Here is a 60,948-nt window from a genome sequence, read left to right on the forward strand (position 1 = left end):
GTCACTGATTTTTTTTTCTCCTCCCCCGTGCATCCATCTTCACTTTCCTATTGTGATGTCACCACATAGCTGAGGTCATATGCCCCCCCCCCACACCCCCCCATGTGTATTGTAACTCACTACAATTAAGGGAGTCAGCTTAAAAGTCTGAAGTCTACCGAGACCGGAGACATCTGGAGAAGCAGTCAAAACACATTGAAGTCCACCATTGTTTTGTCCCGGCTCAAAACGGAACTGGTCAGCGAAGGCGAAAGAAAGGAACCATAACCGCCGCTAAACATGGTTTTCCGCCTTTAGTTTATGTCCCAAACAGGATGCAGCAACATGAACGCGGCACTTTCAGGAGCCACAAGCGAATGTTCCTTCACATTCCATATGGAAAACTCTCGTTGTTAAGTTACGACGATGCCGCTGTTGTTCTTACTACTTCTGCTCAATACCCGTTTTGGAGGATTTAACGGCATCGAATATGAAACAATGTGCACTTCGAATGTTTGCTTTACTCTACACTTGGACAAGGTGAGCTTTGACAAGGCCGGTCAGAGCTGTTTCCACAATGGAGGGTACCTGATGACGGTCAGGAACGAAGAAGAAGACCATCATATCCATTCTTTGATCTCCTTGATCCAGAAGGAGAAGCAATTCAAGTTTTGGATCGGATTAAAACTTCACAAAGGCGACTGCGTTTTAGCTGACAAACCTCTCAGAGGATTCAAGTGGACATCCGGTGAAGAAGATTCCCGCTTCTCCAACTGGGATAAAGAACCCGTGGACACATGTACTGAACGATGTGTGCATGTTAGCTACAATCCGAAAAATCGGAATATTCTGAAATGGACTGCCGGAGCTTGCAAGACTCCTTCTTTTTACATGTGTAAGTTTTACTTCCAAGGAATGTGCGGATCTCTGCTTCTGTCGGGATCTGGAGATATATCATACACGGCTCCTTTCTCCGAGGAACCCTTGCAAAATGAGATCAAATCCTTACCAATCGGAACGTACGCGAAAATCACATGTGCCGATCGGGAATCTCACTTTTCTGTTTGTATGCTGAGTGATGATAAATACCAGTGGAACGTCGGAGGTCCGTTCTGTAAGGCAGATCCCGGAAAATGTGCTTCCGATAACGGCGGATGTGAACATCTGTGCCAGGAGGACTCGGATCAGGTTCGATGCCTCTGTAAGCAAGGTTACACAATCGAGGAAAACGGGTTTTCTTGTAAGTTACAAGACGTGTGCAACGTGGAATTTTGTGAACACGACTGCATCCTGGGAGAATCCGGATTTTCCTGCGATTGTCCCGTCGGATTCAAATTGGAAGCAAATCAGCGGAATTGCTCGGATATCGACGAGTGCCAACTCCCACATGTTTGCGCTAATCGTTTGTGTGTTAACACACACGGAAGCTACACGTGTGCATGTCGGGAAGGTTTCCAAATGTTCCGAGGTGATTGTCTCGATTCGGATGAGTGTGTGAATTCCCGATGTGAACACGGTTGCTTGAACACGATGGGATCGTTTTCCTGCTACTGCGAGGATGGCTTTACTTTATCCGAGGATGGCTACTCTTGCGCGGACGTCAACGAATGCGCCACGGAACGCTGTCAATTCCGATGTGTCAACACCGAAGGAAGTTTCAGTTGCGTATGCCCGGCGGGGTTCCATTCGGATGCGATTGGAATGGATTGCGTTCCGGATATCACTGACGCACCGTTAAATGACGCAACGCAAGTAAACATCGCCGAAACTGAACCCACGGTGACACAGGAACGCCGACGAGTGTCCACGCCCCTTCCACGTTTGGAGACCGTCACGCCAATTAATGCGTCCTCGGCATCGAGCGCTAAAGTCGTCAACTCCAGAGTGCTTATCTGTGTCCTGGGATCGGTGATTCCGTTGCTGATGTTAGTCGCCGCGACGTTAGGTATTGCCGTTGTTCGATGTCATCGAGCTAGAAAAGAAGCAAAGAAAACGACAACAGACACTTATTGTTGGGTGGCCTCGGGTTTGGATCCACGCTTGGAGAAATTTTACGAATCCATCTTGACTGATGATTTATGACCCGATGGACGGAATTGCTTTTGTGTATAATTCATCTTCAAGCATATTTATGTAATTTATATTTAAGGTTCGACTGTATAAACGTCATTTCTGTATATTTCTGTATAAACGTCATACAGAAATTAATTACAGTGCTTTTTTCATTTTTCTATTATATATTTTTTTCATAATATTTTGACTTTATTCATTTGAAATTATAGCTGTTTTTTCCAATTCTGTGTTTTTTCCATATTCCATATTTTATTTAAATTTCATCATAATGATTTTCATAATAATTCATAATAATTTTCACGATAATTTTCATAGTAATTTTCATAGTAATTTTCATAGTAATTTTCATAGTAATTTTCGTAATAATTCATAAAAAAATTTCATAATAATTCATAAAAAATTTCATAATAATTCATAATACTTTTCATAATAATTCCCATATTTTGGATTTTATTTTTTTGTAAAATTATAATTTTTACTGCAACCTAATTCTCCAAAAATTACGACTTTATTTTTTTGTTCCTGATCATAATATTTTTACATGTTTTTTTTTTACTATTTCAAATGTACACTAAATGTGCCATTTTTCTATTATATATTTTAAAAAATACTACTACGACTACTTTTGATATTTGGTCCCTTGATATTTGTACTGTAGTTTTACTGTAGTCGTAAAAACAACATTTTTTGACTCTTTGCTACTAAAACGACATTATTGTTCGTCATAATATTAGAAGTTTATTCTTGTAAAATTAGTGTTTTTTCATTTTTCTATTATATTATTTTTGTCATAATATTTTGACTTTATTCATTTGAAATTATAGCTGGTTTTTTTCAATTTTCTTGTTCTTTTTTTCCATATGACTTCTTTTATTTAATTTTCACAATAATTCATAATAATTTTCATAATAATCCATAATAATTTTCATAATAATGTTCATAATAATTTTAATAATAATTTTCATAATAATGTTCATAATAATTTTCATAATGATTTTCATAATAATTCATAATAATTTTCACGATAATTTTCATAGTAATTTTCATAGTAATTTTCATAGTAATTTTCATAATAATTTTCATAGTAATTTTCATAGTAATTTTCGTAATAATTCATAAAAAATTTCATAATAATTCATAATAATTTTTAATAATAATTCCCATATTTTGGACTTTATTTTTTGTAAAATTATAATTTTTACTGCAACCTAATTCTCCAAAAATTTCGACTTTATTTTTTTGTTTCAGATTATAATATTTCTACATTTTTTCTTCACTATTTCAAATGTACACTAAATGTGCCATTTTTCTATTATATATTTTAAAAAATACTACTACTACTACTTTTGATATTTGGTCCCTTGATATTTGCACTGTAGTTTTACTGTAGTCGTAAAAAAACTTTTTTTCGACTCTTTATTGTTATTATTGTTCCTCATAATATTATGAATAGTTTATTCTCGTAAAATTAGTGTTTTTTTCATTTTTCCATTATATATTTTTGTCATAATATTTTGACTTTATTCATTTGAAATTATAGCTTTTTTCTCCAATTTTGTTTTTCTTTTTTCCATATGACTTCTTTTATTTAAATTTCACCATAATTCATAATAATTTTCATAATAATTCATAATAATTTTCATAATAATTTTCATAATAATTTTCATAATAATTTTCATAATAATTCCTATATTTTTGACTTTATTTTTGTAAAATTATAATTTTTACTGCAACCTAATTTTCCAAAAATGACTAAAATGACGACTTTATTTTTTGTTCCTCATCATAATATTTCAACATCTTTTTTCTTTACTAGTTCAAATTTACGCTACTAAAATTACTGTTACTGAAAAATTACTGAAAAATACTACTAAATTCTACTAATACTAATAAAAATACTACTACTACTACTTTTGATATTTGGTCCACCAACACATACTGTAGTCGTAAAAACAACATTTTTTCGACTCTTTGTCATCGAGCTAGAAAAGAAGCAAAGAAAAGGACAACAGACACTTATTGTTGGGTGGCCTCGGGTTTGGATCCACGCTTGGAGAAATTTTACGAATCCATCTTGACTGATGATTTATGACCCGATGGACGGAATTGCTTTTGTGTATAATTCATCTTCAAGCATATTTATGTAATTTATATTTAAGGTTCTTATAACTGTAAATACTCTTGTGGCTCTTCTTTCTGATTGGTTGCACATATAAACATCATACAGAAATTAATTACAGTGTTTTTTTCATTTTTCTATTATATATTTTTTTCATAATATTTTGACTTTATTCATTTGAAATTATAGCTGTTTTTTCCAATTCTGTGTTTTTTTCATATTCCATATTTTATTTAAATTTCATCATAATGATTTTCATAATAATTCATAATAATTTTCACGATAATTTTCATAATAATTTTCATAGTAATTTTCATAGTAATTTTCATAATAATTTTCATAGTAATTTTCGTAATAATTCATAAAAATTTTCATAATATTTTTTTATAATAATTCCCATATTTTGGACTTTATTTTTGTAAAATTATAATTTTTACTGCAACCTAATTCTCCAAAAATTACGACTTTATTTTTTTTGTTCCTGATTATAATATTTCTACATGTTTTTTCTTCACTATTTCAAATGTACACTAAATGTGCCATTTTTCTATTATATATTTTTAAAAATACTACTACGACTACTTTTGATATTTGGTCCCTTAATATTTGTTTTACTGTAGTCGTAAAAAAACATTTTTTCGACTCTTTATTGTTATTATTGTTCCTCATAATATTACAAGTTTATTCTCGTAAAATTAGTGTTTTTTTCATTTTTCTATTAGATTTTTTTTCATAATATTTTTACTTTATTCATTTGAAATTATAGCTTTTTTTCCAATTTTGTTGTTCTTTTTTCCAGATGACTTCTTTTATTTAAATTTCACCATAATTCATAATAATTTTCATAATAATTCATAATAATGTTCATAATAATTTTCATAATGATTTTCATAATAATTCATAATAATTTTCACGATAATTTTCATAGTAATTTTCATAGTGATTTTCATAGTAATTTTCGTAATAATTCATAAAAAAATTCATAATAATTCATAATAATTTTCATAATAATTCCCATATTTTGGACTTTATTTTTTGTAAAATTATAATTTTTACTGCAACCTAATTCTCCAAAAATTACGACTTTATTTTTTTGGTTCCTGATTATAATATTTCTACATGTTTTTTCTTCACTATTTCAAATGTACACTAAATGTGCCATTTTTCTATTATATATTTTTAAAAATACTACTACTACTACTTTTGATATTTGGTCCCTTGATATTTGTACTGTAGTTTTACTGTAGTCGTAAAAACAACATTTTTTCGACTCTTTGCTACTAAAACAACATTATTGTTCCTCATAATATTACAAGTTTATTCTCGTAAAATTAGTGTTTTTTCATTTTTCTATTATATTATTTTTTCATAATATTTTGACTTTATTCATTTGAAATTATAGCTGTTTTTTTCCAATTTTGTTGTTCTTTTTTCCATATGACTTCTTTTATTTAATTTTCATAATAATTCATAATACTTTTCATAATAATTCATAATAATTTTCATAATAATTCATAATAATTTTAATAATAATTTTCATAATGATTTTCATAATAATTCATAATAATTTTCACGATAATTTTCATAGTAATTTTCATAGTAATTTTCATAGTAATTTTCATAGTAATTTTCATAATACTTTTCATAATAATTCATAATAATTTTCATAATAATTCATAATAATTTTCATAATGATTTTCATAATAATTCATAATAATCTTCACGATAATTTTCATAATGATTTTCATAGTAATTTTCATAGTAATTTTCATAGTAATTTTCATAGTAATTTTCATAATAATTCATAAAAAATTCATAATAATTCATAAAAAATTCATAATAATTCATAAAAAATCATAATAATTCATAAAAAATCATAATAATTCATAATACTTTTCATAATAATTGCCATATTTTGGACTTTTAGTTTTGTAAAATTATAATTTTTACTGCAACCTAATTCTCCAAAAATTACAACTTTTTTTTTGTTCCTGATCATAATATTTCTACATGTTTTTTCTTTACCAATTCAAATGTACAATACTAAAATTACTGTTATTATGAATATTATATATATATAATATTATATTATATTATTATTTAATATAATATTATTTATTCTCATAATATTAAAATGTCAACCAGTCCAAGGTGTACCCTGCCTGTCTCCTGAAGTCCCATATTTTGGACTTTTACTTTTGTTTATGCTACTAAAATGACTTTTATTATGAATATTATTATTTGCTATAATGTGCTTTGATTTTCCACTGGTTTCTGAGCGCATACACAGCATACATAACCATAAGTCAAAAGTAAAAGTCATGTCTTTGTTCTGAAAAAGCGTCACGGTCCCTGAGCTCCACATTGGAAAAAACCCAGTAGTTAAGTCTTTATCTCATTTCCTTCCCGCCTTTAACTTTCCTTCCGCAGTCGCCTGCAGGGCTCGGAGTTTGCCGTGGAAAAAAAAGCCAACATTTGAGAATGAACGACATCCCAGCGACATGGCTTGCTGGAATCTCCAAATCCTTGTCGCGTTACCGCTTGTGTTCTCCGTCCAAACATGCTTTTCCACAGATCCGACTTCCGCTTGTCGACCGTTCTGCATCGGGAACAACTGCTTGGTTATCAACCGAGACAAAGTGGATTTTTCAACGGCAGAAGAACGATGCCGAGCCAGGAAAGGACAACTAATGACTTTTCAATCTCCCGGAGATTACAGATTACATGAAATGATAAGGAAAGAACTGAACGGGAATTTTTGGATCGGACTCTTTCTACCGGCAAATACATGCAGTAGCTTCTCGGCTAATATGCGAGGCTACGAGTGGACGTCTGATCGCAGGCGCAGCGATCACATTCCTTCTTTTATCACCTGGAAAAACGACATAAGAGTCTGTTCTCCATATTGTGTGTCGCTTTCCGATGACCGAACCTTCACGGAAAAACCATGCACCGAAAAAACCGACGGCTTCCTCTGCAGAACCTACCACAAAAACGCATGCGTGGTAGAAAAATCGTCATTTTTCCGCAGTTCCAAAGGCTGCTCGGATGCTCCGTGTGAACAAAACTGCACCGTAGTAAAAGACGGATTCAAATGCTCCTGTTTCCGAGGATACGCACCACACAACGAGGATCCCAGGAGGTGCAGAATCCATTGCGCTCGGGAAAGATGTCCTGCCATCTGCGAGAAAAACACTAACAGCGCTTGCTTCTGCGCTGAAGGCTTCATCATCAATGATCAATTCTGTGAAGACATCGACGAATGCATCATGGGGGAATGCGACCAAGAATGTAAAAACACATTCGGAAGTTTTATCTGCTCCTGTAAAGAAGGCTACGTTCTAACGGAACAAGTGAAATGCGTCCGAGCAGTCGACGGACATTTTGATATCACCACTCCATCCGCCAAAGGTTACGTTAAACCCAACAACGATACCATGAAAGGTTCCTCCGTGTCTGCAGACACTTTTATTTGGCTGTGGATTTTACTCGCTTTGTGCGTGGTTGGGTTTATATGTATCGGGAGAGTCTACGTGATGAAACGGCACAAGCGAAGAGAGCAAAATTCCAACCAAATTCCGAGTGCCGCAGTGGGAAATACTTAGGTGCTGATTTTAACTTGTTTGCATGCATTTTACTTCATGGCTGCCTGTTATGTTATGTTATTATCGAGCGGGGATACTTTAAATAAACATGAACTAGAAAACGTTTCCACAGCATAATAATTGTTCAACATGAAAGAATTACAAATACAGTAAACCTCGGATATATCGGACTCGGATATATCGGAAATTCGCTCACAACGGACAGATAAAAAAATAACCGATTTTTCTGTAATGCATTTCCAATAAAAATTCATTGCATATATCGGATTTTTTTATAACGGATTTCGCCTATTTTTTTGGACAAAATCTCCAGTCCCGTTCCATTAAATTTCCCTCGCATATATCGGATATATCGCCGCATCGTGGCGCTCCGATTCGCCGAATCGTGACAGGCCGCTATACGACGTCATTTGTAGCGTTTGCAGCGTTGCCTGCGCGTCCAGGTACATTGGAAACATAGTCAAGGAAGTGCCTTTTTATAACGGATAAAATCCCATTTACGCATATACCGGATATAAATCCCATATATGCGTAAAACGGACATTTTCCGGTATACGCATATAACGGATTTCGCTTATATCGGACAAAACCAGTGGGAACAATTGAATCCGATATATCCGAGGTTTACTGTAGATGGAAGATGAAGCCATTTCTTAGGCATTATTATGAAGTCATTATTTATTTTTATGATCAGTCCCTTTTTGTTTAGCAAAGATATTAATATTGCTGATTTAACTCAAAAAGATTACAATATACAAATACATTCATTCATTGCTGGAGCCTATCCCAGCTGTCTTCAGGCGAGAGGCAAGGTACACCCTGGACTGGTGGCCAGCCAATCACAAGGCACATATAGACAAACAACCATTCACACTCACATTCATACCTATGGACAATTTGGAGTCGCTAATTAACCTAGCATGTTTTTGGAATGTGGGAGGAAACCCGTAGTACCCGGAAAAACATGCAAACTCCACACAGAGATATTCGAGGATGGAATCGAACTCGGGTCTCTTAGCTGTGAGACCTGCGTGCTAACCTTTTTTTTTACACTGTGCATCCATGAATCAATCATTCATTCAGTGTTGCAGGGATGCTGGAGCCTATCCCAGCTGTCTTCAGGCGAGAGGCGGGGTACACCCTGGACTGGTGGCCAGCCAATCACAGGGCACATATAGACAAACAACCATTCACACTCACATTCATACCTATGGACAATTTGGAGTGGCTAATTAACCTAGCATGTTTTTGGAATGTGGGAGGAAACCGGAGTACCCGGAGAAAACCCACGCATGCACGGGGAGAACATGCAAACTCCACACAGATATATTCGAGGGTGGAATCGAACTCGGGTCTCTCAGCTGTGAGACCTGCGCGCTAACCACTTTTTTTACACCGTGCATCCATGAATCAATCATTCATTCAGTGTTGCAGGGATGCTGGAGCCTATCCCAGCTGTCTTTGGGCAAGAGGCGGGGTACACCCTGGACTGGTGGCCAGCCAATCACAGGGCACATATAGACAAACAACCATTCACACTCACATTCATACCTATGGACAATTTGGAGTCGCTAATTAACCTAGCATGTTTTTGGAATGTGGGAGGGAACCGGAGTACCCGGAAAAACATGCAAACTCCACATAGAGATGGCCGAGGGTGGAATCGAACTCAGGTCTCTTAGCTGTGAGACCTGCGCGCTAACCACTTTTTTTACACCGTGCATCCATGAATCAATCATTCATTCAGTGTTGCAGGGATGCTGGAGCCTATCCCAGCTGTCTACGGGCGAGAGGCGGAGTACACCCTGGACTGGTGGCCAGCCAATCACAGGGCACATATAGACAAACAACCATTCACACTCACATTCATACCTATGGACAATTTGGAGTCGCTAATTAACCTAGCATGTTTTTGGAATGTGGGAGGAAACCGGAGTACCCGGAGGGTGAAAACCCACGCATGCACGGGGAGAATGTGCAAACTCCACACAGACATGGAATTGAACTTGGGTCTCCTAGCTGTGAGGCCTAACCACTTACCGCCGTGCAGCCCCATACAAAAAAAGTGTTTTCCCCCTTTCCTGATGTTTGTCACAATTAAATGTTTCAGATCATGAAACAAATGTAAATATATGTAAATATATGTAAATATATGTAAATATACAGTTGAGTCCAGCACTTACTAAAATCATCTTTATTGTCTGTCTAACATCGCCATCTACTGTTATTTCTATCAAATTTCACATCTTGCATAAAATAATAATTTAGTGGTTCTTTAAACGTGTTTTTGTTTCATTTCCAGACAGGACAGTAATACTTGTGTATTTTATTTGCTATTGTAGTAAATCAGAGTCACAGACATATGTACTATACCAAGAAGATGTACCAGGAAGACACACATGGGGTTTGGTGTCTATACTATACTTCTATAGCAGGATATAGCAGGATAGAGATATTTGAGCTCTTATGAGTGCAACTTGGCTCGCGCCATTACATCCCAGTGGATTCCAATAGGGGGATTGTTTGTGACATTTGGTTCCACTTGATGGACACTTTGAAGATTTTGAAATTTTTTTGCCCAAACTAAATTTTTGCCACAGTTACGGGCCACCACGAGCCAGTTGGGAGGCAGCTTGAGCCACTACACGCCACTAGGCACCTTATTGGCGACACCAGTAGCGTCATTAGGCCTATTTTAGGGGGGCTTCAGTCCGCCTAAAATGTTCTTAAGCCCACCTAAATAATTTGATATTTTTTAATATATTTTTTTATTATTTTTTATTTATTTAATTTTATTTTTTTATTGTTTTTATTTTAAATTTATTTGTTTTTTTATATATTTAAAAAAAATATATATTTATTTAATTTTATTAAAAAAAATTATTTTACATTTATTTGGTTTTTAATTTTTTTTATGCCTACTACATTCATTCATATCCTGTGCATCTCCAGGGGGCTAAGCCCAGGCGACACTAGGCGGCACAGCAAATTGCATTGGCACCAACTGGAACCAACTGGCACCAACTGGAACCAACTGGCACCAACTGGCCCAGTGGACTCTTAGCATGACAAATGCAAAACATATTTGTGTGAAAGTGAAACATTTTTTCACAAAAACCTGTTTTTCTCGATTTCTAGTCAGGAACTGATATTTTCCTGAAACTTACTTCGTCTAATCCTTCTTTTGGTATGTAGCCATATACCACAATAATCTGTGTGCCTTGAAAGATCAGTCGAAATCATCACAAATGGCATATTTAATGCACAAAATGTATCAATATGGCCGCCTACATCCTTCAGTTTTTCTCTATTGTGAAGGTTTGGCCCAGCCCCTGCTTTAAGTTAATATGTGACATTTTAGCAATTAAGAACAAAGAAGTCGTCTCATGTACACGAGCCAGATATACATACTTATGGATCTAAACTGTGTCCTCACACTAATAAAATGTAAAGGAAACTTTGAACGCCATCCACGACTGCCTAGATCCAGTTATCGGAGCTGATAAGAATATATTTAGACACAAACTCCAACTTGTAATCAGTGAAAAAACTTCACTCGTGTAAAAGAGCAAACATAAGGGGAAACCCATGACCTTTATATCAGTGATGACTGGAATCATGACCTTGGGAAACTGGAACAAAATAAAATAAAATAAAATAAAATAAAATAAAATAAAATAAAATAAAATAAAATAAAATAAAATAAAATAAAATAAAATAAAATAAAATAAAATAAAATAAAATAAAATAAAATAAAATAAAATAAAATAAAATAAAATAAAATAAAATAAAATAAAATAAAATAAAATAAAATAAAATAAAATAAAATAAAATAAAATAAAATAAAATAAAATAAAATAAAATAAAATAAAATAAAATAAAATAAAATAAAATAAAATAAAATAAAATAAAATAAAATAAAATAAAATAAAATAAAATAAAATAAAATAAAATAAAATAAAATAAAATAAAATAAAATAAAATAAAATAAAATAAAATAAAATAAAATAAAATAAAATAAAATAAAATAAAATAAAATAAAATAAAATAAAATAGATATATATATAATATAATGATGAAATTAAATATATTTCTATTAATTGTGGTGCACAAAAATTTACCTAAATTTATAGTCTGGAATGTCCTACAAGTTAGCAACTAGGATTTAAACAAACAGTGCGTGGGTTTTCTCCGGGTATTCCGGTTTCTTCCCACATTCCAAAAACATGCTAGGTTAATTAGCGACTCCAAATTCTCCATAAGTACAAATGTGAGTGTGAATGATTGTTTGTTTATATGTGCAATGTGATTGGCCGGAGATTTGGTGTAACCCCCGCCTCCCATCCAAAGTCTTCTGGGATAGGCTCCAGCATATATCGTCAACCCTAGTGTGGTGAGTGGTGATCAAAGATGGAGGGATGGATTGATTTTGAGGAGCGTTGATTGGGTCGTTTGTAGTTGTGAATTGGAATGATACGAATAAGGATATTTTTGAGTTTAGTTTTTGATATTGATATTTTTATATTTTTTTATTTATTATGAAATTTTTAAAATTCTTACCGATAGTATTTTTTGTTTTTATTGACTTATTTTGCTTCATTATGATTATAATTATGAGTAAAAAGTATCAGTTTCAGTATTAGTACTGACAAAACTGGCCTTGTATTGTATTTACTTTGGTATCAGATCGGTGCCAAAATTTGCAACACAGCCCACCCTTATCAGGAAGTGATTACGGAAGTGACGCATCTCTTACATGGACCAATCAGAAAAGTAGGCGGCTCCTCATACAAGAACGTCATTGGGTTAAAGTTTTTTCGCCGCATATAAATAATAACAGCCATGACGTGAGTTTAGCATGTGCGGATAGACGCTCATTGTCGAATATTTAAAAAGAAAAATAAAAAAAACACCGACACGAAGCAGAACCAGCATGTCGGTCGACAGCGTGTTCAGGACCCGCTCGCTCGGTGTGGCCGCCGAGGGTCTTCCTGATCAGTACGCCGATGGTAAAGCAGCGAAAGTGTGGCAGCTATACATCGGAAACACGCAGAGTAGGACGCAGGAGTACAAAAGCTGGGTGGTGTCGCTGCTGAGGGAGCAAGGTGCCCGGAGAGTGCTGGATGTAGCCTGCGGAACAGGGTAAAGTCGGGCACAACTGACGCCACACTCCACTAAAAAACATGGCTTCCGGCTACCTAGCATAACATGTCATGTACTATGTTGTATATTTATTAAGTCTAATGTGTGTTAAATCTAATACCTTGAGGAGCCAGATAATTTTATTACCCCTCTGAATATTGTAAAAATATAATTAATTCATTATTAATAAGATAAGTGTTGGATATTACACTGAATCGTGGATTAGCTTAGCATACTGATTGACATTGTATTATCATTAGCATCTTCAGTATACATGTATTAGTATTTAGCATTCTTCAGTGTTCCTCTGTAATTCAATCCCTTCTACATGGTTACATTTGATATGCACCACCTTTCATAACAAAAAACGACTGAAAATAATCCACAAAGTGAAAATAAGATTATGTGATACAGAGAGGTGATGATAAATTGTTAGCATGTGATCATGCTTAAATGCCATTTCATGATATAATATGTTGATTGACACTTTGGCAGGTTGGTGTCCATTTGTCAATGGAGGGCTGAGACACCGCCGGCCGTCCATCAAACCGAAAGTGGTGATTATTAAAATCACCGTCTGGAAAAAGAAAACTATTTGTAATCCCTAAAATGTCAACACTGCAAACTATAAGTAAAATATATTATATAATAGTTAGTCAGTGTGGTGACGTTGACCCCATTCTGCAGCACGAGCGTGTCAGGCGACGTAAACATGATCAGAGCGGAATGTGGTTTACAAATGGCCTCACTATTTTTAGCCCCCCCTTAAAATATGCCCGTCGCATATGATGGGGAATTTATGAAATAACAAATTCACACATGCCAAACGGTGGCTCATGAGTTTCCTTATCCGTGCAACGTAAACAACTCCAGATCGATAGTGAACTTATGTTCTCCTGAATGGGATTACATAATTTGTTTTCTACAGTCCATATCCGCCCCCCCGCTTGTGCCCCCCATCTTGTGCTTTATAAGTTTGTTGCTGTTAATCATTGAAGTGCAGTAACTTTTTCAGGTCATTGTTCAATCTGACTCGTCGTAAAAAAGGAGCGTGTGAGGTCATGTGCAGGTTGCGTCAACATCGCCTCCCAACGAGTTTTTTTTCAAGGAAGTCGCGGACAGGAATCAACAGCCTCAATCCAGAATGGAATTTGTGTAGGCGGGGGAACTGCGCATTCGACATCGAAGTCGTTGAGCCTTCTTGCACGATATCACGTAATTGAGGTCGTTAGAGAGATTATTCATCTCAACGGTGTTTGTTTTCGAGCTGAAAACTCAAAACCAAAATATTCAAATGCATCATATCCGTGCTTGTTGTTAAAGAGCATATAGATACAGATGCAATGCTAATATCTTTAGGAATATAAACAATTTTTTTATGACACCCTGGTTTTATTATGCTATTCGACCGGATGTGTGACACTCTTATTTGGAAGGCTGGAATTGTGATGTGTTTTGACAACAGAAAATAATTGAGAATAATTTATACTCTAAAAACAAAAACACTTCTATGCTAGGACTACGTTATGCTAGGCATAGCATTTCAGTATGTGGAATCAAACTATGGAATGGATTGAGTAAGGACCTCAAACAATGCACAACGATGAGCCAATTCAAGAAACAATACAAGCAGTTGATGTTTGCTAAATACTTCAGTACGTGACAAAAAAAAACATAAAAAAAAAACTTAAATTATATTCGGAAAGCAGGAAGTGAACAAATGTAACAGTTACTGATTGTAAAAGTGCCAGATGGAGGGGTAGGATTTAATAAGCTTTGCTTCTTCCTGCTCTGGGTTCATTGAAGACTCTAAATTGTCAACAACCAATAGCCAAGGTCAGCTGGGATAGGCTCCAGCATAACCCCACGACTGTACAGAAGAGATAATTAATGAATAATAAAACAGCCGGGCTGCACGGTTGTCGAGTGGTTAGCAAGCAGGCCTCACAAGCTAGGAGCCCCGAGTTCAATTCCATCCTCGGCTATTTCTGTGTGGAGTTTGCATGTTCTCCCCGTCCGGGTTCTCCGGTTTCCTCCCACATTCCAAAAACATGCTAGGTTAATTAGCGACTCCAAATTGTTCATAGGTATGAATGTGAGTGTGAATGGTTGTTTGTCTTTATGTGCCATGTGATTGGCTGGTCCGCCTCTTGCCCGAAGACAGCTGGGATAGGCTCCAGCATAACCCCACGACTGTACAGAGGAGATAATTAATGAATAATAAAACGGCCGGGCTGCACGGCGGTTGAGTGGTTAGCAAGTAGGCCTCACAGCTAGGAGACCCAAGTTCAATTCCATCCTCGGTTATTTCTGTGTGGAGTTTGCATGTTCTCCCCGTCCGGTTTCTCTGGTTTCCTCCCACATTCCAAAAACATGCTAGGTTAATTAGCGACTCCAAATTGTCCATAGGTATGAATGTGAGTGTGAATGGTTGTTTGTCTTTATGTGCCATGTGATTGGCTGGTCCGCCTCTCGCCCGAAGACAGCTGGGATAGGCTCCAGCATAACCCCGCGACTGTAGAGAGGAGATAATTAATGAATAATAAAACAGCTGGGTTGCACGGCGGTTGAGTGGTTAGCATGCAGGCCTCACAAGCTAGGAGACCCGAGTTCAATTCCATCCTCGGCTATTTCTGTGTGGAGTTTGCATGTTCTCCCCGTCCGGGTTCTCCGGTTTCCTCCCACATTCCAAAAACATGCTAGGTTAATTAGCGACTCCAAATTGTTCATAGTAGGTATGAATGTGAGTGTGAATGGTTGTTTGTCTATATGTGTTCTGTGATTGGCTGGCCCGCCTCTCACTTGAAGACAGCTGGGATAGGCTCCAGCACCCCCTGCGACCCTCGTGAGGATAAGCGGAAATGGCACCCAGGCCGCACTTTGGACACCACTGCCCTAGACAGACCATTCATTGATAATTGACTGATTAATTGTAAAGCTTTATTCAGTATAAGAAATGGATACTGGGATTAATAAACAATCTTTGTAAAGAAGTTCAAATACAGCCATTGTAGCTAATGAGCTAATGTGGCTGGTTTAATATGTTTAATATATATATATATATATATATATATATATATATATATATATATATATATATATATATATATATATATATATATATATATATATATATATATATATATATATATATATATATATATATATATATACACAGTACACTATGTCTCAAAAAGAAACTGAAACAATGTGTTTCATAAGAAGAAAGTGAAAGTTAACACTAAGAAAGTCCATTTAGCTTTGTCTATAGTGTAGCACCAGATCCTGATAGTATTCATTCATTCATTCATTCATTTTCTACCGCTTTTCCTCACAAGGGTCGTGGGGGTGCTGGAGCCTATCCCAGCTGGTCGCCAGCCAATCACAGGGCACATATAGACAAACAACCATTCACACTCACATTCATACCTATGGACAATTTGGAGTGGCTAATTAACCTAGCATGTTTTTGGGATGTGGGAGGAAAACCGGAGTACCCGGTGAAAACCCACGCATGCACGGGGAGATCATGAACATGTGTGTGTGTGTGTACGTGTTTGTACTTGTTTGTACCGGTGTATCGATTTAATTGGTGTTGGAACTTCTTTAAAAAAAAATCTGTCTCTTCCAGGGTGTGGTTGCAAATTCACATGCCAATCATAAACAAGTCATAACCATTGTTTTAATCTTGTTGTCGTCTGCATTCAAAGCTGGAAGAAACCAATATATTTGGTTGGAAAAAAAAACAACAACTTTCAACAGTGTCACTTTAGCAAACACACAAAGGATTACCAGAATCCCATTGAAGCCACATTTTGCTTACACTGCCTTTTTTTTCTATTCTGTAGCGTGGACTCCATTATGTTAGTGGAGGAGGGGTTCAACGTGGTGAGTGTGGATGCCAGCGACAAAATGCTCAAGTACGCACTGAAGGCGAGATGGGAGCGAAGAAAAGAACAAGCCTTTGACCAATGGGGTAAGAGATTTTGTTGACATCGTTAAGCCATTTTTGACAAACTCATTGATGAATGTTCTAGTACAATGATTCCCAAAGTGTGGGCCGTTGTGGTACTGCAGGTGGGCTATTAAAAAAAATATATATATATATATATATATATATATGAAATATAAAACAATAAAAATATAATATAAAACTATGATACAGAGATCATTAAAAATATTATTCATTTTTGGAAAAATTGTTGTAAAAATTATTTTAATTGTAAAATATTTATTGCACAATTTAAAAAAAATTATAGGCCTAAGACCGCACGGGCGGGTTCAATTCCACCCTCGGCCATCTCTGTGTGGAGTTTTCTCCGGGTACTTAATTGGCGACTCCAAATTGTCCATAGGTATGAATGTGAGTGTGAATGGTTGTTTGTCTATATGTGCCCTGTGATTGGCTGGCCACCAGTCCAGGGTGTACCCTGCCTCTCGCCCCAAGAAGACAGCTGGGATAGGCTCCAGCACCCCCTCGACCCTCGTGAGGAAAAGCGGTAGAAAATGAATGAATTATTAATTATATTATATAAATAATAATAATAATAATTATTATTATTATTATCATTATTCATTACATACATTATTCATCATAATGTATTTTTAATAATAATAATTATATATAATTATAAATAATTAAATAATTAAAAATAATAATAAATTATTATTATTATTAAAAAATACATTATGATGAATAATGATGATAAAATAATTTTAAAAATAATTTATTATTAATAATAATTATTATTAATATTATAATATATATTATTACTACTGGCAATAATTAATAATAATTTTATTATTATTATTATTATTATTATTATTATTATTATTATTATTATTATTATTATTATTATTATTATTATTATTATTATTATTATTATTATTATTATTATTATTATTATTATTAAGTGCTCTAAGAACGCAGCATTTCATCTATGTACTGTTTATAGGACAAAGGTGGACTGCGGACATTTTTTAGATTTGTGGGCCCTGAGTTGGTAAAGTTCGGGATCCCCTGTTTCTAGTATTTCACATACATGGTTTCTTTCCCCTATGACTTTTTTTGAAGCTGTGGTGGTGGGCTGCATGGGAGGGTGTTTGCATTAAAAAAAAAAAAAGACAAATAGCACTTTTTTACTGGCTTATTTATGTATTAACTAATCGATTTAATTTTTAGCAACTAGCAGAAAATGTTGCTGAGAGCGCTGCCGACATTTAAATTGGATGCGGGATACCTAGCCTGCAGACATGTAAACAAAAATACCACAAAGTGCAATGAGATTGAAACGTGAACGATCACACACACACACACACACACACACACTTGCATACATAGGCGACAAGCTGTCGTCAATTGACTCCACATTTTAGGACTATTGTTCATTCTCCTGATAATAAGAAACAAAGTGAAAGTCAACACAAGATGTGTCATGTATCTGGTGACATAAACCAAGTGCCCCAGCGAAAAGTAGGGCTCTACTATACCCTATCCATCTAAAAATCCGACTTAAAAATAGTTGGTTCTACTATCATTGTGTTTATGTGATACATTTGACATTTTTTATTATTTTTTTTCCCCCCAAGTCATTGAAGAAGCCAACTGGCTGACACTACCAGAGGACATCCAGAAACCAGGAGACGGTTTTGATGCCGTTATTTGCCTCGGCAACTCCTTCGCTCACTTGCCAGACTTTAAAGGTACAGTACTTCGGGTTGCTTACGGTACATCAAAACACTTAACATGAAGTATTTCTGGATTGGAATCTTGGCTCTGACTTCTCTGGAGCATTTTCTCTGGGTTCTTTCTTCTCGAAAAACAAGCATGTTAGCTTAATTGGAGACTCTGAATGGCTCTTTGTCCAGCATCAGTTGAGCGACAATTCACCTTGCTTATGACCTTGAACTAGACAATCGGTAGTAAATAGATGACTGATTTTTCCCGATTTTTTTTTCTCCTAAATTGTCTGTTTTGGTACTCTTAGGGGATCAGAGTGACCAAAGGTTGGCTCTCCAGAACATCGCAAGTATGGTCAAACCAGGCGGGACCCTCATCATCGACCACCGCAACTATGACTACATCTTGGAGACCGGGCGGGCGCCACAAGGCAAAAATATTTACTATCAGGTACGAAGGGGAATGGGATTTGATATAGTATAGTATATTGCATTTTTTTCATAATGTCATTAATTAATATAATTCTCACTCTTTCATGGTTGATTATGGCGCATTATTAGTAGCCAAAATCATATGTAGCATTCTAGTCACTACTAGGCATCAGTAATCATACATTGATGGGATATTACCTGCATTAAGTCAGCAATGGATGACGTGACAAAAAATTCTCCTCCCAGTCTGTGTGGAAGTGGTACATTTATCGCATCATACTTTCATTCATTCATTCATTTTCTACCGCTTATCCTCACGAGGGTCGCGGGGGTGCTGGAGCCTATCCTTCCAAACTCAGTATGCAATCTAGAAGTTTAGAATTAATAAATTGGAAGCTAACTAGTTAGCTCGGTAGATTGAAACAGTATTGTTAAAGCGATAGTATGTCACTTAAGGGATCTCGTAGCCTGCGCTCGCGGTATGGTTGGAGTGTACGTCAACAGTATCTATGGCAGATTAATGTTAGGCTGACTGTTTTGTATGTTAATTGATTGATTTTTTTTTTGCCATAATACGGTCGAGATACTACAACAAGGAACTTTCCCGATATTAACGATGAGTTGCTATGTCTTATTATTGCCTATTATGTCTATTATATTAAGTAATATAAGTGTAAAGATGACTATAGGGGTGTTATTTTATGTCTAAAGTGCTCTAATAACGTTAAAAACTGTGTTTAAGTTATAAATAGGGTTTCTATGCTGTAACTATGAAAATATTCCATTCATTAATATTATATTCTACTTTGTAGAAATTCTGGAACCAATTAACCACGATAAACGAGGGACGGCTGTACAGGGGAACCCCTCAGACCAATCACAGTCTCGTACGGAGCGGTGGTTGGCTCAGAGTTAATTTGAATAGCAAAAGAAACCCAATTAAAGTTATCATTTATTTCATTCAATAGTGTAGATATGATACATAATGGACAGAAACCAAATGCCATACATAGCAGGTCCTTCAACACTCCTTAGGTTATGACCTTTATTTCCCCTGACGTCTTTGTCATTAAATATACATTTAGAATTTAATTTGAACAGCATGTGGCGGTCGTGAATAAATGCCGGGTAAGCGCAGTGATTACTGTCACAAGGATGTATGGCCCACAAACAATAACCATAAATGCACCAAATATACTCTAAAATCAAAAACACTTCTAAGCTAGGACTATGTTAAAAAGCCATAGCATTTCAGTATGTGGAATCAAACTATGGAATGGATTGAGTAAGGAAATCAAACAATGCACAACGATGAGCCAATTCAAGAAACAATACAAGCAGTTGATGTTTGCTAAATACAAGGATGAAGAGTCTTGAACCAGTCATGATGTGCTATATATATATATATCACTATATTGACACTTACTATGGTACCCATTATGGCATTGGATGCTCATATCAACTTGTACCTCAGTACGTGACAAAAATAAAATAAAATAAAATAAAAAAAAACTTAAATTATATTAGGAAAGCAGGAAGTGAACAAATGTAACAGTTACTGATTGTAAAAGTACCAGATGGAGGGGTAGGATTTAATAAGCTTTGCTTCTTCCTACTCCTTTTGGACATGTGGAACTGTGAACTGATTATGGGATGCATTCAATTGTAATCTGATGCATGTTCAAATGAAATTAAACCATAAAAAAAAATTAAAAAAAAATATATTTTTTATTAAAAAACTAAAATTAAATAAAATTAAATTATTTTAGAAAGGCAGGAAGTGAACAAATGTTCAAAAAATGTTCAACAAATGCATGTTCAAATGAAATAAAACCATAAACAAAAATTAAAAAAATGTAAAAAAAAATGTAAAAAAAATGTATTATTTTTTTTATATTAAAAAAATAAAATTATATTAGAAAGGCAGGAAGTGAACAAATGTAACAGTTAGTGATTGTAAAAGTACCAGATGGAGGGGTAGGATTTAATAAGCTTTGCTTCTTCCTACTCCTTTTGGACATGTGGAACTGTGAACTGATTATGTGATGCATTCAATTGTAATCTGATGCATGTTCAAATGAAATAAAAACATTAACATAATGGAAAAACATAACTCATGATGCATATTTCAAGTACATTCACCGTAATGATTGCATAAGAATTGGACACCCAAATGCAGCATGTCATGCAGCATTGAACTGTGTGTTGCAGAGTGATCTAACTCAGGACATATCCACCTCTGTGCTGTGGGTCAACAGTCAGCCCCACATGATCACTCTGGACTATACCCTCCAAGTGCCCCAAACGAGCCCCCAGAGCCAACCTGAAGTCAGGTAGGTGGTCAATATGAAAGCATGGTAATGACTGTACTACAAAGATGGTTCTTTCTTTCTTTCTTTCTTTCTTTCTTTCTTTCTTTCTTTCTTTCTTTCTTTCTTTCTTTCTTTCTTTCTTTCTTTCTTTCTTTCTTTCTTTCTTTCTTTCTTTCTTTCTTTCTTTCTTTCTTTCTTTCTTTCTTTCTTTCTTTCTTTCTTTCCTTCCTTCCTTCCTTCCTTCCTTCCTTCCTTCCTTCCTTCCTTCCTTCCTTCCTTCCTTCCTTCCTTCCTTCCTTCCTTCCTTCCTTCCTTCCTTCCTTTCTTCCTTCCTTCCTTCCTTCCTTCCTTCCTTCCTTCCTTCCTTCCTTCCTTCCTTCCTTCCTTCCTTCCTTCCTTCCTTCTCTACCGCTTATATCAAGGGTCGCGGGGGTGCTGGAGCCTATCCCAGCTATCTTCGGGCGAGAGGCGGGGTACACCCTGGACTGGTGGCCAGCCAATCACAGGGCACACATAGACAAACAACCATTCACACTCACATTCATACCTATGGACAATTTGGAGTGGCCAATTAGCCTGGAATTGGAATGTGGGAGGAAACCGGACTACCCGGAGAAAATCCACGCATATTAATAATAATTCATGGTTCCATTTATCACAGTGAGTCTTCCAGGTCCTGATGCAGCAAAACAGTCCCAGACCATCACACTACCACCACCATATTTTACTGTTGGAATAATGTTCATTCATTTTCTACCACTTATCCTCACGAGGGTCGTCACCAGCTGTCTTCTTGGGGCGAGAGGCGGGGTACACCCTGGACTGGTGGCCAGCCAATCACAGGGCACATATAGACAAACAACCATTCACACTCACATTCATACCTATGGACAATTTGGAGTCGGGAATTAACCTAGCATGTTTTTGGAATGTGGGAGGAAACCGGAGGGTGCCCGAGGGTGGAATCGAACTCGGTTCTCGCAGCTGTGTGGCCTGCGCGCCAACCACTAATCCACCGTAAATGCCAGAGACGTCGGTCTCCTTTAGCGGGACAACTGATCAGGTCGAGAGAAGCATCCAACCGTGTTCTTCCGTTTGCGTTTTGCAGCAAATTCCGCCTGTCCTACTACCCCCACCGCCTGAACAGCTTCAAAGCGCTGCTGAACCAAGCCTTCCACGGGAAAGTGGAGCACAACGTCTACGGAGACTTCATGACGTACGTCCCTGACCAAAGCCGAGCCCCGTGCTACTTTGTCCATGTCTGTAAGAAGAAGGCCTAGCTAGCATGAACGCCTTTCAGTTCATACAGATTGAATCTTCCAAATTATGTTCGATTTGATCTGAAATTCTATAAAAAAATGTAATTTAATGATTGCCTTTTTAAAATTAGTCACAACTGGTGGCCCACAGAGTAATATATAATAGGACACAGTTATGTTGACTATAGCAAAGATGTGGTGGATCACTTTTATTTACCATGTAAAAACGCAGATTAGTGTCTGTTTTAAGTCCATATGGTGGCCTTTTGTTGTAATTTTGTTTGATGAAAAAAAATATTTTTTTTATTATGTAAGCATCAGAATCACATTTTGCCTTATTCTGCGCTATGCTTCTGTAGTGTTTTTTTTTTTTTTTTTGCTGTAATCTTGCAAAGTTGTTAATGTCAAGGCCAACAAGAACGGACTGACACCATAAAAGGGATATCTGACAGTTCTTGTCGGTCTAACCTACTTGCAGTGTTACACAGGGTCAGACCCTCTAAAGTCCACACGGGTTTTTCATTGGTGAAACCGTTTAGGAGTTTAACGCTGCCTGAAGTCCAAATGCTCAAACCTTTGTCATGGTTTACCGCCTCCAAGTCATCTGACTTGCCTCTACATGGACGGGGGGCTGATTCGGTGTCTACGGCAGGGGTGGGGCAAACTACGGCTTGGGGGCCACATATGGCCAAACCAAGCGTTTGAATGAAAAAATGAAAAAAAAACATGAAAAAATCAAACGACAAAACTGTAAAATTAAATGACACTAACACAAATAACACTTTTACAGATAAAATTTGACAAATAATTCAAGGTAAATTGTAAGCATAAAATAATGTGTGTGGTAATATGTCCCCCCCCCCCCACACACAATTTTTTTTGTTAACTCATTGCGGCCCACTAGTCAAAATATTTGCCCACCCCTGGTATACGGCAAGGGTGTCCAAAATTTTTCAGGGGGTGGGGGTACTTTCATACATTTTGTGTATTAAAGGTGCGAAAACCAATTTAATATATAGCAAGCTACCCGAACAAAATAGCCAAATGCATGAAAGTACCCCCCCCCCCCAATTTTGTTAACTCAATGCGGCCCACGAGTCAAAATATTTGCCCACCCCTGGTATACGGCAAGGGTGTCCAAAAAATTTTCAGGGGGAGGGGGTACTTTCATACATTTTGTGCATTAAAGGTGCGAAAACCAATTTAATATATAGCTAGCTACCCAAACAAACTAGCCATGCATCCCTGATGTATTATTTTAACTAATTTAATTTAATTTTATTTTAAGTAATTTAATTAGATTTTATTAAAATTGGAAAATATTACCTTTTGTTTATGATGTAAAAACACTGTATGGGGAATTCCAAATTAGCCGCAACAGTATGCACCAGGGGTGTCCAAAATACCCGCTACCTATAACACATGGATTTTATTCGGGTAGCTTGCACCTTTAATGCACAAAATGCATGAAAGTACCCCCCACACACAATTTTGTTAACTCAATGCGGCCCACGAGTCAAAATATTTGCCCACCCCTGGTATACGGCAAGGGTGTCCAACAAAATTTTTCCAGGGGGAGGAGGTACTTTCATACATTGTGTGTATTAAAGGTGCGAAAACCAATTTAATATATAGCTAGCTACCTGAATAAAATAGCCATGCATCCCTGATGTATGTATTATTTGAACTCATTTAATTTAATTTGATTTGAATTTAAGTTATTTAATTAGATTTTAATATTTGAATTGGAAAATATTGCACCAGGGGTGTCCAAAATACCCGCTACCTATCCTTTGCTACCTATATCACATGCATATTTTATTTGGGTAGCTTGCATCTTTAATGCACGAAATGCATGAAAGTACCCCCCCTTAGAAAATGTTTGGACACTCTTGCTATACACACTGAATCAGCCCTCGCTATGTTTAGGGAACAGTTGCATCAGAGTCACAACCTGGGACACAATCCTGCTGTCAACCAAAGATTTTTGCATCTTCTTCTTGAATTTAATCAGTCATTTATTTGTACGTTGCACTTTGATTGAAAGCTACTGAAAACAATCATTTTATGTTACTCTGTTACCCGGGCCGTAAAACATCAAAGTTACCAAATAACTCACCGCACACTCACAATTTGAATGTTATCAAGTTCAGTGGCCTCCTGCTGTTTGGCTGCAGATTGCATGGTGCATTCAAATGTCTCGTCAGCACCACCAATGGTTTCACTTCTTTTACAGGAGTGAATGGCAATGCACATTTTTATTCGACATTTCACAAGAGTCTTACGTTGCTGGTTATTAAAACTTGAAAATCATTCAAATAATAAATATGTTTTTATTGTGTATGGTGTGTACATTTATATTTATTGTGAAAAAGCAGATGACCCTCAATATTTATAATATTTATTAACGGCATTTGAATAAAGCATCCCCAAACACTTGTTATTGAGAACCGGAACAATGCTAAGTCCTAGCTTAATGTTTCTCATTGAAGCTTGCATCTTTAATGCACAAAATGCATGAAAGTACCCCCCCCAGAATTTTTTTTAGTTGCAGACATACCCGCTACCTATCCTTTGCTACCTATAACACATGGATATTTTATTCGGGTAGCTTGCATCCTTAATGCACAAAATGCATGAAAGTACCCCCCTAGAATTTTTTTTCAAATTAGCTGCAGATATACCCACTACCTGTCCTTCGCTACCTATAACACATGGATATTTTGTTCGGGTAGCTTGCATCTTTAATGCACAAAATGCATGACAGTACCCCCCTCCCTAGAAAATGTTATTTTTTTTTTCAAATTAGCTGCAGATATATCCGCTACCTATCCTTTGCTACCTATAACACATGAATATTTTATTCTGGTAGCTTTTGCATCTTTAATGCACAAAATGCATGAAAGTACCCCCCCTAGAAAATGTTGTATTTTTCAAATTAGCTGCAGATATACCCGTTACCTATCCTTTGCTACCTATAACACATGGATATTTTATTTAGGTAGCTTGCAACTTTAATGCACAAAATGCATGAAAGTACCCCCCGCTACCTATGCTTTGCTACCTATAACACATGAATATTTTATTTTATTATTATATTTATTCATATTTAACCATAATAAATTACACACCCACCCTGTCACAGCTACACATTCCAAGCTACACAAGGCCCTGCATCGTCTTCCAAAAATTCTTCCTTTGCGTGTCTGAAGCTCAACACTTCTGAGGTCTCTGCGGTATCGGACTTTTAGCGGTAGACGGCCATGCAAGGAGCTGATACACGAAACAGATGTGACAAATATTTGCCAGATGTGGCTGCCTTGAATTTGTTTTGCTTGTGAATCACCAAGACCACGTTCACATTTGCAGGGTTTGATGCCCGATTCTGATTTTTTTTGTTGGGTGAGAAGTAGCCAAAAATGGTTAGCCACTTTAAAAAATGATTACGAGATTATATACTAACAAATATAACAACTTCATCACCTCATATTGCAGCACGATGTGTTAACATTTTTAGGTGTCTGGAACAGATTAACTGGATTTACATTATTTTCTATGGGAAAATCTGCTTTGGTTAGAGTCCGTTTTGGTTTGAGACGAACCGTCCACCACAAACATATAAACTATTTGTGCTACAATAAGCATCAAACAATTTGCTGATTGTCTAAGTGGGAATATTGTCCTTACATTACTCTAGTCCAGGGGTCTCAAACTCAATTTACTTGGGGGCCACTGGAGCTAGGGTCTGGGCAAGTCTGGGCCTTCAAAAAACGCATTTATTAAAAACAGAAAAATGAATAAAATTTGCTTTGGTTCCGATTTTCTACAAGAAAAGCTCTGATAAAACATTCCACTGTTCTCAAATATCTTACGTTTTATTTTTCTACACAAAATAAGATCAAGAATAAAGAATCAATCAGTAATAAATAAATATAATAATAATAAAACGGCAAATAATTAAAAATTAAGAAACCACATATATTTAGACAAATTATTTTTTTCAGATTAAAATTAACAAAGCATTATTAGAGCCCTGTAGACATGACAAAACACGACTATAGTCAACATATTGCGCAACTGCAGGGTCTTGAGACACATGCTAACTCGCAAACTAGAGTTAGCTAGCGACCTAAACGGTAGCCTTCAAGTTATTTCCTTTCAACTTAAAAAGCCAAAAACTTACCACTTCCACACGGATAGGGAGGATAACTATTAACAGTTATTTAACCTTTAACATGAGCATTAATCAAACGTAATAATTTTTTCTGGGTACATGATACCATACAGCATCCATATCAAACTTGCGCGGGCCGCACTAACATTAAACTTTTCATATCAAGGCGGGGGCCTCAAAATACTGTTAGCATGTTTGTGTGTATTTGCACAGTATGTGAATGAGTTGGCAAAGCGGCAAAACTAAAGAATCCCAGCTGTTGGTTTCCCAGCTGCCACTGCTGGACGCCAGACGAAAAAAAAAGTGGACCCGGTGAAAGAAGCATAATAGTTTATTTGCTTTTATTTATGTTTCATAGTTCTTTAAGAGTGTCCTCATCCAAGCAATGTGCATACAGTAGACGCTTACACTGTGTTTTGGAAACCATTGGCCAAGTTTAGGGTCTGTTCCCATTTATAGAATCATTATAATAAAAGTCTGGGTCACATCGAAGACTCGACTGGGATTTTCCACTCCTCAACACAGCCCATGTTAAGGCACTATTTTGACACAGAGGTTTCAGATTTCAGATGCATGTATTCAGAAAGTACAGTAAGACATGAAGAAAAAAAACCTCTGAAGAGAGAAAAATGTGGAAAACACAAAAGCATTTAACAACGTCTGGAATTGTGCAGCATTGTTTGATGCGACTCAGTTCTCAGATTGCTGTAGGAACCTTATACTGGATTTGTCTCATGCTACTTCAGTAAGTGGAACAAATAAAGGCATGAACACCAGAACCGAAAAAGAAACAAACCATCCAGTGGATCATGACAGTACCCCCCAAAGGCGTATCCCAAATGTCCCAAAGTTCACCTTCATCCACAGTGGGACCAAACAAATCAAAATGGAGGATGTTTCATTAATCTGAAAAGGATGCGGAATAAAACAGTAAGTGGAACAAACAAAGTCATGAACACCAGAACTGAAAAAAACAAACAGAACCGTGAAGCTGATCATGACAGTACCCCCTCCCCAAAGGACGTATCCCAGATGTCCCAAAGTTCACCGTCATCCACAGTGGGACAGATGAACCAAACAAATCAAAATGGAGGATGTTTCATTGATCGGAAAATGATACGGAGCAAAACAGTAAGTGGAACAAATTAAGGCATGAACACCAGAACTGAAAAAAAAACAAACAAACATCAAGCTGATCATGACAGTACCTCCTCTCCAAAGGGCGTATCCCAGATGTCCCAAAGATGACCTTCATCCACAGTGGGACAGATGAACCAAACAAATCAAAATGGAGGATGTTTCATTGATCGGAAAATGATACGGAGCAAAACAGTAAGTGGAACAAATTAAGGCATGAACACCAGAACTGAAAAAAAAAAAAACAAACATCAAGCTGATCATGACAGTACCTCCTCTCCAAAGGGCGTATCCCAGATGTCCCAAAGATGACCTTCATCCACAGTGGGACAGATGAACCAAACAAATCAAAATGGAGGATGTTTCATTGATTGGAAAATGATGCGGAACAAAACAGTAAGTGGAACAAATAAAGGCATGAACACCAGAACCGAAAAAGAAACAAACTGTCCAGCGGATCATGACAGTACCCCCCTCTGTCATGATCCTCATACCTCCCAAAGATGACCTTCATCCACAATGGGACAAATTAACCAAACAAATCAAAATGGAGGATGTTTCATTGTTCTTAAAACAATGCAGAACAAAACAGTAAGTGGAACAAATAAATTAATGAACACCAGAACCGAAAAATAAACAAACCGTCCAGCGGATCATGACAGTACCCCCCTCTGTCATGATGCTTTATATTATTCATATTGTATTCATATTGTTCCAATATCTTTTTCAAGTAAAAATGACCAGTATCAGACTTGGTATCGGTAATATTGCTACTTGATATCATTTTTCCATGCTAACATGTTGAGCCCCCACCCCCACTTGTTATATAAGCTGAATCAAAGCGATCCCATCGGGATCGTCTTATTGGTCTTGGCGTGCCGTGGCGAGGAGGAAAATGTGAGCGCTCACAGAGGACATATCATCGCCGTCGTGATTTTAAAACGAATGACAACAACATCGTTACAATCTGCCGGAATATCTTCCGAACGGAGCGTTCATAAACAGGAAGGGAATTCTCTTCTTGCGGGAAGGAGCCAAAAAAAGACAAAACGGTGGTTGACAATATGTTGGAATGAGACAGAGGTGAAAGGCTGGGAGGAGTGAGACCTCCGAGCCTTTAGAGCCAATTTGAGAACCTTGTGATGCAAAACCAGTCCTCGGCAACGGACAGTTCCCATGGCAACAGCGATCTGCTAAAGTTCCTTGTTGACAAATGACAGCTCTCCTTTCCTCAGCACTCACTTGGCGATGCATGTGCCTTTGTGTGTCTTTTATTTGGCAGGACCCCATATGGGGTTCATTTTCTTACACACACACACTTCCTACTTTTCCCTAATGACCTCAGTCGCAGTTATTTGTTCCTGTATGCAGTATACTTTACATATATATATTTGCAATCGTAGTAGAATAATGAAATGCACAGCATGTTCCGATATTGACAATCGTTTCAGTCTGTTCCATTATTGACTAGAACTGCAGTCAAGCCTCTAAAGTCAAAGAGTCAAACATTGCTGTCATCATCCAGAATCCACAACTGACATCCAAAAATGTTACATTAAAAGTAGGGTCCAGATGACTCAGAATGATCTGAAACGCGCTCCCAACATGATTCTGGGAGTCACTTTTTCCACAATCACGAAAATTTTGCTTGCCTTAGAAATGCAATCTCAATGGATGACGTTTTTCAAGAATAACTCCTGAACAGAAGGTCGTACCGACGAGTTCCAATTGTGGAAGTCCCTCCTTCGCCCTTATATGCTAACCCTAACCCGTAACCCCTAACCCGAACCCTGATCTTGATAGGACTTACCGTTCTTGAGCTACAGAGTTTTGTCCACCCTGGACCTCATGAACCCCTATACTTAACCCTAACCAGAATCCACAACAGAGATCCAAAATTTTTACATTAAAAGTAGGGTCCAACTGACTCAGAATGGTCTGAAACGTGCTCCCAACATGATTCTGGGAGTCACTTTAGATTGTGAAAGTCCCTCCTTCGCCCCTATATGCTCACCCTAGCCCCTAACCCCTAACCCCTAACCCCTAACCCTCTAACCCGAACCCAAACCCTCTTCTTGATAGGATTTACCGTTCTTGAACTACAGAGTTTTGTCCACCCTGGACAAGACCTCATGAACCCCTATACTTAACCCTAACCAGAATCCACAACTGACATCCAAAAATGTTACATTAAAAGTAGGGTCCAGTTGACTCTGAAACGCGCTCCCAGCATATTTCTGGGAGTCACTTCCGATTGTGCTAATCCTATATGCTATATGCTAATCCTAACCTTCTAACCCTCTAATCGTTACCCTGTAACCCTAACCCGAACCTTCATCTTGATAGGACTTACCGTTCTTGAGCTACAGAGTTTTATCCACCCTGGACAAGACCTCATGAACCCCTATACTTAACCCTAACCCAAACCAGAATCCACAACAGAGATCCAAAAATGTTACATTAAAAGTAGGGTCCAGTTGACTCAGAATGGTCTGAAACGCGCTCCCAACATGATTCTGGGAGTCACTTCCAATTGTGCTAATCCTATATGCAATATGCTAATCCTAACCTTCTAACCCTCTAACCGTTACCCTGTAACCCTAACCCGAACCATCATCTTGATAGGACTTACCGTTCTTGAGTTACAGAGTTTTATCCACCCTGGACAAGACCTCATTAACCCCTATACTTAACCCTAACCCCAACCAGAATCCACAACTGAGATCCAAAAATGTTACATTAAAAGTAGGGTCCAGTTGACTCAGAATGGTCTGAAACGCGCTCCCAACATGATTCTGGGAGTCACTTCCGATTGTGGAAATCCCTCCTTCGCCCCTACATGCTAACCCTAACCCCTAATCCTCAGACCCTAAACAGAATCCACAACTGAGATCCAAAAATGTTACATTAAAAGTAGGGTCCAGTTGACTCAGAATGGTCTCCCAACATGATTCTGGGAGTCACTTCCGATTGTGGATGCCGAGTGGTTAGCGCCTAGACCTCACAGCTAGGAGACCAGGGTTCATGGGTTCAAAAAAAAAATAAAAAAATAAAAAAAGGAGACCAGGGTTCAATTCCACCCTCGGGCCATGTCAGGATAAGCGGTAGAAAATGAATGAATGAATGAATCAAGACGGGGGGGGGCCTCAAACTAGCGTCTCACGGACCACATTTGGCCCGCGGGCCACAAATTTGAGACCACTGTTCTAGAATATTCTTGTACATGGGTACAACCTTCCTGTTTGTCTCTAGTGGGATTTTGGACCATTCTCAGTACTCTTGACTCGGCTATTTTAGGATGTTGACATCATTGAACTTGAAGTAGACGAAATACAGTAAACCTCGGAAAAAATCCGATATATGCAATAATACAATAATGTTGTCAATAATGATAATAATACTACTATTATATTAATATTGTTGTTAATAATATTAATATAATAATGGTAGTAATATTACAAAATACTCCTGGAAAAAGGAGCACAAGTACAATAATAGTAATACAAATAAGGATAATAATACTACTATTATATTAATATTGTTGTTAATAATATTAATATAATAATGGTAGTAATATTACAAAATACTCCTGGAAAAAGGAGCACAAGCACAATAATAGTAATACAAATAAGGATAATAATACTACTATTATATTAATATTGTTGTTAATAATATTAATATAATAATGGTAGTAATATTACAAAATACTCCTGGAAAAAGGAGCACAAGCACAATAATAATAATACAAATAATGATAATAATACTACTATTATATTAATATTGTTGTTAATAATATTAATATAATAATGGTAGTAATATTATTATTATAACAAAATAATAATAATAATAATAATAATATATTATTATTATTATATTATTATAACAAAATAATAATAATAATAATAATAATATTACTATAACTAATAATAACTAATAATAATAATAATTCTAATAAAAATAACAATAATAATAATAATAATAATACATTTATAACACACTTTACATCAAATAAATGATTTCAAAGTGCACATATAGCAGATTGTATGACACTTTTACATGTAAAATATGTGTAAAAATATACGTGTAAAAATGGACTGTTACGTGTAAAATACTACATAATCCCCCCCCGTCAATTTTATTAAATTAATGCGGCCCGCGAGTCAAAAAGTTTGCCCACCCCTGGTATAGTAAGTACTTTCACAGTACCATATACTGCACCTGAGAGAGAAAGAGATGTGATGTAGTACCAGACAAAGATGGAGTCTTTGCCTGAGAGACAGGATGCCAGCATGCCCTGCGGCACAAAGTGTCATGAATAGATGATCTCTCATCCTCACCTCACGTCACATGTTCACACCAGACGCGTGATTTCACACACACACACACACACACAATATGCATCACAATGGCTTAGCGCAGGGGTGGGCAAACTTTTTGACTCGCGGGCCGCATTAATTTAACAAAATTGACGGGGGGATTATGTAGTATTTTACACGTAACACTCCATTTTTACACCTATATTTTTACACATATTTTACATGTAAAAGTGTCATGCAATCTTCTATATGTGCACTTTGAAATCATTTATTTGATGTAAAGTGTGTTTCTCAATGTATTATTATTATTATTATTGTTATTTTTATTAGAATTATTATTATTATTAGTTATAGTAATGTTATTATATTATTATTATTTTGTTATAATAATAATATTACTACCATTATTATATTAATATTATTAACAACAATATTAATATAATAGTAGTATTATTATCATTATTTGTATTACTATTATTGTGCTTGTGCTCCTTTTTCCAGGAGTATTTTGTAATATTACTACCATTATTATATTAATATTATTAACAACAATATTAATATAATAGTAGTATTATTATCATTATTGACAACATTATTATTATTATTATTATTATTATTATTATTATTATTATTATTATTATTATTATTATTATTATTATTATGTGCTTGTGTCCCTTTTTACAGGAGCATTTTGCAACAGACCACATCAAATAACGAAATTGATAAAGCAGCTACCTCAACCATCAAAAAATTGGCCCGAGCCACGATGCCAGGTTGTACGTTGAGTTCAAATGAAATATTTGGAAAAAACAGGCGGGCCATATTGAAACACTTGGCGGGCCGGATGTGGCCCCCGGGCCGTAGTTTGCCCACCCCTGGCTTAGCGGCTTTCAAGCAATCTGAATTAATGTCATCCAAGACGTGCACAATTCCAGCAGAAATCCAGTAATTAGGGCGGTCGTGCTGAGAACTATTACCGCATCAAAGGAACATTTCACTGTCCAATGTCGGCGAGGGCCCCATTGCACCAGTAGATAAGAGTATTTTTAACAGCCCGTAATAACAAAGTGAGCGGCTTTCAAAAATTGCCCCCCCCGATCCCTGTCTTGGACGCTTCATTTGCATGCTCGTGAGGAACATCGCAGGTCGGAACGCAAGAAAAACGCACACACGCTGAATGAATGCCAACGCTTTCAGGATGAAGAGAGTTTTAATAGAGAAGAGAAAAAAAAGCACTTTGTTTTTTTACTTGTTTTTTTTTACACATCACAGAACATCATCTTATGTTGTTTTTCATTACATATTTCATAACACTTTTTTATATTTTTTATTTTTTTTTGCTTCAGTACGTAGCTTTGTGTAATTCTTTCTGTGAAATAAAATAATACCACAGATATACACAGGATTTTTTTCCACGGCTTAAATAATCCTTTTCTTATTTGCTGGGAAAATTTGAGTCACAGTTGCTAAAATAAACATTAGCGATGTTTTAGTGTCGCTTTCAACATGAGATGAAACCGCAAGGAAGACAAGCTTAACATAAACGATTCCATACCTGGCAAAATAACGAGGGGGTGGGGGTGGGGGGTTCGCTTGTTCCAGAAATTTATTATTTATAGCTGTTCTTTTGAAGATTGGTTAGCATGTTCTCCGGATACTCCGTTTTCCTCCCACATTCCAAAAAAACATTCATTCATTTTCTATTCTCCAGAAAGTCACAGGGATGCTGGAGCCTATCACAGTTGTCTTCGGGTGAGAGGCATGGTGGCCAGCCAATCACAAGGCACATATAGACAAACAACCATTCACACTCACATTCATACCTATGGACAATTTGGAGTGGCTAATTAACCTAGCATGTTTTTGGAATGTGGGAGGAAACCGGAGTACCCGGAGAAAACCCACACATGCACGGGGAGAACATGCAAACTCCACACAAGAGGGTGGAATTGAACTCGGGTGTTCTTGCTGTGAGCCCTGCATGCTAATCACTCATCCCGGTTGTAAACATTCATTAATTCATTTTCTACTGCTTATCCTCACTAAGGTTTCGGGTATGCTGGAGCCTATCCCAGCTGTCTTCTTCGGGCGAGAGGCGGGGTACACCCTGGACTGGTGGCCAGCCAATCACAGGGCACATATAGACAAACAACCATTCACACTCACATTCATACCTATGGACAATTTGGAGTCGCTAATTAACCTAGCATGTTTTTGGAATGTGGGAGGAAACCAGAGTACCCGGAGAAAACCCACACAAAACTCCACACAGAGATGGCTGAGGGTGGAATTGAACTCGGGTCTCCTGGCTGTGAGGCATATAGAATGTTAATAGTATGGTGCAAAAACAGGTAGTAGTAGTAATAGTACAGTAGTACGCAGGGGTACTGGAGCCTATCCCAGCTGTCTTGGGGCGAGAGGCGGGGTACACCCTGGACTGGTGGCCAGCCAATCCCAGGGCACATATAGACAAACAACCATTCACACTCACATTCATACCTATGGACAATTTGGAGTGGCTAATTAACCTAGCATGTTTTTGGAATGTGGGAGGAAACCGGAGTACCCGGAGAAAACCCACGAACACGCAAACTCCACACAGAGATAGCCTAGAGTGGGATTGAATTCGGGTCTCCAAGCTGTGTTATAGTCCGGAAAATACGGTAATTGGTTCCAGACTCATACGAGAATGATTGGCGGGAGGACAGGAAGTGCCGTTGGATGGGTTTCAGAGTTGAGTTTTAGCTTGTTGTGCGTTACTATAAATTATAAGAACTGATTTTATCGACTTATATGACGGGTTGGTTGCCTTCGGGTTGTGACCGAAAAAACGAAACTACGAATACAAGCGGTTGAAACGAGTTTCCTCCATTGGGCGACCTAAACTAAGACATAGCTTGGTCATCAAGTCTGGACTTGACTTCCCGAAGAAAATGGAATGGAACGATGGCTCGTCGCCATAATCGGGAAGAACTTATGCGAGCTCTACTGTACCGTAGAAGGTCACTCGGCCAATTAAAAACCAAAAAACTGAATGACAATACCGGTTCTATGAAGATTTATGACAAATATTATCCGTCCATTTTGAGATTGAATTCTTGTAAGGCAAAACAAGAGAAAGTACAGCTAAAACATCCCTAAGAAAATAAAAAGTACACTTCATCAAGTAGTAACCGATGTTTCCTTCAAGGTCGGCTCAAGTTGGTCGAAGTTGAGTTCAGTGCAGAAACTCGATCACATGCACTCCGAGTACAAAAAAAACGGAATACATTTTTCATGGCTAGTTTTATAGCTAGTCTTCTTCCAAAAAAAAAAAAATTGTAACCACATCTGAAAACATCACTGCGTTTATCAAAATGTCATTTTAGCAGATGGCTACTAAAGAAGAAGTATATGAACACACAAAATACGTGTTTCTGTAAAAACGCTAAGGCACTTCCACTCGTGTTTTGCCCACGTTTGCGATTGCTGATTCAGGAAAAAACGGTCTTAGAGACAAGACAGTGCAACATGATGGCTTCATATTTAACGTCACAGTACGATGTATGAAGAAATGTTGAGGCCGGTTTTTCGTTCAACAACAATTAAATTTGACATCCTTGCAGAATAGAAAGCAAAAAAAAATAAAAATCAAAAATCCAAATCGGGGAATTAAAGACATGTTTTTTTTTCGATCAATGACACAAAGCTGGCGTTGGAGGTAAAGTTCAACCAAAGAAGTTGCTGTCATTTATGTATTTTTACTCTACAAGAACGAGGCTGTACTCACACCAGGTCGATTGTACCGTGCTCGAACCCGCGTCACACATCAACCCTCCCCCACCACCGCGAGTCACAGAATAATTCGCTCCTCGAATAAGACACAATTCATCATCAAAATAAAATCCAGGGTCAGGCAAAAATGATCTGACACATTTGTAGGTTAAATAAAACGCAAATAAAGTAAAACTAAAAAGTTTCTTAATAATGCCATTGTTTTGGTTTCGTTTTCAGTTGTTGCCATGAATTGGACCGGTGAGCATGGCGCTTTTATTGTGGAAACATTTATCAAAACAAAGCTTATGCTCTAACCCAGGGTCAGGCAAAATGATCTGACAAATTTGGAGGTTGAATAAAAGGCAAATAAAGTAAAACAAAAAAGTGTTTTTATTTTGGAAAAGTACATATAATGCAATTTTTTGGACCGGCGAGCATGGCGCTTTTATTGTGGAAACGTTTATAAAAACAAAAAAAACCCTAACCCAGGGTCAGGCAAAATGATCTGACACGTTTGTAGGTTAAATAAAACGCAAATAAAGTAAAACAAAAAAGTGTTTTTATTTTGGAAAAGTACATATCATGCAATGTTTTGGACCGGTGAGCATGGCGCTTTTATTGTGGAAACGTTTATCAAAACAAACGAACAAACCCTAACCCAGGGTCAGGCAAAATGATCTGACAAATTTGTAGGTTAAATAAAAGTAAAAATAAAGTAAAATAAAGTAAATAAAGTAAAACAAAAAAGTGTTTTTATTTTGGAAAAGTACATATAATGCAATTTTTTGGACCGGTGAGCATGGCGCTTTTATTGTGGAAACATTTATCAAAACAAACGAACAAACCCTAACCCAGGGTCAGGCAAAATGATCTGACAAATTTGTAGGTTAAATAAAAGGCAAATAAAGTAAAACAAAAAAGTGTTTTTATTTTGGAAAAGTACATATAATGCAATTTTTTGGACCGGCATTATATACATTATATATTATATATAATGGCATTATATGTACTTTTTGTTTCTTTACTTTATTTGGCTTTTATTTAACTTACAAATGTGTCAGATCCGGAAAATTGACCAGAAGTGCATTTTATAAGAACTCTGTAAACAAATTTTAGAAGTGATTTTGCAGAAAACTTTCCTATGTTGTACAGCTGATTACTAAAGAACGGAAAAAGGTAGAAACAAACTTTTTTTTCCCGATGAAAGATGAGAGTCTAACCTTTCATTTGGTATATATTATGTCTATATCGCCCGAGAATGCAATATTCTGTATGTTATATTTGTAAACAAATTTTAGAAGTGATTTTGCAGAAAACCTTCCTATGTTGTACAACTGATTACTAAAGAACGGAAAAAGGTAGAAACAAACTTTTTTTTCCCGATGAAAGATGAGAGTCTAACCTTTCATTTGGTATATATTATGTCTATGTCGCCCGAGAACGCAATATTCTGTATGTTATATTTGTAAACAAATTTTAGAAGTGATTCTGCAGAAAACTTTCCTATGTTGTACAGCTGATTACTAAAGAACGGAAAAAGGTAGAAACTAACTTTTTTTCTCGATGAAAGATAAGAGTCTAACCTTTCATTTGGTATATATTATGTCTATATCGCCCAAGAACGCAATATTCTGTATGTCATATTTGTAAACAAATTTTAGAAGTGATTGTGCAGAAAACTTTCCTATGTTGTACAGCTGATTACTAAAGAACGGAAAAAGGTAGAAACAAACTTTTTTTTCCTGATGAAAGTTGAGAGTCTAACCTTTCATTTGGTATATATTATGTCTATATCGCTCGAGAAAGCAATATTCTGTATGTGATATTTGTAAACAAATTTTAAAAGTGATTCTGCAGAAAACTTTCCTATGTTGTACAGCTGATTACTAAAGAACGGAAAAAGGTAGAAACAAACTTTTTTTTCCCGATGAAAGATGAGAGTCTAACCTTTCATTTGGTATATATGATATCTATATCGCCCGAGAACGAAATATTCTGCATGTCATATTTGTAAACAAATTTTAGAAGTGATTTTGCAGAAAACTTTCCTATGTTGTACAGCTGATTACTAAAGAACGGAAAAAGGTAGAAACAAACTTTTTTTTCCCGATGAAAGATGAGAGTCTAACCTTTCATTTGGTATATATGATGTCTATATCGGCCGATAACGCAATATTCTGTATGTCATATTTGTAAACAAATTTTAGAAGTGATTCTGCAGAAAACTTACCTATGTTGTACAGCTGATTACTAAAGAACGGAAAAAGGTAGAAACTAACTTTTTTTCCTGATGAAAGATGAGAGTCTACCCTTTCTTTTGGTATATATGATGTCTATATAGCCCGAGAACGCAATATTCTGTATGTTATATTTGTAAACAAATTTTAGAAGTGATTCTGCAGAAAACTTTCCTATGTTGTACAGCTGATTACTAAAGAACGGAAAAAGGTAGAAACTAACTTTTTTTTCCTGATGAAAGATGAGAGTCTAACCTTTCTTTTGGTATATATGATGTCTATATTGACCCAGAACGCAATATTCTGTGTGCCTTTAAAAATCAGTCAAAATCATCAAAAATGGCCGATACTAATAGTATGACAGCGATGTATACGTACCAAGCACGAATGCTCCTGTGTGATGTGGTTCAGAGAAGAAGGGGTTGTTGGGGTGGGGGGTGGGGGCATGGCACCCAAGTGCAGCACGGTACGAATGGACTCGTGTGAGCATGAACGCAAGCCAAGTCTTACTGTCTGTGACCCCTTTGGTACCAATAGTGAACACTGAGAAGGTCTCGTTCTGAAGCCGAGTCCCATTCACGATGCCTGATGCCGCCATCTTCCTCGTCGTCTTCCTCCACTTCACCGTCCTCCTCCTCCTCCTCCTCTTCGATGCTACCCGTCACGCGGCTATCCGCCTCTGTCCTCGTATGACCCAGCAGGCTCCTAGTCCTACTTTTCTGTTTGGACTTGCCCTGAACCCAACCGGAAGAAGGTCCGCTAACTATTTCGTCCTCCTCGTCCTCGTCATCAAGTTCCTCCTCATCGTCGTCGTCCTCCTCATCCTCATGGCCCTCTATAACGGTCAGTCCTATCTTATGGTGACCGGCTATTTGAAAGACGGAGGACGAGTGCGGCGAGGACAGTTCTGCATCGTACATGGAGAAGGGAAGTGGAAGGTAGTGTCCGGCAGCCGCTGCTGCGGCGTAGAAGCAACAACACGTCTGGGCACAGTCACTGCGAAGGTCCCCCTGTCCCGCACGGACCATTCGGAACCTCTTCCGAAAGGGTGGTCCGGCTTGGGGTGCTAAGCAGATCGGGGTGGGTACAGCCCTGCTTAGTGCCTGATTTGTGGGGTTTGATCCCGGTGGCAAGATGGTGCTGAGAACTGGGTTGGGGGGGAAGCACCAGTCGCTGCTCTGGAGAAGGATCTCGGTTCGTAGACGTCGAAGGAGGTTGTTAACGAGGACTGAGCGGCGCAGGAACGCCTCGGGGTCATCGATGAATCGCATCTTCTCCAGGGAAAGACGCAGAACATGGGCCCGTTCCTCCAAAACTGGGGCCACCTGAGGTACAATGGGGCGTTAGATCCATCAAACCAAGGAAAGATATTTTGTCAAAACAATAACATTATTAAAAAAAAAATTTAAAAACCTTAAACTGTATTATGGAAAGCAGGAAGTGATTTTTTTATTTTAAATAATAATTTAAAATTAAAATGATTTTAAATTTTAAATTAAAAAATACAATAAAAAATAAAAAAAACTATATTAGGAAAGCAGGAAGTGAACAAATGTAACAGTTACTGATAAAAAAATTTTAAAAAATTTAAAAAATTAAAAAAAAAATAAATTAAATTTTTTTATAAGATTTATAAAATAAAGTAAAAAAAGTTTAAAAAAAACTTAAATTCTAATTTAAGTTCAAAAAAAATTCTAAAAAAATATTTTTTTTTAAATGTAAAAAATGTTAAAAAAAATTTAAATTTATTTTTTTTAAAGATTTATAAAATAAAGTAAAAAAAAATAAAAAAAAAACGTTTAAAAAAACTTAAATTCTATTAGGAAAGCAGGAAGTGAACAAATGTAACAGTTACTGATTGTAAAAGTACCAGATGGAGGGGTAGGATTTAATAAGCTCGGCTTCTTCCTACTCCTTTTGGACATGTGGAACTGGGAACTGATTATGTGATGCATTCAATTGCAATCTAATGCATGTTCAAATGAAATTAAACCATTAATTTTTTTTAAATTAAAAAAACAAATTAAATTGAAATTAAACCATTAAAATTTTTTTATTAAAAAAAATTACATTTTTAAATGTTTTATTAATTTTTTTTAATCATCTGATTCATTTTAATTGTTTGTGAAATGAATAAAAATGTTTGTGAAATGCATGAAAAAAAAAATATTTGGAAAACAAAGACATTTGCAAGTGATCCCAAACCTCCATAACAAATGGATGGATGGATGTATCAACAGTTTCACGTGAAATAACAGGAAGTTCAAGAATCAATACTAACAGTTTGGCAGTACGTCCTGAAACTGAACGAAGCCTCGTCATCGTCGACAAACTTCCTCTTGAAGAATGAGAGTCTTGACATCGACACGTGGTCAGGAAGTCGCCGAAAGGGAGTTTCTATAAAAAAAAACATGACATTGTATCAACACACATTGCATGCACAAATACCAAGCAATTCACTGAACATTAATGGTAATGGTAATGGTTTAATTTCATTTGAACATGCATCAGATTACAATTGAATGCATCACATAATCAGTTCCCAGTTCCACATGTCCAAAAGGAGTAGGAAGAAGCAAAGCTTATTAAATCCTACCCCTCCATCTGGTACTTTTACAATCAGTAACTGTTACATTTGTTCACTTCCTGCTTTCCTAATATAATTTAAGTTTTTTTAAACGTTTTTTTATTTGTTTTACTTTATTTTATAAATCTTTTTTTAAAAAATTAAATTTTAATTTTTTTTTTATTTTTTTAAATTAAAAAAAATTTTTTTTTCTTTTTTTGTCACGTACCGAAGTAGGAGGTGATATGAGCATCCAATGCCATAATGGGTACCATAGTAAGTGTCAATATAGTGATATATATATATAGCACATCATGACTGGTTCAAGACTCTTCATCCTTGTATTTAGCAAACATCAACTGCTTGTATTGTTTCTTGAATTGGCTCATCGTTGTGCATTGTTTGATTTCCTTACTCAACCATTCCATAGTTTGATTCCACATACTGAAATGCTATGGCTTTTTAATGTTTTTAACCTGGATTGCAAAAAAAAAAAAAAAAAAAAAAACAGAACTCCGAAAATGGATTTGTTATAATTAGGTAGAAAAAAACATACATAAGTCGCTCTGGAGTATAAGTCGCACAAGGCCAAAAATGCACAATTAGGTAGAAAAAAACATACATAAGTCACTCTGGAGTATAAATGCATACATAAAACATACATAAGTCGCTCTGGAGTATAAGTCGCACAAGGCCAAAAATGCATAATTAGGTAGAAAAAAAACATACATAAGTCGCACTGGAGTATAAGTGTCATTTTTTGCGGGTAATTTATTTTCCAAACTACTTGACCAAAACAGACATTACGTCATCTTGGAAGGCAAGTTCTAACATGAATAAAAGAATAGAGAACAGGCTAATAGGTGTAAGATATGCTAACACAATGCTTATTTTGTCGATACAAAAAAATAAACATAAACAGAAAAGTTGTCCAGTGTTTATGGAACATAACATTGTGTTCTGTCGTTCTCGGTTGTCTTTGTAAGCTATCGTTTACTGTTTGGAAAACTGATAAGAAGTAGGAGATATCGCTGCGAAAGTGTTAGGACTTAGAAGGAAAGGAAAAGGAAAAATACAGTAATAAGAACAAAAATCACTCTTTTAGCAAATGTTGATCTGAAACCAGAGGAAACCATGAAGCTAGCAGGAGGGTTTGTCCAGGGAGTAATGTGTCCAACTGATATTTTTTATGGCTCTATCAATTTTTCATCCTTCCAGGAAAGTAACACTTGCGAAAAGCGGGCATCTAATGTAATTCGGTTTCTGAAAGTCTGAGTCTCTGTGCTTTCCAGTGATATACCGTTCAATACGGTAATCCGTATTGTGTGTCATAACGGCTCAGAGAAGACTGACACAAAGCCTTGTTTACAAAGGAGACGGCGGCGGTACGACAACGAGCGACGAAGAAGTCAGCTTTTTTTTTTGACAAAGTTCTGAAGAAATTTGAATTTGCTATGTTTTTGCTTGAAAGCGACGTAAACAAAGCACAGCTAAGTCAAGGAGGGAGGAAATCATTTGAATCCAAGTAACAAAAAAACAAAATATACTAGCCAAAGTTCATACGCTTCTCTAATAAGAAGTACTCTAGTCCGGAAATATGAAAAAATATAAAAATATAGTCCTATAAAATAATAATATTGTACCAGTGAAGTACATTGTAAACCTGAATGTTCAAAGTACTTAAATAAATGAAGTTATACATACTCAAAGTTCTTAAAAAAGTTCTAATAACTTACTTATAACTTACTTCATTTAACATGTTGTTCCATTTTGAGTACTTTTAACTAATATGTTTTGATTAAATTGAACTACGGCTATATTAAGTAAGATTAACTTAAAAACATAGTTTACATACAACTTAAGACACTGTAAATCAATCCAATTGCTCAAAATAATTAATTAAAATTAATTAATTAAAATTATTAAATTGTATCATTTATTTTTATTTTTATTTAAATTTTATTTATTTATTTATTTATTTATTTATTTATTTATTTATTTATTTATTTATTTATTTATTTATTTTTATTTATTTATTTATTTTTATTTTATTTTATTTTATTTTTATTTTTATTTTTATTTTTATTTTTATTTTATTTTAATTTTATTTTAATTTTATTTTAATTTTATTTTATTTTATTTTATTTTATTTTATTTTTATTTTATTTTTATTTTATTTTTATTTTATTTTTATTTTATTTTTATTTTATTTTTATTTTATTTTTATTTTATTTTTATTTTATTTTTATTTTTATTTTTATTTTATTTTTATTTTTATTTTATTATTTAAATTTTCATTATTATTATTATTTTATTATTATATATATTATTATTAATTAAGTATAGTTAACTTAAAATGTTCTTAAAAGTTCTACTTATAAATGTTGAATACCACTTGCATTACCTGTCTTTTCTGTTTATTTAACTTGTAATTATTTTTGATTAATATTAACTTTTTGCAGATTTGTGTAACCTACTAAAAGAATTTGTGGTTACTTATAAAAAAATATATTTTAAACATGAATGAATCAACGCAAGAATCAATTAAGAATAAATCTATTGCATCAGATAGTATATCTAATATCTATCTAATATAATATAAAGTATATCTAATATCAACTCCAAATATTAAAGCTCTGATATACTCAAATGTTTGAGTTTATGAACGCCAAAAAAATGTGGCAACTGAGTTCTGCTAACTTATTCGGGTTTACAGTGTAATTACAGATGTTATTATCCGCAATTAGGCATGCTGCGATTAATTGGTCACAGATTAATAGCGTCTGATTCCCGTGGAAAAGCATGTGATGGTCATATGCCTTGGATATGCGTCTCGAATAGGCGTCCCCCGCCCACTTTCCTTCACGCTACGCAGGCGAGGGTGAAACGAAAAGGTGAACGGGTGAACGAAAATACATTTCTGGGGATCACAATAGATGAAAATATGAGCTGGAAACCTCATATTACAAATATACAACATAACGTGGACAGAAATATTTCAATATTGAACAAAGCAAACATTTGTTCTCAATCAGAAATCACTCCACACTCTTTATTGCTCTCTGGTTCTACCATATCTTACTTATTGTGTGGAAATATGGGCTAATAACTATAAAAGCAATCTTCACTAAATGTACTGCAAAAAAGGCCAGTAAGGATAATTCATAATGGCGCCTACAGAGAACATACTAACTTCTTATTTCTAAAATGACAAATACTTCAACTTGCTGATATAGTTCATCTTCAAACAACTAAAATAATGCATAAGGCCACAAATAACCAATTAGCTAAAAACGTGGTACCCATTATGTCATTGGATATTGAAATTAAATAAAATTAAATAAAATTAAATAAAATTAAATAAAATAATTGAAGTTATTTTTTTTCTTTAATTTAATTTTATTTAATTTCACATGTCCAAAAGAAGTAGGAAGAAGCAAAGCTTATTAAATCCTACCCCTCAATCTGGTTCTTTTACAATGAGTAACTGTTACATTTGTTCACTTCCTGCTTTCCTAATATAATAAGTTATTTTTTCCTTTAATTTAATTTAATTTAATTTTATTAAATAAAATTACATAAAATTACATAAAATTACATAAAATTACATAAAATTAAATAGAATTAAATAAAATTAAATAAAATAATTGAAGTTATTTTTTCCTTTAATTTAATTTTATATTAAAATTAAATAAAATAATTTAAGTTATTTTTCCCTTTAATTTAATTTAATTTAATTTAATTTAATTTAATTTAATTTAATTTAATTTAATTTAATTTAATTTAATTTTATTTTATTAAAGGACAAAAATAACTTCAATTATATTAGGAAAGCAGGAAGTGAACAAATGTAACAGTTACGGATTGTAAAAGAACCAGATTGAGGGGTAGGATTTAATGAGCTTTGCTTCTTCCTACTCCTTTTGGACATGTGGAACTGGGAACTGATTATGGGATGCATTCAATTGTAATCTGATGCATGTTCAAATGAAATTAAACCATTACCATTACCATATGATGTGTGCGTGACAGTCAGAAGGCTAAGGGTTGCATTTGAATCGGCAGCATAAAACCCTGATTGATTCAAATCATAATTTAAAAAAAAAAATGGAGATCGACCAGTCGCCGGACGACAGACTGCGCTCAATAATGTAATAAACATGTATTGAACACCAACCACATAAAGTCAATGTTGGCATCTTTACCCTGTTTGGATTTCTCTTCGGTGTAGCTCGGTGACGTGGCGTTTGACAGGCAGGTCTTACTGCAGCGCTGCGTCTTCCATACTGGTTGGTATGTTGAGAGGGGGGGTTCTCTCTCTGGCTCCAGGAAAGGATTCATGGACAAGACGAGGGTCATCTCTTTATTGATTAGGTTCTAGACAAGCAGAGAGAAATAAATCACCAAATGGATTAGTTAGTTATTTATTTTGGATTTTTTATGCATAGTATTTCACTTTTTCAAAATGTCGCCGTTTTGTTACCCGGAAAATGCATACATTTTGGATGGCTCGGTTCCATGCACAGCATGACTCATATTAAGTAGGCTCCAGGCTCTGTGAGCTGCGTGGGATAGTAACAAGTGGGCCAACAGATTGAGAAATGACCCCACTCACGCCACCGATTCCCTGGTGATTAAGTCGTAGGAGTTAGTAGCAAGATGCTTGGCACCAATTTGTACAGTGAAAAGGGATCCCACACTTGGGAAACCTTGTCAAACACATTGCATGATTAGACGGAGTGTAAAGACAGTAGAAGGAATGAATGAAGTACACCAATGGTAAAACTTTTTGAAGTACTCTATTTGAGTCTTGCAGTGACGCAGTTTCACCTTTCAATTTCCCGCATCGACTGTTGACAAAGGGATGACTAAGCAGCATCGAAGGAAGCATTGCTTCTGTCCTATTGAATGTTTTGCTTTATATTAGTACATTATATTGGTAGATTCAGGTATGTTTTCCTCATGGATCAGGGGTCTCAAACACGTTTGGCCCGCGGGCCACAAGTTTGAGGCCCCCGCCTTGATATGAAAGTTAAATTTGTTTAGTTTGATATGGATGCTGTATGGTATCATGTACCCAGAAAAAATTATTACGTTTGATTAATGTTCATGTTAAAGGTTAAATAACTGTTAATAGTTATCCTCCCTATCCGTGTGGAAGTGGTAAGTTTTTGGCTATTTAAGTTGAAAGGAAATAAGTTGAAGGCTACCGTTTAGGTCGCTAGCTAACTCTAGTTTGCGAGTTAGCATGTGTCTCAAGACCCTGCAGTTGCGCAATATGTTGTAAATAAAAAGAGTATAAATGTGACTATAGTCGTGTTTTGTCATGTCTACAGGGCTCTAATAATGCAGATTAAATCTGATTTTAATCTGAAAAAAATAATTTGTCTACCCACCAACTATATGTGGTTTCGTAAGTTTTTATTATTATTATTATTATTATATTTATTTATTACTGATTAATTGATTTTCTTTATTCTTGATTTGTTTATTTATTTTTCATCTTATTTTGTGTAGAAAAATAAAAACTAAGATATTTGAGAACAGTGGAATGTTTTATCAGAGCTTTTATTGCAGAAAAATGGAACCAAAGCGAAGTTTTTAATTTTTTTTTGTTTTTAATAAATGCGTTTTTGGGGTTTTTTTTTGGAAAACCTGATGCGGCCCAGTCTCACCCAGACCCGAGCTCCAGTGGCCCCCAAGCAAATTGAGTTTGAGACCCCTGTTATAGATATACATGGTCAGGCAAAATGATCTGACACATTTGTAGGTTAAATAAAAGGCAAATAAAGTAAAGTAACAAAAAAGTGTTTTATTTTGGAAAAGTACATATAATGCAATTTTTTTCATATTTGCGTGAGTTCGCTGACCATGCCCCCCCCCCCCCCACCACCACCACCACCACGAGTCACAGAATCAATCGCTCCTCGCAGCTTCTTCATAATAAGACACAATTCATCATCAAAATAAAATCCAGGGTCAGATAAAATGATCTGACACATTTGTAGGTTAAATAAAAGGCAAATAAAGTAAAACAAAAAAGTGTTTTTATTTTGGAAAAGTGCATATAATGCAATTTTTTTTCATATAATGCCATTTTACGTGAGTTCACTCAGGCAAAATGATCTGACACATTTGTAGGTTAAATAAAAGGCAAATAAAGTAAAGTAACAAAAAAGTGTTTATTTTGGAAAAGAACCTGTCATTTTTGTTTTCTTTGATTTTCGATATAGAACCACATGACAACAAAAACAAGGGCTTGTTTTGATTCCTTTTGTGTTGGGAATCGTCTTTGTGCAGTCATGGTAAAAAAAATATGACACCATTGTTTCTTCCGTTTCTTGTTCACTTTATTGCATAAAGGTACAAATAACGATAATAAACAAAATAGCTCATCAGAGTGACAACAGTATTATTCTTGTAAGAATTAGTGATTTTGTTAAATATGGAGAAAATATCTTAAATTCACCTCATATGGGCTATTTTTGCTACGTATTCTTATATCTATCCAAATAAATGTACCTTTAGTTGTACCAGACATTAGAAAGGATGGATAAACTTAAGAAACTAGAGTGATCAAATCATTTTTCCCGTCTTATTGAATGCGGCGTTAGAGACAGTCGGTCTTTTTGATGGCTGTGAACGTCTGTCATTCGATTTAAAGATGAGCCCTCCCCCTTCATGCACAATGCAAAGCCAGCTGTTCCAAACATCAGCAGCTGCATCTCCTTGTCACTACCTTTTTTCCCTTTAAAGCTCCGTCACTTTGATTCCCTCTCCGGATAGCCCCAACAACGGTAAAGTCCTCCGTGACAAACCCAAAGTGAGGTGACACGATGCTCACCCCCCCACTGAGGTAGCAGATTAAAGTGTCCCTTTCAATAAGACCCCCACTCGGCATGACTGAACACATTAGTAAGAGCCAGTGAAGAAGCACTGAGGACTACTAGCGCTACGTTTGTATGCACGGCTAATCTTCCTGCTTTAAAGTGTTAGGGTAACCTAAAAGGATATTTCAGATTATTGGACGTGAAATTGCATGACATCCTCAGTAGTGCATCAATAGCGACTTACCCCCGCACCCAGTCAAGTTCTGCTCGGAACGGTGACTTGGCTTTTGGACTTTGGCTTCTCAAAACAATATGCGTTCAAAAGAGTAATACATTTGCATGAAGAAAAGGACTTCCCAATCGCTCAGCATTGTAATGGTAATGGTAATGGTTTAATTTCATTTGAACATGCATCAGATTACAATTGAATGCATCCCATAATCAGTTCCCAGTTCCACATGTCCAAAAGGAGTAGGAAGAAGCAAAGCTTATTAAATCCTACCCCTCCATCTGGTACTTTTACAATCAGTAACTGTTACATTTGTTCACTTCCTGCTTTCCTTATATAATTTAAGTTTTTTTAAATAAATGCATACATTTTTTATTATTATTTTGATATTTTATATTATTATTTTATATTATAGAATTATTGTTATAGATTTTTTATTATATTATTTTTATATTATTTTTTATTATTTTTACATTTTATTTTATTTTTGTCACGTCAAAGGAGTAAAACATTTTTTTATTATTTTAATTTTTTTTTATAAATGTCCAAAAGGAGTAGGAAGAAGCAAAGCTTATTAAATCCTACCCCTCCATCTGGTATTTTTACAATCAGTAACTGTTACATTTGTTCACTTCCTGCTTTCCTAATATAATTTAAGTTTTTTTAATTTTATTTTTTTAATTTAAGTAAAAAATATTTTTTATATATTTTTTTATTTTTTTAATGGTTTTATTTCATTTGAACATGCATCAGATTACAATTGAGTGCATCCCATAATCAGTTCACAGTTCCACATGTCCAAAAATCTGGTACTTTTACAATCAGTAACTGTTACATTTGTTCACTTCCTGCTTTCCTAATATAATTTAAGTTATTTTTTTTATTTTATTAAAAAACATTTTTTGTTTTTATTTTTTTATATTTAAAAAAATGGTAATGGTTTAATTTCATTTGAACATGCATCAGATTACAATTGAATGCATCCCATAATCAGTTCACAGTTCCACATGTCCAAAAGGAGTAGGAAGAAGCAAAGCTTATTAAATCCTACCCCTCCATCTCCATTTGTTCACTTCCTGCCTTCCTAATATAATTAATATATAATAAAAAAAATTCTTATATAATAATAAAAAAATTGCATTTTTTTAAATTACATTAATTTAATTTAATGTAATTAAATACAATTTTTTTGTCACATACCAAAGTACAAGTAGTATTTGTGACATTATGAATGAATTCTCTCCCATCGTATCCACATTGCTTACATGCCCGCATGAAGACGCTATGACCGCAGCGGTCATACACAACAACGGACAGGAAGCTAATCAGAGCTAATCACCTCTTCCAGTGAACCCAGCGCCAACCACCCTGGATGCAAAGCGTCATTACCCGAGCATCTGACAATCACCAAATCTGCTGAACTGAGTCTGATACAGTCTACAAAGCACAGACAACAACCACCCCCACCAAGGACCTCCAACTAGGGCCAATTATGTCACTACCATTGAGAGCGGCTGCCATGGTTAATTAGCATCTTTTGCCATGTGTCGTCCCCCCCCCCCCCCCCCCAAGAGCTGCTTTTTTACCCGCAGCTATTTTCTTCTCCATCACCTCCCCTCACGTCTGCTGTTGCTATGTTTGCTCGGGCACAAAGAAACAAGCGTGCCATCACTCCCTCTGCCCTCCGTAAGGACCTCCATCTTGACATCCCCCCCTCCTTTCGTTATCATTTCTTTCATCCCCTCGTCTCTTTTTTTTTTCACTACGTTTGTCTGACATCCTTTCAACAGCGGTCACAGATGACAGCTTACTGAACTACGGGGGTATAAAAAAAACAAACAAACAAAGGGAATCCAGACTTTGTTACACATTCAGCGATATGCGTTAAGGTTGTGATTTTCAACCTTTTTGGAACCACGACAACGTTTTTTTTTTTACATCGGAAAAATCTTGTGGCACACACCACTAAACCAAAAATGTTCCAAAATGTCACCACGACCTCACACGTGCATCAATAAGTCCATGGGAGGAACAAGGTAGGTGTTGCCACACGGACCAATATTACATTGCTATGCTAGTCTTTACACCACAGACACTCCACAGTAGCCACGGTTTTTACATCAACACTTTTTCTCTTTCCCAATCACCTTTTCGGGAAAAACAATAGTATCCATAGAAAGGAATATTCCAATCTCTTGTCTACATGCGTTTGTGAAAATCAACCAGAATAGTCAACAGGGCATGCCCAGTAAAACGTAAACATCAACATCACGTGATAGCGACTTCCGATACCGAGTTTTTCTTTCACTTGTTGGAATAACTCCGTATTGCCAGTTTTTTTTTATTTTTTTAGTTTGAATCAAAACTTTGCTTAGTCCAGTGCCGATTGCTGGCCTCCATTTTTAAAAGTGACGAACGTCCGGATCTGCGTGTTACGTCATATCTGAGCATGCGCTGAAAGAACGCACCCGGGATAAAATTTAAACAGGAAAAGATCAAATTCAATCTTGCTAATATTTTATAATTATTAATACAATTATTTATTATTATAATATTAGAATAAAATTATTTTTAATTTTTATATTTTATATATATTTTTATATTTATATGTTATATATTTTATATATTTATATATTATATTTATATTTACATTTATATTTATATATTATATTTTATATTATATTTTAAATAATTTAATTATTATTAATATATATAAAATAATAATAAAATTATTAATAAAAAATATTTATAATTTTATATTATATTTTAAATAATTTAATTATTATTAATATATATAAAATAATAATAAAATTATTAATAAAAAATATTTATAATTTTATATTATATTTTAAATAATTTAATTATTATTAATATATATATAAAATAATAATAAAATTATTAATAAAAATATTTATAATTATAATTAAACTCAGGACATGTTTTATATAGATATATATTTTCTTTTTTAATAAAACCGGACTTATGAATAAAGTATAGAAGGGTTTAGATTCTGTTCCACAGATGGCGCTAATGCACACGAAAGCGGCTTGCCAACCGCCAATAAACAACAGAAGAAGAAAAACACCACGAAGAAGAAGAACGCAGTCTGACAACTTTCCGTTTGAGCGGGTACAAGATACCCATTCAATCCCACCCTCGGGCATCTCTGTGTGGAGTTTGCATGTTCTCCCCATCATGGTATTCCGGTTTCCTCCCACATTCCAAAAACATGCTAGGTTAATTAGCGACTCCAAATTGTCCATAGGTATGAATGTGAGTGGACGAGTGGTTAGCGCGCAAACCTCACAGGTCCAGAGGAGACCAGGGTTCAATTCCACCCTCGGCCATCTCTGTGTGGAATTTGCATGTTCTCCCCATCATGGTATTCCGGTTTCCTCCCACATTCCAAAAAAACATGCTAGGTTAATTAGCGACTCCAAATTGTCCATAGGTATGAATGTGAGTGTGAATGGTTGTTTGTCTATATGTGCCCTGTGATTGGCTGGGCACCAGTCTAGGGTGTACCCCGCCTTACGCCTGAAGACAGCTGGGATAGGCTCCAGCACCCCCCGCGACCCTCGTGAGGAAAAGCGGTAGAAAATGAATGAATGATTAATAAATGTTAATTATAAAAAGTGATATTGGATAATTCCAAACGGCACACCTGACGGTTTCTCAAGGTACACTAGTGTGCCCGCGGGACAGTGGTTGAAAATCACTGGTTTAAGGAACACGTGAAGGGGTAGCCGCAGCGCGTTTTTTCATGTTTGTGTGCCAGAAAAAAAAAAATCGGAACGTTTGAGGAGGAAAAAGCTAAAAAAAAGGAGAGAAGAGTTTCTGAGACATCGAGCTCTCGTCTCTTTTTGTCAGCCTCTGGAAGGAATGCGAGATGATTGAGAGTGCTTGCTTGCTGGATGTGTGGGCTTGTGGTTTGGTGGTGTGTATCGGGGGGGGGGGGGGGGGGGGGTTATGAGGGTGAAAGCCTATGCAACGTGTAAGCGGAAGAGACACTGCTTCACCTGTGTTCAGTCAGAGCTCCTCCCGGGCTTCATCCCCTCTTATCTCTCCTCTCACAGCTTCTCTACCTCTGTCAGGCTCCATATTGCATTCTTTCATGACACTCTTTGATGATGAGAGTTTAATTGCGGTGCCAGGGCACGAGACAAACCGCAAGAGGGAGACTGATGGAGAACGATAGAGAATGGAGGAGAATAAGGCGAGATAGAACGAGGGCTGAGGCACGAATGAATGGATGGATGTGAGTGAGTCAGGAAGGGAAAGATAAGTGCCCCCCGGGGGAACCTTGTCATGAGTGGAGACGAGTCACGGCGGCCATGATTTTGGAGGCAGAGAGCACACACTCAGACATGCACGGCTTGTCGTGTAGCGGAACATTTTGATGGGGGAGTCAACCAAGGTCAGCTTCGCCAGCCGCACGCAAAATATGATTCTCGTTTTAAGTCTCTGTGACGTTATAAACATTCATTCATTCATTTTATAACGCTTTCTAATGCTGGAGCCTATCCCAGCTGTCTTTTGGGCAAGAGGCAGGGTACACTCTGGACTGGTGGCCAGCCAATCACAGGACACATAAATAAATAAATTTAAATAAATACATTTAAATAAAATAAATAAATTTAAAATTTAAAATTTAAAATTTAAAATTTAAAATTTAAAATTTAAAATTTAAAATTTAAAATTTAAAATTTAACATTTAACATTTAAAATTTAATTAATTTTCTACAGGTTTTGCCTCAGGAGGGTCGTGGGGGTGCTGGAGCCTATCCCAGCTGTCTTCTACACCCTGGACTGGTGGCCAGCCAATCACAGGGCACATATAGACAAACAACCATTCACACTCACATTCATACCTATGGACAATTTGGAGTCGCCAATTAACCTAGCATGTTTTTGGAATGTGGGAGGAAACCGGAGTACCCGGAGAAAACCGGGGAGAACATGCAAACTCCACACAGAGATGGCCGAGGGTGGAATTGAACTCGGGTCTCCAAGCTGTGAGGCCTGCACACTAATCACTCAGCAAAGCTTGTTAAATCCTACCCCTCCATCTGGTACTTTTACAATCAGTAACCGTTACATTTGTTCACTTCCTGCTTTCCTAATATAGTTTAAGTTTTTTGATTTTTAATTTAAAATTTAAAATTTAAAATTTAAAATTTAAAATTTAAAATTTAAAAATTTAAAATTTAAAATTTAAAATTTAAAATTTAAAATTTAAAATTTAATTAATTTTCTACAGGTTTTGCCTCAGGAGGGCCGCGGGGGTGCTGGAGCCTATCCCAGCTGTCTTCTACACCCTGGACTGGTGGCCAGCCAATCACAGGGCACATATAGACAAACAACCATTCACACTCACATTCATACCTATGGACAATTTGGAGTCGCCAATTAACCTAGCATGTTTTTGGAATGTGGGAGGAAACCGGAGTACCCGGAGAAAACCGGGGAGAACATGCAAACTCCACACAGAGATGGCCGAGGGTGGAATTGAACTCGGGTCTCCAAGCTGTGAGGCCTGCACACTAATCACTCAGCAAAGCTTGTTAAATCCTACCCCTCCATCTGGTACTTTTACAATCAGTAACCGTTACATTTGTTCACTTCCTGCTTTCCTAATATAGTTTACGTTTTTTGATTTTTTATTTCACTTTTAATTTAAAATTTAAAATTTAAAATTTAAAATTTAAAATTTAAAATTTAAAATTTAAAATTTAAAATTTAAAATTTAAAGTTTAAAATTTAAAATTTTTAAATTAAAAATTAAAAATTAAAAATTAAAAATTAAAAATTAAAAATTAAAAATTAAAAATTAAAAATTAAAAATTAAAAATTAAAAATGTTATTAATTTTCTACAGGTTTTGCCTCAGAAGGGTCGCGGGGGTGCTGGAGCCTATCCCAGCTGTCTTCTACACCCTGGACTGGTGGCCAGCCAATCACAGGGCACATATAGACAAACAACCATTCACACTCACATTCATACCTATGGACAATTTGGAGTCGCTAATTAACCTAGCATGTTTTTGGAATCTGGGAGGAACCTGGAGTACCCGGAGAAAACCCACGCATGCACGGGGAGAACATACAAACTCCACACAGAGGGTGGAATTGAACTCGGGTGTTCTAGCTGTGAGCCCTGCACGCTAATCACTCATCCCGATTGTAAACATTCATTCGTTCATTTTGTACCGCTTATCCTCACAAGGGTCGCGGGGCGTGCTGGAGCCTATCCCAGCTGTCTTTTTGGGGCGAGAGGCGGGGTACACCCTGGACTGGTGGCCAGCCAATCACAGGGCACATATAGACAAACAACCATTCACACTCACATTCATACCTATGGACAATTTGGAGTGGCTAATTAACCTAGCATGTTTTTGGAATGTGGGAGGAAACCGGAGTATCCGGAATCTGGCACCCGTATTAAGAATGGTGCCATACAGAATCCAGTTGGGTCCAGTCTCTGGGTCCAGTGTTTCCATTATGTTATGGCGTTCTTGCATATATTCCGCAAGATCTGAGCCATTCCCCTTCAAGAACGTCTTTGCAATTAGCAGCAATATTCTGAACATGAAATATAAAAATAAATAAATATAAAAACTTTTTAGCTTTTTTAACTACGATCTTAGCAGCTTGTTTTGGTCATTTATCAGTTATAGCTTCATACATGTGTTTTTCTTTCTACAAATTGGCCTACATTTGATAGAAAACATCCATAGAAAAACTGACACATAAACCAGATGTTGGGGATTTCATTTGTTCGCAAGATTTAACGGAGTTAAAAAAAAAAAATACCTCTAATAAACCGAGACAGTTTTCCTCCGCAACCTCAAATATGATAATGGTTTCAGCATGTGTGTGTAAGACGTATGAGGAGCCAGTCAGTGTATGTGTCATTAGTGTTTACTCCCCGTTCTCTTGGCCAGGTTTGGACTGATTCCGAGCCTTAGGGAAACAGATTGCAATGAAAAAGAGTTCACGTCTGTGGTTTTCACATCAGAATACATCCAAATCCGCCCAAGAGAGTCAGAGAGTCACACACACACACACATCATACAATGTGGCATCACTTATTAATTCTTTCCATAATGGAGACGACATACGTGTGATAGTAATGTCTTCATGTAAATTTCAAAAAGCAAAACATACAAAAACGGAATCCGTATACTTGCTTACTTGGATTTTATAGTACATTTCCGCAGTAGATACAATCATCAGTACACAAACTGTCAGCTGTTTCCTCTGCAAATTCTATTTAAGATTCTTACCTTCACATTACAATCATATCCTAAACCAGAATCTGTCTATAGTGTCCTAACTGTAAAAAAACACTAGCCAGTCTTATTATGACAATCATATCCTAAACCAGAATCTGTCTATAGTGTCCTAACTGTAAGAAAAACACTAGCCATTCTTATTATGACAATCATATCCTAAACCAGAATCTGTCTATAGTGTCCTAACTGTAAAAAAAACACTAGCCATTCTTATTATGAGACTCCTCTCCTAAACCAGAATCTGTCTATAGTGTCCTAACTGTAAAAAAACACTAGCCATTCTTATTATGACAATCATATCCTAAACCAGAATCTGTCTATAGTGTCCTAACTGTAAAAAAAAACACTAGCCATTCTTATTATGACAATCATATCCTAAACCAGAATCTGTCTATGGTGTCGTAACTGTAAAAAAAACACTAGCCATTCTTATTATGACAATCATATCCTAAACCAGAATCTGTCTATAGTGTCCTAACTGTAAAAAAAACACTAGCCATTCTTATTATGACAATCATATCCTAAACCAGAATCTGTCTATAGTGTCCTAACTGTTAAAAAAACACTAGCCATTCTTATTATGACAATCATATCCTAAACCAGAATCTGTCTATAGTGTCCTAACTGTAAAAAAAACACTATCCATTATTATTATGACAATCATATCCTAAACCAGAATCTGTCTATAGTGTCCTAACTGTAAAAAAATAAACACTGGCCATTCTTATTATGACAATCATATCCTAAACCAGAATCTGTCTATAGTGTCCTAACTGTAAAAAAACACTAGCCAGTCTTATTATGACAATCATATCCTAAACCAGAATCTGTCTATAGTGTCCTAACTGTAAGAAAAACACTAGCCATTCTTATTATGACAATCATATCCTAAACCAGAATCTGTCTATAGTGTCCTAACTGTAAAAAAAACACTAGCCATTCTTATTATGAGACTCCTCTCCTAAACCAGAATCTGTCTATAGTGTCCTAACTGTAAAAAAACACTAGCCATTCTTATTATGACAATCATATCCTAAACCAGAATCTGTCTATAGTGTCCTAACTGTAAAAAAACACTAGCCATTCTTATTATGACAATCATATCCTAAACCAGAATCTGTCTATAGTGTCCTAACTGTAAAAAAAAACACTATCCATTATTATTATGACAATCATGTCCTAAACCAGAATCTGTCTATAGTGTCCTAACTGTAAAAAAATAAACACTGGCCATTCTTATTATGACAATCATATCCTAAACCAGAATCTGTCTATAGTGTCCTAACTGTAAGAAAAACACTAGCCATTCTTATTATGACAATCATATCCTAAACCAGAATCTGTCTATAGTGTCCTAACTGTAAAAAAAACACTAGCCATTCTTATTATGACAATCATATCCTAAACCAGAATCTGTCTATAGTGTCCTAACTGTAAAAAAAACACTAGCCATTCTTATTATGACAACCATATCCTAAACCAGAATCTGTCTATAGTGTCCTAACTGTAAAAAAACACTAGCCATTCTTATGACAATCATATCCTAAACCAGAATCTGTCTATAGTGTCCTAACTGTAAAAAAAACACTAGCCATTCTTATTATGACAATCATATCCTAAACCAGAATCTGTCTATAGTGTCCTAACTGTAAAAAAACCCACTAGCCATTCTTATTATGACAATCATATCCTAAACCAGAATCTGTCTATAGTGTCCTAACTGTAAAAAAAAACACTAGCCATTCTTATTATGACAATCATATCCTAAACCAGAATCTGTCTATAGTACCCTAACTGTAAAAAAAACACTAGCCATTCTTATTATGACAATCATATCCTAAACCAGAATCTGTCTATAGTACCCTAACTGTAAAAAAAAACACTAGCCATTCTTATTATGACAATCATATCCTAAACCAGAATCTGTCTATAGTGTCCTAACTGTAAAAAAAACACTAGCCATTCTTATTATGACAATCATATCCTAAACCAGAATCTGTCTATAGTGTCCTAACTGTAAAAAAAAAACACTAGCCATTCTTATTATGACAATCATATCCTAAACCAGAATCTGTCTATAGTGTCCTAACTGTAAAAAAACACTAGCCATTCTTATTATGACAATCATATCCTAAACCAGAATCTGTCTATAGTGTCCTAACTGTAAGAAAAACACTAGCCATTCTTATGACAATCATATCCTAAACCAGAATCTGTCTATAGTGTCCTAACTGTAAAAAACCACTAGCCATTCTTATTATGACAATCATATCCTAAACCAGAATCTATCTATCGTGTCCTAACTGTAAAAAAACACTAGCCATTCTTATTATGACAATCATATCCTAAACCAGAATCTGTCTATAGTGTCCTAACTGTAAAAAAAACACTAGCCATTCTTATTATGACAACCATATCCTAAACCAGAATCTGTCTATAGTGTCCTAACTGTAAAAAAACACTAGCCATTCTTATTATGACAATCATATCCTAAACCAGAATCTGTCTATAGTGTCCTAACTGTAAAAAAAAAATACTAGCCATTCTTATTATGACAATCATATCCTAAACCAGAATCTGTCTATAGTGTCCTAACTGTAAAGAAAACACTATTATGACGATCATATCCTAAACCAGAATCTGCCTATAGTGTCCTAACTGTAAAAAAAACACCAGCCATTCTTATTATGACAATCATATCCTAAACCAGAATCTGTCTATCGTGTCCTAACTGTAAAAAAAACACTAGCCGTTCTTATTATGACAATCATATCCTAAACCAGAATCTGTCTATAGTGTCCTAACTGTAAAAAAACCACTAGCCATTCTTATTATGACAATTATATCCTCCTTCATCTTAAGATTTTGTATGTGCCAGATTGCAGCCTGTCAAGCAGCATCAGAACAGCTGCTGCAGTTAGCTAAGTTCAGGACCCTCGGGGTTTCACCCAGTGCTCTTGCTGAGCGCTGACACATGTTGTGACAGAGAAGCACGACAAGTCGTCTTCATGGCTGGCTTATCGTGACTGTTGGGAGAAGGGTCTGGCTATGGCCTGGAGATCACGCCACATGATGTAAAGGTTGTCGGGACATTGAATCCATCACCCCCCCCCCCCCCCCCCCCCGGACTGTTCATTGTCTCCAAAGACGTTTATAATGGTAATCCTACCCCTCCATCTGGTACTTTTACAATCAGTAACTGTTACATTTGTTCACTTCCTGCTTTCCTAATATAATTTAAGTTTTTTTTTATTTGGTTAATTTAATAAAAAAAAAAATTTGTTTTAAATTTTTTATATAAAAAAAATTATGGTTTTATTTCATTTGAACATGCATCAGATTACAATTGAGTGCATCCCATAATCAGTTCCCAGTTCCACATGTCCAAAAGGAGTAGGAAGAAGCAAAGCTTATTAAATCCTAGCCCTCCATCTCCATTTGTTCACTTCCTGCCTTCCTAATATAATTAAAATATAATAAAAAAAAATTATAATATATAATAATAAAAATAATAATAACAAATAGCTAGTTTTTTTTTTATTAATTTTTCTTTTTTTCCTTTTATTTTTTGTCACGTACCATATTTAAAATAAAAAAAATAAATAATTTTGAATTTTTTTAATTTTATTTATTTTTTTATTTTAAATTGTAATTTTTTTTTATTTTAAATTTAAAATTTGCTAAAACTGCCCGAAGTCACTTCCTGTCCACATGTCCACTAGCCATTTAGTCTTATGTGGTATATTTTCTCTGACTATCTCTAATATATTCGCTAATATGAGTGCAAAAGTGACTATAGGGGTGTTAGTTCATGTCTAGAGGTCTCTAATAAGGATGTGCAAGTGCACAATAAAAAAAAAAGGTGCGGTTTGAATCCATAAAAAATACGCAGAAGCGCATTTGATAAGGATTCCGCATGCATCGTTCCCATTTATTAGCGCTCTCGACGGCAAGGAGGAAGTGACAGTGGGGGGGGGTGAAAATCCAAATGTGAAAATTCACGGTGTTCTATTTGTAAATAATGTGTTAAAGTGAAAGTTATGCCGGAATATGTGTCGAACGTGGTATTTTTTTTTTATTTTATTAAATGATTCTTACTTCTGGTAGATTCCATGTTTAGACATAGAACTCAAATTTCTGTGTGTCTTTAACAAATCAGTCAAAATAGTCTGAAATGTCGGTACTGAGAGGCTGAGATTGAGTCCGACTTTGAGGAAATTCGATTCCCGCGGTGGGGTCTGGAACCAAATAACTGTTTCATAAAATATCCACCCCCACCCACCAATATAATACAAGAGATCCTGGTTTAATACCTACAGTTCCGTCTCCAAATTCCTATCCTTTTTTTGGATTTTCCACATTTTTCCCATGTTTTTTTTTAATTATTATTATTAAAGTTGGCATTTTCCACATTTTTCCCCATGTTTTTTTTATTATTATTATTATTAAAGTTGGCATTTTCCACATTTTTCCCATGTTTTTTTTATTATTATTATTAAAGTTGGCAATCAGTATCAAGCCAAAAATTTACCCGTTTTTTTTTGGAGTCCAGCACCATAATCATCAACAGGGGTTAGAAATTTACACCATTGTTTCATATCAATAATCTACAGATGTGAATTGGTATTAAGCAGCAATAATACATTTTTTTTGGGGGGGGGGGGTTATATCACCATTATTAAACATGTCACTTTCTGGACAGTCAAGTCCTGCTGACCAACACTACCAGTCCCAGTTTCAGACAAAAATAACAAAATAAATCAGTCAATCATTCAACACATGCATTGACCTGAATGCCATTAATCGATAATCGGATTCAAACTGTATACAAAACTAAAGCCGATTCAATTAATATTACGTTGGTGTCTACAAAGCAAAGAACGAATCTGCGTCGCAATAAAATATTTACTCATTTCAACTTACAAAAGGAAGATTTTAATGACATTGAAGTGATGACGTAACTTTACATGATGCTAAAATGTCTTACATGTACAGAATAATAGTAAATAACGTCAGCTTACTTCAGTCGAATGACCTCGTCTTTGCTTTGCTTTCTTGGTGGATGCCGACCAGAAATCCAAAGTGCAACAATTGAAAAAAAAAGGCGAAAGTCTAAAAAAAATAAAAATAAAAAATGTAGTATATGTTGACTAAAATGGTGCCAGTAGTTACTAGTTTCTACATTCGAACCGCCAAAAGCATCCCCGCACGTCGTCCACTGTGGCCGCCGGAAGGTACGACGGTGTTGTTGTTGTGTTCCTTGTCCTCCGTGAAGAAAAAAAACATGGTATTAATCTGTCATTTTATCCTTTTTTTGGCACAAAACGGAACGAGAGCGGGGGTGCCGTTGTTACAACCGAAGGGGCTAGCGGGCGTTCATCATGTGAATTTGTGGAGAAGAAGAAGAAAAAAAAAACAAAAAAAACAAAAACACCTCCGTCGCAGTTCCATCCCTTCTTCCAGTCAAGTAGTGCTGAGGTATTCAAGGACTGCTCGGAATTTCGCCACGTCACTCGCTTAACTTGAGGCACTTAAAGAAACGGCATGGACACATCCGTTTTTATACTCTTTTTTTTATATTTTGCTTCATTTATATTACGTTTGAAAGCCAAACTTAAAAAGGTATCGACATCGTTTTGTGTCGTGAGAAACTAGGGGGGGGCGGGTGAATCGATCCAAATACCGATAGTGTTGATATTACGGTAATATCAGTATCAGATTGATACCGTTGTGATTGATACTTTTCGGTTATTTTCTGTTTATTTTCACAAATCTGTGTTGTTTTTGTGTATTTCATATACATACATTGT

General features: G+C 35.8%; 3 protein-coding genes across 3 annotated transcripts; 2 read left to right on the forward strand and 1 right to left on the reverse strand.

Annotated features, from left to right (window-relative positions):
- The first annotated feature begins 259 nt into the window (after positions 1–259).
- On the forward strand, positions 260–2,148 carry LOC131140412 (complement component C1q receptor-like). Its single transcript, XM_058090821.1, has one exon. The coding sequence runs from the start codon at positions 406–408 to the stop codon at positions 2,059–2,061; it is 1,656 nt and encodes a 551-aa protein (XP_057946804.1). The 5' UTR covers positions 260–405; the 3' UTR covers positions 2,062–2,148.
- A 10,464-nt stretch (positions 2,149–12,612) lies between these two features.
- Positions 12,613–24,941, forward strand: LOC131140423 (glycine N-methyltransferase-like). The gene is made up of 6 exons (XM_058090844.1): positions 12,613–12,918; positions 16,767–16,894; positions 18,508–18,621; positions 18,906–19,048; positions 21,241–21,362; positions 22,450–24,941. Exons 1-6 carry the CDS (start codon positions 12,710–12,712, stop codon positions 22,619–22,621), a joined length of 888 nt encoding a protein of 295 aa, XP_057946827.1. The 5' UTR covers positions 12,613–12,709; the 3' UTR covers positions 22,622–24,941.
- Positions 24,942–32,599: 7,658 nt separating this feature from the next.
- On the reverse strand, positions 32,600–60,710 carry LOC131140382 (SERTA domain-containing protein 4-like). Its single transcript, XM_058090755.1, has 4 exons — positions 60,160–60,710; positions 44,992–45,163; positions 40,502–40,617; positions 32,600–39,545 (listed from the first exon to the last, which is right to left on the reverse strand). Exons 2-4 carry the CDS (start codon positions 45,143–45,145, stop codon positions 38,727–38,729), a joined length of 1,089 nt encoding a protein of 362 aa, XP_057946738.1. The 5' UTR covers positions 45,146–45,163; positions 60,160–60,710; the 3' UTR covers positions 32,600–38,726.
- Positions 60,711–60,948: the final 238 nt, after the last annotated feature.

The sequence above is a fragment of the Doryrhamphus excisus genome, chromosome 13 (genome assembly GCF_030265055.1).
Source record: "Doryrhamphus excisus isolate RoL2022-K1 chromosome 13, RoL_Dexc_1.0, whole genome shotgun sequence".
Classification (NCBI taxonomy): Eukaryota; Metazoa; Chordata; class Actinopteri; order Syngnathiformes; family Syngnathidae; genus Doryrhamphus; species Doryrhamphus excisus.

Coding starts and splice junctions, on each gene's coding strand:
- LOC131140423 (XM_058090844.1), top strand. CDS start 12,710: ATGTCGGTCGACAGCGTGTTCAGGACCCGCTCGCTCGGTGTGGCCGCC. Junction 16,895..18,507: donor ACAAGCCTTTGACCAATGGG/GTAAGAGATTTT, acceptor TTTCCCCCCAAG/TCATTGAAGAAGCCAACTGG. Junction 18,622..18,905: donor TCACTTGCCAGACTTTAAAG/GTACAGTACTTC, acceptor TGGTACTCTTAG/GGGATCAGAGTGACCAAAGG.
- LOC131140412 (XM_058090821.1), top strand. CDS start 406: ATGCCGCTGTTGTTCTTACTACTTCTGCTCAATACCCGTTTTGGAGGA.
- LOC131140382 (XM_058090755.1), bottom strand. CDS start 45,145: ATGACCCTCGTCTTGTCCATGAATCCTTTCCTGGAGCCAGAGAGAGAA. Junction 40,618..44,991: donor CGAAGAGAAATCCAAACAGG/GTAAAGATGCCA, acceptor TTTTTTTTATAG/AAACTCCCTTTCGGCGACTT. Junction 39,546..40,501: donor TCAGGACGTACTGCCAAACT/GTTAGTATTGAT, acceptor ATTGTACCTCAG/GTGGCCCCAGTTTTGGAGGA.